Raw genomic sequence first — 72089 nt, 5'->3', positions numbered from 1 at the left:
TCACCAAAATATTCACCTTTTTTTTATCTATTGCATTAGCTAAAGCAATTTGATCTCAAAAACTCTGCAAACTATAGTTACTCTACTTTCTTGGTCACATTATCCAATACAATTATATAGATATTGTATCTTTGGCCACTTAGGATTACAGGTGAATGTTAGAAAAATATATGGATATCCAAAGCATCGGCAAATCGCCATTGCATCGTGATAATTCTGAACACGATATCGGGGACTACTAGTGTGAGATGAAGGGAGCAACGTAGATTTCCCTAGATGCTTTGCATTAACATCATCTTTTGAAATTGCATCCATCAACCCGCTGTACAAATCACTCCTCAATTTTTTTTGATTGTTTCTATTGCAACGAAATCTTTCCTCTTCAACAGCCATATATGAATCAACAATATATTGCTGCAATAATCTACCTAATCTCATTAGAGTATGCCCTTTATGTAATCTATACTGCAACCGAAATGCATAATATTCTCTCATGCTCAGCTTGTTTCTCTTTGAAGACTTTTTGTCAGGAGACTCTTTATGGTTAATGTCAATTCTGTATCCATCTTCTCCATATGGGAATAATATTGGATAACTTAATGACATAAAGCTTGGATGCAAGTCAGAAATTCTTTGAAGACCCTTTTTTGAATGATGAACAATGATATCTTTTCTAGTTTCTGAAATTCCAATATCACTAACAATTAAACTCGCAATTTCAGATGCAGTTGGCAAACTGTATCGTCTTCCCTCTTTTTCCCTATTCATTTTCAACTGCAAATGCATATTTCTAATATCATTCCAATGCATATGGTTCCTGACAGAATGAAAACTTTTAACCAATTCATTGTTCACATCAAACATCAATTACAATTCCTGCACTAATTCCCTGTCAACAGTATTATCGGCTGTATTATCTCGTATAGAATTTAATCTATGACTTGTTTCATACTCCGTGTCATAAATATAAAGCTGTGCAAACTGAGGTTTCCTTCCTTCAGGTGGAAGTAACGATCCTATTTAGTGGTAATTCTGTCTGCAATGTTTGAAAACATATGGACCACCCCCTTGGTTAATCTCATGTTCTACATGCCCTCCCATCAATGTGAATGAGAACAATGAATTGTATATCCTTATTTTGCTTCTAAAACTAATCCGCTTGTTACAACTGCCCACATCCAATAAACCTTGTAATGGTTCTGGCGATTCTTTCAATAACGGTAATTGAACTTTGCCATCCATACAACATAATGAAAACAAAGGGATGGCTGGCTCTTGGTTCTTAATAGTTCGCTCTTCGTATCACATGACTGATCCACAATGAATGCACTTGTAGGATGGTTCATCAAAGTTCCAGGACTCTTTTTCCAGTGTGCAAAGAAAAAACGTGATATTTTTAGAAAGTGATAAAGTTAATACTTAGATGTGTTATGTTAATTTGGGAACTCACAATGACTTTTTTTTTTTTTTTTCCAAATAACTTTAATATTTGAGTCAACATTTAAATATGTCTAACTAACAATATGACATTTATTACATCTTTTTGTTGAGTGAGATTTTGAACCTCTATTTGTCTCTAGTAAAGATTTCTTTTGTTTTTTCAATGTTTGACCTAGAAATGAAAATAATAAAAAAAGATCATCACAATATTCAACAACACTTGCAATGTTATAAATGGTTCGGCAAAGTTCCACACCTTTATTTTTACAATGTAATGAAATAAGATTATGTTTTTAAAATATAACAAACTGAATGTTTAAATGTGTGTTGTTAGATTCAAAACTCATGATTGTGCTGTTTTGCATTAGTAATTGGAATATTAGAATTGAGATCTGCACACAGAGAAGCACCTAAAAAACATAGATTTAGTAAACCAATTTAACTTATCATAATCTAAAAAACATAGGTAACCACTAATATGAAATTTTTTACCTCTCTTCCTTTTTAATTTAGACATCCTCTCCGTTCTATTTTCCTTGCGTATCTCATTTACATTTACAGAAGCATTTGAAGAACTTGTTGAACCTTTGATACACATTGTTTCTGTTTTTTAGATCTCTCATATGGATTTCAAAATAGTAATAATAGAATTAATACTATACCATGCAACAAATTATATAATAGAAAAGCTTACCCAAAAGGCAAAAACAGTAATTAAATATCTCATTTATATTTATATAAGTATTTAAAGAAATTATTATGACATTTGTCACCTCTTTCTGTTGAGCGAGATTTTGAACCTCTATTTGTCTCTGATAAAGATTTCTTTTCTTTTTTCAATGTTTGACCTGGGAATGAAAATAATATAAAAAGGTCATCACAATATTCAACAACAATTGCAATGTTAAAAATGGTTCGGCAAAGTTCCACACCTTTATTTTTACAATGTAATGAAATAACATTATGTTTTTAAAATATAACAAATTGAATGTTTGAATGTATGTTGTCAGATTCAAAACTCACGATTGTGCTGTTTTGCATTAGTAATTGGAATATTAGAATCGAGATCTGCACACAGAGAAGCACCTGAAAAACATAGATTTTGTCATCCAATTTAACTTATCATAATCTGAAAAACATAGGTAACCACTAATATGAAATTTTTTACCTCTCTTCCTTTTTAATTTAGACATCCTCTTCGTCTATTTTCCTTGTGTATCTCATTTACATTTACAGAAGCATTTGAAGAACTTGTTGAACCTTTCTCTGCGTTTGATACACATTGTTTTTGTTTTTTAGATCTCTCATATGGATTTCAAAATAATAATAATAGAATTAATACTATACCATGCAACAAACAATATAATAGAAAAGTTTACCCAAAAGGCAAAAACAGTAATTAAACATCTCATTTATATTTATAGAAGTATTTAAAGAAATTATTGGATCTTTCTTTGTCTTCGATACACATTGTTTTTACTTTTCAGATGTGTTACCTGGAATTCAAAATAACAATAATATGATTGAGACTATATTACACAACAAATTATATCATTAAAGAAAACATAAATTAATTTGCTCAACAATTATTTCATATCTATAAAAAAAGTATTGACAACCATGTAATATACAAAATAATTGTATGACTATACCAAAATAAATAAGCTAGTTATTTTTGTTTGGAAGTTTATTATGGATCATTTTGCTGTGAAATTCATACGTCAAAACACCAATTTATAGTTGATAAATAACTAAAATAACAAAGATATAAACTGAACTTGTTTACTCTCTAGATAATAATTATATGAAGTTCTAATAGTAAATACCTTTTTTTCTTTTTGGAGATTGACTTTCTGATTGGCTTTGGAAATTTAGGCATTTTTTTTGTTCCATATAAACATTCTCAATTCTCAATTCTCCTTGCATACTTTTGTTCTCAGATCAACGATATTTATTTTTCCAGAATCATATTCCAATTTATAGTTTTCAGTTGCTTGCAAATATAATTCTTGAATATATGACTGTATAGATGCTGCATCTTGATCTATAAGAACCATCTTACAATCTTGTACCTGACCAAAACAAAAAACATATTCTATTAATTGCATTCTTTTTTCTAGGTTTGTTGAGTCCAAATTATTATATTTGTATGCAAAAATTGATAACAAATGATTTACTACAGTTTTTTATGTAAATTTATGGATCAACAAATGTTTTATTAAAACTTTATAGCATAGAATATTATGGTTTTGCAACAAGATTTGAACTGAAATAGAGCTTCTGAAGTTACAGCCACACATTAAAAAATGGTTTGGCAACAAAGAGATTTCCAAACAAAGGAGACATTTATTATTATAACTATGAATAAATTGTTGGTTCAGCAATGGTCTACCAAAAGTATATCATGCATTTGTTGATTTGACAACTGAGAATAACTTTGACTCTGACATTATAACCAAAAAGATACTTGCATCTATTACAGTTATACTTATATTGTGGTATTCTAATTAACTCGTCACAATTCTACAGACCCATTATATATAAATAAATGGTTTATCAATTAAATTTTGATCTCATGAAAATCTTAATTGATTGCAATTCTAATGAAAAATTATGATGAACAAGGAAGTTTTCAATTTGTACTTTATATCTTTTCCAAGAATTTATACAATTATTTTCAAAAATTAAAATCGTCAAATTCACCTGTATTAAAAAACTTGAGTAATTTGAATTTGATATTACAATCAATATTCAATTTAACCATTGTACAAAAATAGTTCATAGAAAGAATATATTCATCACCTTTAATAGGAACTACACTATAACTACAAGGAGCAGTTGTTTCATCCAATTGTATATATCTACATTAACGAACAATAAAAAAAAGATGTAAGAGAAATACATTAGTAAGAAGCATACAAATATTATTATGCATAAATTATTTAAGAAACGAAAGTAGTATGATATAAAGAAAAAGAAAATCTAAACCTTAAAGTAGATCAAACGCACCATACATAAGATAACAACAGTCAAACGTTCAGATAAATCTCTCTCTCTCTCTCTATATATTTATATCTATTAATATAGTAATTATATAATATATAAATATATCATATAGATATATATATAAATGTTATTAATTTCAATAACCAGTCAAACACAATATTCTATAACATATACAATGCATGAGTCCGTTGAAATTCACATAATATTTATATATATATTTATAAATGCCATGCATTATAACTCACCATTTATTTATAGGATTAGATTCATCTCACTTGCAATTTATTAAGAGCAATACATTAATGAGCAAATTAAATTTTACAAAATAAATCATTAGGAAATTAATAGTTTGATATATTTTTATATCGTGAAATCTTTATATTTTTTTTAAACAATAATGAAACCATGAAGTTCATAATTAATTATAGTTGTTAAATTAGTAAATATTTTGTTTTTGTTTTAAATTACTACAATAAGTTTTTTATTAGGTGTAATTATATTCAGAGTTGGATATTTTCTGCTTGGTTAAAACGTTGCCGTTTAACATGTTTATCGTCCTTAAAAGCAAATTAGGGATTAAGGGCATTTTTTCCGTTGATTCTGTAATCACGGTTGCACTTCAAAAGCTTTCGTATGTATCAACAAACTTAATTACATTACTGACTAAATTTATTGTTTTTATTGACTCACATCATTGTTCAACTCTGTTTTTACTTACATTATCCAACAATTTGAGGGTAATTTTAGTTTTTCTTACTGGGTTTTATTTGCATCTCATTTTTCTGTCTGACAATGTCGCTTATAGAAATTCCTAGCACAATTACCTATGCTGATCTTTTGCAATTCTGAAAACATTACAATATCAGCGATGATTTCAATTTATTACCATGCAATGGTTTTAATTTTTTTGTAGATTCGCATCTCCCGCTTGGGTTTTTCACATTTTTTGAAAATTTTCTCCAGTGTGGTCTTGTTCCTCCTTTCTTTTCATTTGTCGAAGAAGTCATGATTCTTATAACGTTACACCCAATCAGCTCCATCCTAATGCCTAGAAAATATTTTTGGGTTTTGAAGCTCTATGTTTGATGCATGATGATCTACCCATGTTTTATATTTTTAACTACTCCTATGCATTGAAAAAGAGGCTGAATAGTCCATTCTATTTTATCGAGGGTAGAAAAGGTTGAGGATTGTTAATTGGATTATCAAATAAAGTGCGTGGATGGAATGATAGATATTTTCTGTTGGGTTACAAAAAAGGTTGGGGTAGATTACCCACAGAATGGACAAAAGCTAAAATACCCTACCACAATCTTGGTAAAATACATGTGAACGAATTTGGCATCCAGACATTGGAGAATTTTATTCACAATCAACAAACATTTGATGTTTTCGATATGTTGCAGAAATACTTGATTCTTCAATTCAAAAGAGGTATTGCAATTTTTTATATGATCAGTTTACATTTATTTATTAACTGTTTCTCATGTAGCTTTTTTTTCCCCTGGTTATAGTGGATATCAAAAAAGCTTCCCCAAATTCAACAGCTTCAATATCAACTTCAACGCTCAAATTGATAGGCCCTGTTTCTACGGCACCATCTACATTTGAAATTGAACATAAAGATGAAGATATAGAAGAGCTACCACTGATTAGGCGAAGTAAGCATAAAAAGGTGTGTGATGAGGAAGCTCAAGTTTCAATTCCTCCCAACAGTTTAAAGACAATGTCTAAAAAAGATCTTGAAGAACTTACATTAGAAGAGGTGAATTCTGTGATTTAAAATTGATGAATTTGGTTTACTTTTAGTTTATTAGCTTTTTTATATCATTGTTGTTGTCGTTGACATGTTTGTGGAAATTATGACATATTTGGAAATCAAGAGGCGATGGTTGGCCTTTGATAAAGTCATTGCAAATTTGAAAACAAACAAAAAAAAATTTGTTATTTGTAAGGCCAAAATCACAGAGGAAATAATGGATTTAGAGAAACAGATGGTAGAAACTGTGAATGAATCGGGGTTTCATAAGAAGAAATTATCAGTTATTGAATAATCATGTTCAAATGCAAAGTTAGAAAATGATGTTCTTGAAAGACAAGAGAAAGAATTGTTGGACTGCAATAGCAAATTGAAATCTACCCTTGTTGCAGTTGAAAAGGAAAGAGATGGAGCTTTTGATGTTGTCTCACGCATGTTCTTGAACACTCGAGAAGTCTGTTGTGATGCATTTAAGTTCAGATTTCCTGACGAAGATTTTAGTTTCTTAGAGATTTTGATTCTGGAAGACAGAGAGAGAGATCTGGTAAAAGATGATTGAAACACCGACGTTTGTGGTAACAACGGTAACTTAGTTCAGACTTTGAGGTTTCTTGTTACTTATGCTATGTTTGGAGAGAAGTGGAATTATGTATAATTATGTAGCCATGGATATTGAGTTTCTTGGTGTTGTTTGTGTCTGATTAGGACTTTCAAGAATATAAACAATTATAACTACAAGACGTTGAAAGATAATGTCGATATGTTGAAATTGATTCAATTGGAGCTAACGTTTTCGGATGAGAAATGAAATTTAACTAGTTGTGGTTTGCAAGTGATTTGGTGGAGTTGTTGCGCAAATGCGAGATTGACTTTAAGAAGAATAATGAGAAGGGTATTGATGTGAATCGAATTGGTGAGCTTTTGATGTCAACAGGGATTGTGTTGAACGATGGTGATGGTGTTCACTGGGTTACATTTTATAGTGGTTTATGTTTGTAGTTGTAAAAATATTCCCTGATATATTATTAATGAACTGTGTAGAGCTATTGTAATTGCTATACTTGGTTAATGACTGGTACACTCTTAAGAACGTTAATTTGGATTGTATTAGCAAATATTGAAATACTGGTATTACAATATTGCGAATCTATTGTTTAACCAATATAAAATAATTTCAAACAGTTAAAAAAAAAAAAAAAATTTATATGAGAACATAGATTTGTTTAATATATTTTAATATCAAAATATATGCATGCATTGCTTTATATATTTACCAAGGTTCAGCAAATTGTGTAGGTCCAAATTCTGTAGTCATCTGATCAGAACATTTCGATTTGAGATTGATCGAATACACCTGTGTCTTAACATCAGTAACAATAAGCTTAACATCATCCACGATTTCAAATAAAGCATCAATCATATCGTTGCATTTTTCTCTTGCACCATTTAGATTTTCTATGTTGCTATGAACATTGGGTAGTATCTATTTGAACTTCCTTTGTCTGACACCCATTGCCACACCAACAGGTTAAAAAAAAGAATGAATTTAAATAAATATTTAAAATGCTACAAAGACAAATTGCATTATAACTGCATATATATAAAAATAATAGGATAATATGAATTCCAAACAAATAAGTCAACAAATAACATAGAATTTATAATCTTTTTTGTTTAGTTTTATATTACACAAAATTTGTATTACCTTCTCTCTTGACGCCTTCCCATTCCAAGTCCCTCCTCATTTACAAAAAGCAAAGTATCCTTTTCCTTCAAATCCAAAACAATAGCGACTATAGAATTCATGACCTCGACCAGCAAATGCATGCCTTTTTGATTTTTGTTTTCGCAGTATTTATATCAGTAACATTGTGGTCGATGTCGCTCAAAATCCGTTTCAGGTCTCCTCTTTCTCCAACCATTATCGAACCAATTAAAGGTAAAAGAAATAAAGAGAGTATACAAAACGTATAAAAGTTATATGAAAAAAGTTGAGATTGATAGTTATATATACATACAGTTTTGAGAAGAGCTTAAATAAAAAGAGAAAACAAACATATGGAAAACAAACAAACATGTTCTATTAAATGAATGCAACGATTGAAGAATCCGAAAATATCAAAAACCAACTGAGGTGATATGCACTGACTTGAAACATTTCATTGATTTAATAAATAATTACATCTGGAAAACCAACAAAGAAATAGTAATAAATAAGTATAATGATAAAAAAAAAAATTGTTCGGATAGTTTCAAAAGAAACAATAATACATATTTAATTAAAGTCCATTGTTTCATACAGCAGTTACAGCTTGATATTAGCATAACAATTTGTTCAATAGACCAACGGTAAGAATGTTACAGTTCAATGAATGATATAATGTTTATAAACATTATCAAACTTAATTAATATGAAATGTATATTAAAGTAATTTGTTATTTTAATTTTGTTGATGGTTTTATATTAATCAAGTAAATAGTTTATTAAATTACTAATGACATTTTAGTTTTTCATTCCTTTTATGTTTCGCCGGTTGGCTTTTTGCAATATTTAACAATAATGTTGTTCGGGGTATTCCTAAAAAATTAAATATTATTTTATTAAAAAGTACACCTGCTATTTCAAAAACATCAGTCCAATCGGTTTTCTACAGTCAGTGGATTAATAGTCGTTTATGTTTCATTAATATATTCATTTATTTGGTGTTCCTTTATTTAACGCATTTTCTAGTTCTTTAAGTTGTGTTTATGCCCATTGTCTGTCCAACACATTGTCAGTGTAATCGTTTTGACTTTCTCTCATGTCGGTGATGATTTTCTTATGAAGAGTTTAAAGCTTTCGTGTCAATATCTTCTACATTGCCGATTCAGTTATTGTATATCTCATCCCTTTTTTCAATAATGTTCTATGTTTTTGGTACTAGTTTCATCTGTTTGTTTGTATAATCTATTGTTAAATTTGTTTAATGTTATAGTATACAGTAATATTTGGGGGGCATTCCTACGAATTGAAGTTATTTCTATGCAATTATAACACTTGTAAAAAAATTTGGATCAAGCATTATTAAAAATGAAAACCTAGGTTTACTGTTCATAAGAAATTAATACTTGAAGGGTCACAAAAAGGGAAGAAACAAAAAAAAATTTGTTACAACTACTTTTACAGAGAAATTTCTTGTTTTAGAATTTACATGTTTGAGATAACGATTTTTTTTTTTTTTTACCATTTGTTTTTCTTGTTAATATATTTCAGTTTCATATTTGATCTGCTTTGTTATGTGATCTTGGTAGAATCGAAAAGACGAATCAATCATCAAAGATGGTAGAATCACAAACTGAGAGGAAAGAAAATGTAAAGAATTTATCTCTGAAAACTAAACGAAAGAAAGTTGGTAGAGGTCCTGGGAGGCACTCTGCAAGACTCCAAGGAACAGTTGTGGATACTCACAATGACGATGTTTAGCGTGTGATAGAATTGGGGGTTTTCACTGGCAGCGACCAAGAAGTCGAACTGCAATCACCTTAGCAGATGAAACAGGCTGAACTGAGTAATACAATTGAAAATTTATAAGGAAAGGTTGACCATTTAATACATCTAATAAAAAATTAGCAAACCAGATATAAAGATTTGTACTTCGAATCCCAAAAGAAGGTATAGAGATTCTAGTAGAATATGATTCGCTTTTCTAGATGATTTCAAATGCTATATCTATTTAAGTACTGTTAATGATTTTAATGATTTTGTTTTCACTCAAATTCAGGTTGAAACCTTAACAGAAGAAAATCATCAGTTAGCTTTGAAGCTACAAAATGCATTTGGAAAACTTGAAGTAGTGTTGTATCACTTTTATAAACTCACAATATTTTTATAGCAAAATAATATGTCTTTCCACAAACTATATTTTATATATGAAATTGGTGAAATGAATTTGAACACTTGAGAAGATCAGAAAAATTGTGTTTATTTTGTTTGCTTGCAGACAAAGAAGTACATTGGATTATGTCTGGAATTGATGAAAAAATGGAAGAACACAGTCTTGCTAGCAAATTCAATAGAAGTTCAAGATATAGTCAATGTATCCTCTCAACCAACGCATGACCTTCAACCTCGTCGCAGGAGTAGACCCCCATCGAGCAACAGAAAGAATATCCGCAAATGAAGACCCAATTCGTTTATGTATTTAATCTATTCAATATGAAATGAATACTTATGAAAATTTCTATGTTGTTTCTTTTGGATTGCTTTTATAGTTTTTATGTGAACTTAAAAAACGTTTGGTTAGCTTTTTTACATGAATATTGCAATGTTATGTTGTTTCTTTTGGATCGCTTTTTATAGTTCTTTTCCTCTTTTGTGATGCCCCTAATATGTTTGTATAAAAATGGTCTAATTATATTTTCAGCATCATCCACTTGTACAATTAATACTATATTTGCAGACATGTTTTTGACATTCAATGTCAGTATTTCGTAGTGAATTGTGCATGGTATTTAATATTACCTAAATAATATTGTGATCAACTATTTAAACTTAAAATTTATACTGACTTTTCGTAATTTCTGTAACTTATAATAATTTTCAAGTTTGACATTGTCTACTGAAACTTTTCTCACAATATAGGATTCATATATTTCTTTAAAATCAGTAACCTCTAGTCTAGTTCTCAAAACAACCATTTGTTCACACAGTTTATTCAAAAACTTTGTTTGTTTAATAACTGAGAACATGATAATCCAATTAATTTCTGGATTACTATATCAAACAACATAAAAGTTATTTTGGCAATTCCGCCAAACATACTCACATCTACATTTTTTTTGTTATAACATTAATGAAAAATTTACTAAAATTAAATGGAGAATGGTCCTATTACCAGACCAACCACAAACATATGTTATATTTATTTTATTCATTTAAAACAGTAACAAAAAATTTAATAATTTGAAAACTATAATTGATTCAAAATTTCATAGTTTCATTTTTATTTTATTTTTTAAAATAAAGATTTTCAGATATAAAAGTATATCGAACTATTAATTTTGCGATAATTTATCTTAAAAAATTGTATTTCCTTAATAATGTATTACTATCAATAAACTATAATTCAAAAAAATCTGATCCCATAAATAAACAGACATAAAATCACATGAATTTGAGGGGACAACATACATTTAATTCTTTCACAGTAACATCTATGAAGTAATTCATTATCTATTTCGGCTCAAAATATCAAAACTAAACCATAACATTTTATAGTTATTGTAGTAAACAATATGTCGAATCTAGAATTATACTTGATTATTAATTACATTTTTTGCATTTCTTTTGTTGTTACACGTTATATAATTTGATCATATTTCATATTCCAACCATTCAACTTGATTATTCATAGACTCAAAGGTTCAATTTTGTTATTCCTGAGTTAAGGGTGCGATATATATATATATGTATTACACGAAATAGTTTGTTCACTGTTTTGTACTAATTGTGGTTTAATGTTATATTTATTTGTGTTGGCATCCATCAATCAAGATAAATCATTTTCACAAACAAAGTCCCAATTACATTATATACTTAATCTATCAAATGTGACATGATCACTTTATCAAGACCTCAACTTTTTTTTGGGATTGCTTTTGTAACCCCTACTGCTGCTTTTAAAATTCTCATCGTCACTTTCTTTCTGCTCATTTTCTCGTTTCCTCTCTTTCAATGTGTCTAACATGTTGTACAAGAATTGTCTATCCTGTTTTTTGTTAGGGAACGATCCAGTTATGCAGCAGAAAAACTAAACATTTACGACATGGATCGTTACTTTGAACCAAGATCTATGTACAAATTTACAGTTTATATATGTTAAATAAGAATCTGCAGATTTTAGTTTAGAGTTTAAGAAATCATACGCACGTTTGGAGGCTCCTCCAACTTGTCTCTGAGCGTATTTCGCTACCGACCCAAGTGTAGGATTGAACCGGTGTAGTCCATATGAAAATAACCTCAAGGAACTAAAGAGGGATTTGCAAGATCCTCTTTAGCCTTTAAGAACCAAGAAGAAAAATCAAAGTAATTTGATTCAAGCAAAAAATTGAAACTGGTGTGAGAGTGTTTAAGGGGCTAGAATTTTTCCTTTCAATGAAATGAATGAGAGATTTAATTTATTTCACAAAGTGTGCACTTATATAGTGCACACTATACCCTATTCCATCATGGAATGGGCTTGGGCTCCAACCCAAACACCCCTTGTATTTTGGAAAAAATGGTGTTTCTTTTTACGGAAACGGGATTTCTTGTTTTTATGGTAAGACTTTCGAAAAGGGGTATTGTCTGGGTGGAAAGTCTTGAGTTTGCGGAAATGTTTTTTCTTTTTTGTGGGGCAAGGAAGAGAACAATTCTTAGTAGGGCATTTGAAAACATCCCCTTTAAGATATTTTAATTTTAATTTATCATTATCTCAATTAAATTCAATTAATATATATTTACAATATATATATATTAACATTTAACAATAATGATAATTTATGTAAATATATGCGAACACATATTTAAACGTAATCTCACTTATTTAATTTTAATATCAAATTAAATAAAGGCTACGACCTTAGCAAATTTAATTGCACTGTGAAATTATCAAAATACCCTTTCGCCTAAAAAGACGAAAACACCCTTCTTCTAAATTGGTTCTTAAATTATCTTCTATGTGTGTGACCCGTAGGCTCCTTATCATACCGGTAGTATGTAGTATCGTGATTAACACCAATTAATCGTCTCACTTCACACAGACCAAGATTGACCCTTAGCAAGGCATCATGGCCACCCGATAGATTCGGATTCAGCGAAGCAGCTACCTGTCAATGATATAGTTACCGTACAATCCGATCCTTTCATCATCCATTATCTCGACGAGACCGAGGCATAGAAATAGTGTCAACCTTCAGTTACTCTCGATATTGTGTATTCAGTTACTGGACCAATGACCTGTATTATAAACTAGATAGAGCAACAACTTAATCACACTATGGCCACAGTTTTAGTGTCGTTGCCATTTATTGAATTGTGCTATGAGATACTTCTTCCGTACCCGGGAGTGATGAATCCTCTGTCGATCTACTATAGTCTTGATACACTCCTTAATGTAGCCAATCACCACCGTATTGACAGCTCTGAATAGAACTGCATTAGGCTAGTGTCAAACTACACCAATCGGTGCACAAGGCGCTCCGGTGATCTCAAGTCTAAGGATCAAATGCACCACCATTCGTTAGAGGATTTGTTCCATAGACACCGGGGTTACCATCCATATGGAATCCTCTGGTGGGTTAGTCCAGTGAACTTGCCTACAGCAAGCACCCATGTGTTGCACTAGGTTGTCACCAAACAACCTTGACAAGCGAGATCAGTCACCGCCTTTCGACAAGGTCGTTCAACACTATGATAGCCTTACCGTATTATTTGTGCCCTTACTTCAGAATAATACTGAGGCTACAGACGTTTCTNAAAAAGATGCAGAGGTACAGATGAGTTAATGGCGGGAAGGTGTTTAGGTTTGTTTGCAACAATTTCGGGTTTGCGGGAATATAGTATAATTTTGAAAAGATTACATAATACTTCATTAATCCTAATTAAGCACTAATTACCCTTAATCAATAATATAGTATTAATCCTAATTAAGCACTAATTACCCTTAATCAATAATATGGCTATTTAGTTAACACTTTAAAACTTGATAGCCTTTTAATTAAATGCAAACTTGAGATGTCCTTTGAGTAAACTGCCCCTTAAAATAGATGAAAGTGGCGTTTGTTGAGCTTATGAAAATTAGCTTATAAGTAACAAGTGATTTTAGGTTATCAGCATTTAAAATTTTAAGTAATTACATGTTTGGTTAAAGTACTTATAAGTGACTGATAAGTATTTAACGTGTTTGATAAAATATGACTTATAAGTATATTTTATTATAAAATGACTAAAAATGGTACAACATTAAACAAGAGTATACTATAGAATTTTACAATTAAATAAGGATAATACAGTAATATACTTGGTTAAAAAAAAAAAAAAAAAAGTTGGTCTTATAAGCTCAAAAAAGTTATAAACAAACATGTCAGCTTAATTTTGGAGCTTATAAGCTAGTTTGCTTAGACAAACAACCCCGAAGATAGAGTGAGAATTAATTGATGTTTGCTTATATTTATGTTGGTTTATATATGAATTAGACAAGGGGTGCGCGTTGGTATATTTATTTAATGTTTTTGAAATAGTTTGTAAACAAATAAATAATGATATATCTCATATGAGGAGATTTCGATTTCTTATTGCATTTGTCACAATATAAATAAGTATTAGTATCAAGAATTTTCTTCTTGCAATAGGTGCAAGAATTGTAACACCAACCATATATATCATCAACTTCGATTATCTTGGCCTTAGTTATATACTCCATCACCTATACAATTGTAATTTTTGTTCACAAACTATGTTATAATAATCAGTTTAACATTTCAATGAATACTGTATCTCATCAACATCATGCCACAAGAGATTGGTAACCTGTTTCAGTGATGTTCTATTCTTAAACATTTCCTTCTCAGTCGGAATTTGATTTAGAATCTTTTTCTGTAATTGAATTACTGGCAGAATTCTCATTCTGAAATAACAAATAGTAGATAAAATGTTAAATATGATTCTATCCGTGAAATTACTTTAAAAAATTGTTTGTCAAACACATACTCTTTCTGTAGAGAATGCACCTCGCCAATATCTAAATTTATATAAATTCTAGATGCTAAAGTTGTATTCAAATATAATCTTCCTGGATGGAAAAAAACATAAGTTAGTTATCAAAAATATATTAATTTCATATAATATATTTTTATTAACTTTGAAATCTTAAACATTCGTTGAAGTAACTATTATGACAATTGGGTTGGTACTTGTTGATTTCAAATCTTCGCCTATTTCTTCAGAAAATTTTCCCCATAACGTAATGTCAACTGCTTCTCTGAAATTAATATTAGTGTAAATTATTTAAAGTGGAAGAAGAATATAAAAATATTAACAAAAGAACTTACTCTACCATCTCTTTTTTTAGTCTTTATTGATTTGATCTCTTCAAAACTCAAATGATATCTACATATAATTTATCATATTTGATGTACAAAGATATTTCTCATGCATTTAAAGCACAAATGTTCAAATTAACTATACCTTGTATCATTTGTTCTATTCTAAAGATCATGAAGACCAGCAAATTCAAATTTATATCTTAGAATAACAATTCTCGGTTCTTTTATTTTTTGTACAATTGTGATCATGAGAAATTAATTGTATACGGTATATACCGTCAATGGGCCTGTAAGAGGGAGCAGCTGGTATGACTTTTATATGTCTGATCAAATATATTGACCCTTCATGAAACTGATTTTTAAACTTTACAATCCTATTCTTTGGTATCAAGGCATGAATAACTTGATTCTAAAAAACCAATGAAAATCATAAATTTAAACAAACTTGTATAAATCGGAAATAAAAGTCTTAACATTATTTTCAGACTATATTTTATACCTGTTGATCAATTAAAATCATGTCAAGGCTCATAAGTTCGTCACCCATTCTGAAATTCCTACATTCCCACAATCTAGATACTCTTACAGTGACTATCCAATCATCTCTTGATTCATCAATATCCTTAAAAAAATTATTAGACATTGTTATGACTTGCTTGCAAAAAGAAATTCATCCTTAATACAATTCAATAAAAGCAATAACGATTCCCAACGGAAATTTTACAACTAAAGCAAATGTTGGTGTATCACAATTATGAATAAATAAAATAATGTTTCAATTTTATAATCTAATTTATACTATAAATATTTCTTATCACAATTTAATAGTATGTGGAATTTTTTGTTCGATACTGAAATTTTAAACTCCAAGAAGAATTTAACACTTTACAATTGTTACTACAATATTGTTTGTCAATTTCTTTATTACAATTCTATAATATTATTATACGAAAATCAATAGCTTTTATAGACGAATTCATAAAGCAACATATACGGCATTACAACAGAAAGATAAAAACAATTGAAGGTATCACATTACCTGTAACAGGAACTATATCTCAACTATGCTAGCAAATTTTTTTTTTTTTTTGAGGGGGGGGGGGTGGGATCTAATCATATACTTTCAAGTACTTTTACTTATTTCTCTTAATCGTGTACGACAACTGTTGTGTCGTTTGCAACAACTACTAGCAAGTGTACTAGTCTCAAGTAATATAGTATAACAAAATACAGGTTATCGTACCCAAGGGATTGCGTAAACAAGTACTGAAATATTAATTAGTCTTAACTGTATCTAGATAATCAAAACTTAGAATGGGGATCTTTAAAACTAAAAATATTAAAATCTGGAATATTAGAAACGAATTGCAGTAAAACTAAAATTAAGAATTCAATGAGAGAAAACGGCTAAGACTTCAGGCTCATCTATAACTTCTCTGCACCCCTCAATTTACTATGGTCAATGAATTTATTTAATTAATGTGACAACGGGATTTCCTAGGTTAACCAATATTCTTTCTCAAGCAATATTAATTCTACTTCTATCTCACAACCTAGATATCTCTATATAGATTTAATGAAATAGACGAGCATTAAGCTTTATGAAATCCTCTAGCTTTCAGCACAAGTTAATCCTGCCTATGACTATTGCATGTATCAATTCATATATCTCTATATCCAATTAATCCATGGCCTATATTACTAGAGCACTCATGTGATATCTCCTCTCGGTCTCAATCACACAAAACAATTCTATCAGAAATTGATCAAGTTCCTAATAGCATTAAGCACATAATATAAACTCATCATTAGAAAAATAATTCACTGACCAAAGAGTAAAAGATTGATCACAGATCCATAAATAGACTAACCCTAGTCTTAGCCTGAGAAAATTAGTTCATAATAAAAGAAACAATAGTAGAATCCAAGAAATAAATCATATTGAAAAAGTAAAAACAAACTCTGTGATGAATTTTGTTCTTGATTCTCCTTTCTCTTTTGTTACCCAATAATCTCTCTCCAAGAATGGGTAAAATTTGGCCTCCCTAAGGAGTAATCTTAATCACCCTTAAATACCCAAAAGAGTCCTAAGTGAAAAAGGAAATAAAAACTAAAAAAAACCCTAAAAGTGTCCGACACGGCCTTGGCCATGTCCAAATGTACGTCACCACAGCCTAGGCCATGGTGTTTCCTGTCCTCTTATTTTATCTTCATTCCACCACCACGGAAAGGCCATGGCCTTCAAACTTGTCAGCCAATCTCAATTTCTTCAAGCTTTGAATTCCAATTTCATTCCAATGCTCCAATCTACTCAATTAACGCCTGAAAATTACAAAAAACTCGCCAAATCAATAGCTTACCATTCATATTTCAAACTTAACAAAAACTAACATCAAAACACAAAAAACAAATGAGAAATTAACTAGAAGGCTATAAAAACAAACCTAAAAACACTAAATTTATGCAACTTATCAGCAACATAAACAACCTAAAGAGACATTAAGCTACTTAATTTTTTATTAATATTATAGTTCGGCATCTTTAAAAAATTGTTTAACAAATTATATGGAATATGTTGCCTAACCATTGTCCATAATTATGATTGTTCAAAGTCTGCTACAGTTGATAACTTCACTATCAAACCATCAATTTGGCTATAGAATGGTAATAGAGCAAATACCAATTCACAATTTATCCATAAGGTATCATTGAGGTCTACAACCTTAACTACTATCGGATTATGCTACCCTATGACAACTTGCCGAACCATTATCAGGATATGATTAGTTGCATTTATAATTTGTTATAACTTTTCTAGGAACACTGCTAAACCATGAATTTGATCGGGATTTGGATACCTTAATACAATTCCATTTGTTCTTATATTGGTCACTCTCAGGTTATTTTTTATAGTCAAATGAAGTATTAGGCAGTGAGATTTAGAAATATTTCATTGGCACAAGTCCAAAAGAAAGGATAGTAAATATCTTGTTAAACTTGCAACTTAGAAAACATTATAAGGATGTCAAAATGGTTAGACCTTCGGGATGCGAATGTAATGCAAACATACTGACAAAAGAAGTAAAAAATCATCATCCATAATTGGGCGGCATGATTTGTTTGGCAATTTGTTTGTTATAATTCATTGGCATAAAATATCATGATCCAGGAAGCACACCTTTGATATATTGCCTAAGTATTAATAAATACGAAGATGATTGGGACAGATACAGTTGAATATTTTAAAATCACCATATATTGACTACAACCAACAAATCTTTACATCATCAAACGTCAAACCGCAAATGTTCACATAGCCAAAATCACTTGAACAATAGCAACTATCACAACCCAGCAACACCAAACCTGGAATAACCAAATCTTTGAATCACCATCACCATCATGCCGAGATACTAACCATGACACTCTTACAGCACGAATCGTTGACATCCACAATGACCAAACCAGATTCAATAACATTCCATTAATAAATAAAAAAATCGAAACTCAACTACTATCCGATTATGCTACCCTGTGACAACAATGCATCGAGCAGCACAATTCGATGATAGTTGAGGGCCGATCGTGTCACCCGAAAACATAGTTAGCAAAAACAATACACATATGAGCCTTGTTAACATAAAACAATCCATAAATGTTTCATTAGCTCAATCCCAAAACAAATACTTACATATCGCTTGGAACAAATAGATAGTATGGTCGAAAAAATATTGCTTAATCTTTAGACAAAATACAAACCATGAACGTTTAATGTTACTCAGCATCAACAATACAGGGAAAAACTAATTGCCCCTCATATGTACATACTGACAACAAATACTCACTATTCGGCCGAAACTGTAAGCTGAAAATAAAATCAACAAACATCAATGAACATATAATTCACACTGATCAATTGCAACCATAGACATACCGAATCAATGACCTTACCGAAGACTTAATAAACACAACTTGTTACGAAACACGATGATCATTGTACAAACACGTCAACTTTTTTCCCTGTAACCTAAAAACGAAATCAACAAAATCAACCAATTCACATTTTATGCCGACTGATCGGCAGAAGAGACGTACCGAATCAATGACTCTACCAAAAAAAAATAAACACAAATCCTCATTTCCTTGAAAACAAACATAACAAAATGTAATCGATCTTCATGTTAACATTGTTAAGAAAATTATCCATTCGTATGAAAACTGGTAGCTAAAAACGGAAACAAGAAAAGTTAATTAATCTTCATATTAAAATTATCAAAGAACACACTTACCGTTCGAAAGGACTAACACAATTAATCATTCAAATAAATTGACCGAACAAAAAAAATCATTCAATCAAACAATAACCTTTAAAATAGTTAGGAGATATACTTACAGTTTTGTATTAAAATAGTTAGAAGTTATATTTACAGTTAAGAAAAACAAATCAAAATAACAACTCATCTGACAGTGTCAATCAGACATCATGCCTTTATTCCATGTCTTTATTAATATGAAGGAATATATTTAATTTAAATTAAATAATTAAAACCCATATATTAAATATGGAAAATATATAAATATATATGGATTAAATAAATAGTAATATTTATTTAATTAGAATATGTATTTATATAAGAATTAAATAAATAGGGATATTTATTTAATTAGGATTCATATTTAAGGAGAATGTCTTTAAGAGATATTCTAATTTCTTTTATTAAGAATTGCAATCCAATCCAAATATGAATTAAAGGATTCAATCCTAATTGAATTCTTATGTGGGATTGCACTATATAAAGAGTCATTGGGTTTTGATTTGGTACAACTATTGAAGCACAATTTTAATAAGTTGATTTTGCAAAGTTAAGTGCAAAAATAACTCTCCCAAATAAACCCTAGCCGCCAACCCTAGAGAGAGAAATTATCTCTCTATTTTCGACACCTCTCTTAAGCACTTGGGTTTATTTAGCAATCAATCCAAGTGTGATCCCAACCCTACTTTCATGTGGATACCATCATGCTCAACTCTATTTTTGGTCGATAACAAAGTCGCAAAGACATCCAGTGAAGGAGCCGCCAACGAGAGGTAAAAATTAAACCTTGATGGTTTATTTATATGTAGGTCAGGAATATCGTATCGTGATCTTGGTTAAAGGGTAATGGCGTAGCAAGAAAAGTTTCTGTTATTTCGCACTTGCTACGACATTATTCCCTACACTCCAGTATAAAATGACATAACTCTATAAGGGTGTACTCTAAATACAATAAGGTTATAAATAATGTTTTGAAACCTGACCTATCCCTTGACCCAGTCAAGGGGCCAGTTCTCGGGTTGACTGGTTGGACCGGTCGATCAGATCAATGTGCAGCAAACACACATTTGATAAATTACATCAATCCCTATAAGTTTAAAATCTAACAAAAACACCCTTAAAAATTACATAGAAGTTCTTATATGATTGAAATCTAGCAAACACACCGTTGAAGCAGTGCAACTTCTATACCTTTTTTTTTCTCTTTCTCTTCGTCACTTTCTTCTTTCTTCTATCACTTCCCCTTCTCTCTTCTGTGACTTTCTTCTCTTTCTTCTTCATTCCTCTATTCTTCATCTTTGACTTCTTCACTTCATCCTCTTCTCTCTTTTCTCTTTCCCCTCCCCCTTACTTTACTTAACAGCCAAGAAGGCCATGGCTGCCGCAATCTAGCCAAACATGGTCCAAATCAGAGTTGGAGAATCCTTATAAATAAGATGAAGTCATTGATGCTCTCAAGTTGATGAAATCCTTGTAAATAAGATGGCTTAGAGCTGGAGAATCCTCGAATGCCAATAAGAAAAGACAAGAAAGATCAAATGGCATAGAATAAATCAAAAGGGCAGGGACAATCGACCAATAAGCATGGGATTGAGGGATTGATGCAGATCTATTCTATTCCTGCCCAGAAAAGGAGGCTAGAAAAGGTTAACTATGGTTATAGAATTCTAGTGTAGAGGAAAGACAGTTGAGGAAACATTTGGAACGCCGAAAAGTGCCCAGAAATGAGTTTTAGCGATTTAGGATTTGTGACCCGTTTTGTCACTAGGCCGATTGGACTGACGGTTTGCTACTATTATGTCGGTCCAATCGTGGGTTAATGTGGGTTAGCTGCTAAAAAAGATTTTCCAGTGTAACCAGCCCAACTAAGCCCCCAGTTCCTGGTTCGACAGATCGAACCGATCGGGTTTCAGAAGTTACAACAATATTTGAGACAAACAGAGGGATGTAAAAGGTGGTGAGACATTGAAAATAAAAGGCATAAATTGGACAACGAGAATGGGAGAATTATCTGTCTCAAATATGAATAGCAATTCCTTGCATATAGTGTAGAATATGAACGTTTTACAGCAATTAATCAGTTAAAAAAAGTAACAGTAACTGTTCAATATTAATTCCCTAAAATCAAAACTGATGGATTAATTATGATATTTGAATTTCTATAATCAGAAACTGATGTTACAATTGAATTCAATAATGAATTCAAGAACCAGGAACCGAAATTATACAATTTAATTCAAATAAATTCGGTAAATGAAAATTGAATTCAAATTAGAAAACTGAAAATGAAAAAAAAATTGACAAGAAGTGGCCAAGCCCACACCCATATACGAGGCCTAATTCCCTGCGAAATTACATAACAGAATTCAAACAAATTCGTTAATTGAAAAATTGAATTCAAATCAGAAAAGTGAAAATAAAAACAAAAAGAATAGTATTAACATTTTTATATTACTAGAAAAAAAAAATTTGATAGAGGGTGGGCCATTGTCCAAACTCCAAAGCACTTTTTGAACCCTCATCATACCTCAACAAATCAAATCTGCGTGGCCAACCAAAGAAAGTAATGAGTAAACCACCAAGCTAAACCCTCGGAGAGGCACGTTACTAGAAGCATACCACGCAATTCTATTGCAAAATAAAATAATATAATTAACATGAAATCTCTTACTCTTTTTCTGATTTTTCTCTAACCGGTTTCTTCATTAAAAATATAACTTAAATTTATAAAATTTGAAATTGAGAAACAATTAAAAACTTAAAATTTTATATTGATTATAATCTGATATATCCTATCAAGAAACTTTGTCCTCTATTAAATTATCTTTTAAGTTTAAAATATATACTAATTTTGTCATAGTATGATTTGAATAAACATTTATGATTTGAATAGTATAAACAATATTAGGGTTTATGAGAAAATAATAAGGTGTCAACTGTCGAAAGTATTTGTAAATTAGAAAATTAAAGTTAAATTTAATAATTTAATATAGGGATAAATTTGTTTTTATAAAATTTATTGAAAAGTGGAGTTTTTGCAGTCTCTTAGTTAGGTACTAATAGGTCCACATTTTCTTTTAATTTGTTTTGGGCTTTAGGCTTAAGCTAAAGTCTTTGTGGGTAATATTACGCTAACAAACTCTTCTCACTACTTTCTCTCACAAACGTGATGTGACAGCTTGTAATTGGTTATTCGTAATAGATCATGTCTGATCAATTGCAAACTGTAACGTCGCTTTTGTGAGAGAAAGTTAGTGAAAATAATTTGTCAACCTATCTTTATGGCTTCTATAACATTGGCATTGGGAAAGTTTTGTATATAATTTTGATGAGATCATAGTTGCAACACAAAAGGAAACCAAACTCTTTAGTTATTTCCAGAGACAACTTATTTTTTGTCCAAATTCTTATTTGTATTTTTATTTCAAAATATTTCAATTTCCATGATAATTAAGAAAAAAAATTGTTTTCATCATTCTCTTATACATTAGAAAATTAAACAATAGTTTAACTATTATTACTCCGTTTTAAAACTTTTTTTTTCCAATTTTACCCTAAAACAATTTATTTATATTTTAATTATTTTATAAGTTAATAATTGTTAAATTAATATCTTAATAATTAAAATAATATAAAAATGAAAATGATTGTTCTGCCCCTAGGGCTGTCAAACGAGTACGGCTCGACTCGTTTGAAGCTCGTTTATGACTTGGCTCGCAGTTAGCCGAGTCAACTCAGCTCGAGCTCACTATATAAAACAAGCCGAGTTCGAATATGGGGAGGCTCAGCTCAATAGGTTGGCGAGCTTGAGGTAGCTCGCATAAGTAGGGTTCCTTTTGTTGGTTTTATAAACTGTGGGGGACTGAATTAGTAACTTCAATTTTATAAATTTGTAAAAACAATATTTAACCCCCCGATGTAATTAGTTCTAAAACACGAAATTAAACCCCTAAATCAGATTTCCCAAATCAATAAATGTTATGCCTAGAAAAGTAGGGCTGAGGCGGAATCTTATCAGCATGGGCGGTCAAAGCTTAAGAAAGTTCTGCAACCGCTCAGATGTAGCCACGTCGCGTGATGACGTGAATGGCATGCTCCTACCAGTGTAGTGGATATACGCCAGGTTGGCAAATGGTTGGAAAAAGGTCCACGTGTCCAATCCCTACACAAGTCGAGGAAATCACTCGAGCAGGTGAGCAATGGGACGTAGAGAAGGATTTGCACGGCATCCACCCCACTCGCAGATTTAGTAATCATTACCTTGATTCATCCCACTATAAATAGAGGATTTCTCTCCCATTTGTGGGATTGACTAATTTCTCTCTCTCTCTCTCTCTCTCTCTCTCTCTCTCTCTCTCTCTCTCTCTCTTTCTCTCTCTCTCTCTCTTGTATTCTCTAAGCTGTAATTCAACTCACTGAACATAACTTGATTTTACTAATTAATACAATATCAGTGACGTAGGATTTGCCTTATGAGCATCCGAACCACTTTAAACATTGTTCTTCACCCTTTATTAAACTAAATACTTCCATAATCACGTGTGACTTCTGAGCCCGCTTAGCATTTCTCACGTGCAATTAGTTGGTGTCAAAATCAAACATCAATAATAAACACTAACCCTAAACCCTAAATCAACATTTAACCTCCCGATCTAATTAGCTCTTCTTGCTGTCAGAGACAATAGTTTGAATATTTGTGTCTCTTTAGTTTTCAATTTCAAGGGAGTTTCAAGACTAATGGTCGGCTAATGATGGCTGAATATTTGTGTACTAACTAATGGTCTTCTGGGGATTTTGCTCTTGTTCAGGGATTCTTGGTAACTCGGTTGGCTAATTGGAAGATATGGTTGGCTAGTGTGGTTTTTTCCCTTTCTTGTCTTTTTTCTGGCAGGTCGTGGGGTGGTTTGCTAGTGGTAACCTGTTTGTGGAACATTGGGCAGTTGGTTACTTGTTTTTGTTTTTTCTTTCGTGTAGCTATTTTGTTTTTGTTTGTTGGGTTGTGTTGTGGTTCTTTGTTCAAGCTCCAAATTGCATGTTAGTGACTAGGCAGAAGAGTTTGGGCACTAGCGTTGACCAAGCCTTGTGAGGCTCAAGCTCGAACTCGTTTATCAAGCTCGTGAGATGACTTGAACTCGAGCCACCCATAACAAGCTCAAGCTCAAACACCATTTCCTGGGCTCAACAGGCTTGAACTCGAACTGGAGGTCGATCTTGTAGTAATCTAGTAGAGCTCGATTAGCCGAATACTCGGCTCGACTCAATTACAGCCCTAGTTATTGGTGCCCCCTTCGCCACCTCCACTGTCACTAACCGTCGACCACTGCCGCCACTATCTTTGGCCATCCATTGCCACCATTGTTGTCAAAATTCTCATTGTAATCACACATACGTCATCACTGTCGACACGTGAATAACCACCATCCTACGATTTGTGGATCTATGCGGGTGTTGGCAATCAACAATCGCTAAAGACGCGTCATGCGCAGCGACCAAATTTATCGGCCATCGCTCATAATAGTTATTCGACGATTGTTAACTGTTGACACTCATCCAGAACCACAAATCGTCAGACGATGGTCCTTCACACGTTGGTAATGACAACAAAATCATGTCGAGAAAAGCATTGACCAATTTGAAATTTTTTTAATTTTTTATATAAAATATTGTTTTTATATTCATCAAATAAAATAAAATAAATATTTTTTTTCATTTATAATATTTCATGACATATTAGGTTATTTTGCCTAATCTATTTTTAAGGAATTTTATTGTCTAACAAAATACACGTATATAATAATTTAATATTACGGAATATTTTTGTCCAAAAATTAAAAAAAAAAAAATTATTCTATTCCATTACTATTCATCTTAAAAGTAAACAACTTAATCATATTTTATTCTTTGGTATATTCTCATTGCCATCCAACATCCCCATAGTCTTATTCTCATACATTCCACAAAGTAAAGGCCACTTAAGTTCAATCCATTGGAGCGTAAATTAAGTCATAAAAGTTCATGATCGAGCTTTGAAAACCCTGGACTGAATTAAATGGACTAGGGCTTGAAGCCTAGAATTTAATTAAATTAGAGTGGGCTTGGGCTTAAGCCCTTGAGTTCACGCTTTGGTCGGCTATTAAAGTAGTTAATTCCTTTTTAGCCCATATGGTTTCAGTTTGGTTTTTTGAGGACAATCGTTTCAAATTCTGCAAGTTTTGTCCTTATCATTTCAAATCCTAACATATTAGTCCTTTACCTAAATAAAAGGTTAATTGACTATTAAATTTATATTGAAATAAAAAAATACCTTCTTTTAAATTTATTAAACATTGATAAAGCATTTTTCAAAAAATTTGTAACAAAATTATATATATATTACACATTTGAAAATTAAAGTTATATAAATGTGATGAATTAGTAGTCTATAGTGTGTTTATTTAATTTGAATTTGTAGTGTGTAAAGTGTTTATTTAATTTAGTGTTGTTTGTATAAGTAATTTTTCAAAAAAGAAAATTCTAAAAGAGGCTTTTTTTTGTCATTTCATTATAAATTTAAGAATCAACAACTGTTGATTAAGTTAAAGGACTAAGACAATAATATTTTGAAACGAGGAGCAAAATTCTAAGGGTCCGCTTGTTTCATTCAAATACCACTATCCTATCTTATTTTCCTATTCAATCCTATCCAAATACACATTTGTTTTAATATTCTCAATTCTCTTCAAAATTTAATCATATTCTATTCAACTCAAAACATTAACAATTATCACTATCACCCTCCAACAACCACCGCCGTGGCCAACCATCGCCACTGCCACCACCATGGGAGCACCGTTGATCGAAAATCAATCACGCAGATTCACACACACAACAAAACTACTTCCACAATCAAAATCTAATCCAAAAAGCCATCAAAAACTCAAATATCTCAACCCCAAGTCTTCAAAATGGCAAAACCCTAAATGGCAAGGGGTGGCAACCAATGAGCAATTGGTATGAAGAGGAGAGGGGTTTTGGAGGTGGAAGGCTGGTGAGATGATTGGTGGTCGCGGGAGGGATTTCTGACGCCGGGAGTAATCAGAAAAGGGCAAAAATCGTCGTAGATCTGGCGTTGCAGATCTGGCCAGAAAATGCCAAATTGGCGCACTACTAGCTGGATCTAGCCGATTATGCGCCATTTTGGCAGATTTTGGCCACCTTCCAGCGATGGTGGCCAGCGACTAGCAATATGTGGGTGGGTGGGGATGTTTTTATCAATTTATAAACTTTTATTGTTGATGGTGTTTAGTTAAATTAACAAACCTAAGGGGTTAGAAATAATCTAAATATTTTCAGAAAATGCTATTCAGAAATGTACCAAAAACTTCTCAGAATCCTATCCTATTTTCCAAAAATTTTATTTACCAAAATTGCTATTCTAAAAAACTTATCAAATGAAGCCTTAATATTTGAAACTATTATCCTAAATGGTAGTCAACTAAAACCACATAGACTGAAAATGAATTAACTCCTATTTAAAGCATTATTACTCTCATAAGTGGCCTCTTTATATACTAAAATAAAGACCTTGCGTTTATTTCGTGGATTGTATGGGGATGGGTACACGTAGGGGTGACCATGAGTAAAGGGTAGAACCGAAACCGACAAGTACCCATCCACCAGTTCCAGTTTTGGAAAATTGGAACTAGGAATTCTCGGGTCCGGTTCCGATTCCTACAGTGCTGGAACTGGCAATCGAAAGCAGAACCGAGGTCCAGGTACTCGAGTAGAAAATGGGACTGGATTATAATTTTTGCAAACTATTGGGGGCGTATTTGTCCTTTTCTTAATATGAGGTAATTGAAATTAACCTAGGTTGTCAGAATTGGAACTAGAACCAGATAATTCTGGTTCCAGTTCCAAATCTTAGGAACCGGCCGGTTCTGGTTCTTTCAAAAAGTGAAAGGTACTCAGAACCAATCACCCCTAAGTACAGGCTCGAGGATGGGGTGAGAATAGGAATGTGTGAAAGGATAAAATATAATTCCATTGCTCCTGTTTGTTACACTCTTTTGAATCATTTTCCTATTATCCTATTTGGATTAAAAAAAACATAATATGTGTTTGTTTAATTATTGGGATTATTATTCTGAAAATTTATCCAAATCAAATAAGATTTTTTTTTTTTTCTGAAAATGGAAAGAAAAGGGGACTTGTTTTACATTATCCTATTCTATTCAACTCAAAACATTTTTCCAAATCTATTCAACCAAAAACAATTACCTTTCACTCATTCCTATCTGGAAATTAATCCACCCAAGACTATCACCGCTGCCGTCGGCCACCACTGACCACCATGGCTGGAACGATGCACCATTAACCGAATCTAGCCCTTGATGGCCAGATTTTGGCCAAATCCAACTGTTAACGGCCAAATTCTGGTCGTAAATCTGGCCGAAAACGGTCATAACGGTGCATGATTAGCCAGATCCAACTGATCATGCACTGTTTTGGCGACTTTCGCTTGACGGTGGTGGCTGATGGCCGACTGTCCTCTTGGGTGACTGGGGTGCTTTAGTTCGTTTTTGAACTTTTATTAAGGGGGTGTTAAACTAAATTAACAAATGTATGGTGTTAAAAAATAATCTAAATATTTTAAGAAAATGTTTTCAAAAAATGTATCAAATAACTATTCAGTATTTTATCCAATTCTGATATAATTTTAAAATATTATACTAAACACATATTCAAAATCCTATCGTATTCGATTTAATCCAACTCAACTCAAGTTAAATCACTTTTTTATGATAACATTTTTTAAATAATCTACCAAAGAGACCAGTGGCGGATCCAAATAATGACTTGTGGGAACTAGAGTCCCCACTCAACTTTTGAAAAAAAGTCCATATCTTATATTTATTTAAATTTTACACTTATAGAATTATGAGATTTTGGGAACAGCCCCCACGATTAGTTTGGATTTTATTTTTGTAAAACCCAATTTTTAATCCTAATATATATATTTCATATTTTTTGTGATTTTTATTTTTATGCAAGAGGATCTGATAGTTTTAAAAGTTTTATTAGGAGTGAAAATGAAAGGAATAAGAATTGTTGGGTTTGCATTTAACTGAGGGGAGAAATCTGGGCATTTTTACATCAAAAAGTAATATGATGAGGTCATGGTGAGAATAAGAGAATCTTGAGGTAATTTCATAATTCAAAGAAGTTGTTTTACATATAAATTGGATTGTTTGTCAAAAATGAAGAAAGAGAGAGAAAAATCCATAAAAAAGAAAGGAAGAAGAAGCAAAAGAAAAGGAAATGGGTTAGGTCAATTTTATCCATTTGATTTTTCTGCACTTAAGTTGATGGTACTTGAGAACCAGATTGAGATTTATATTATTGACATACGTTCTTGTGATAAATTTGCTGAGTTACAGGGAATTGGTGATTTGGTTAAGAATTTAGTTCAGTTTAAAAGAAATTTTGCATACGTTGGTGTATAAGCTTGTGAAAGTTGCATTGGTTATATCAGTTGCGACTGCGACTGTTGAAAGAGTTTTTTCTACAATGAGTCTTGTGAAAAATCGGTTATGCAATCGAATGGAAGATCAATGGATGAATGATTGCTTGGTCATCTATATTGAGCTTGGTCATCTATATTGAGAATGATGTATTTGATACAATTGACAATGAGATGATTATCTAACGTTTTCAGAATAAGAAAACTAGTCAAGGACAATTGTAGAAAAATTGTTCTATTTTTACAAAAATTATGTTTTTTTTAAGATATTTATTTGTATTTTATAACTTTTTATTGAAGCTCATTGTAATAGGAAAAAAAAAATGTAGTTAGATTGGTTTTAATTTTTTTTTTTTTTTTTTTTATATTTTGCCCCCATTAAGGGAAATTCCTAAATCCGCCACTGAAAGAGACCCAACTTGTAGCAATGAATAGTAATATCATGGAATGAAATTTATTTTGTTGAACAAAATTACCCTCAAAATTAAATAATTATATGTGAATATTTTAGCACAATATAAAATTATCATAGATTAATTAAACATAAATCAGTCCATAATTTAATATATTTCATAAAATATTTAAATTGGAATTAATTATTATAAATAAAATTGATATGAGATTTATCTTTTTATTTTTATTTTTTAAAATCTTTTCTTTTAATTTCGTAAGATGAAACTAACGAGCAAAATTCTTTATCCACCGTCCATACCATCACCAACTGTTGATGCTAAAAACGCGGGAACTCTCTAGAGAAACAAAAAGAAGAAGCGAACATAAAACCCTAATCAAATTCTGATTTCTTAACGCCATTCAAATTTCTCTTGAGAGTTGGGTCTTCACGCTTCTTCAAAGCCCAAGTTAACCTTTCATATTAAGCAATGGAAATTCCCAAACGCTGCGTCTTGTCATCCTCCCAGGAAGTCCTGTTACGCCACAGCCATTTCCTTGGAGACCCTGAAGCGGAAGTAGAGAAAAACGATTCGGAAGATTCAGGAGAAAGAGAAACTCCCAAGGAATGCACCGGTATCATGATGATGTCACCTCCAGAAAGTTCTGACGACAACGATCAGAATGGCAATAATTCCTCTCGCGATGACGATGTTTTTCAGACCCCGCCCGAAGGTTCACTCATGGCCAGCTCCGACGGTAATGGAAATGATCGGACGGATGTCGTTAAAGAAGACACTGCGCATGGTTGTACGGACGGCGAGAATGCGGTTAATTTAGGGGCGGATACGGATGTAGGGTTTTCAGAGGTAGAGTCGCAGAAATTCGAAGGTGTAAATGAGGTAATTCATTTTGAATCAAACAGCGTTAGTGCTTTGAAGAGAGAATCGGTTACTGATAATAAATGTTTAAGTGGGTCTCTGTTGAAAAAACCGAAACTTTTGGATGAAAATTTGGTTTCCGAATCACCTGTTCAATTTTTAGATTCTGAATTAGGGGAAAATAAAGAAAAGATAATGAAATCGCTTGAGAAATCGAATTCTAATAGAGCTAGTCCCTGCAGTTGTGGCTCTAAATCCCCTCAAACCCAAAGTAATCAAAGTAGTGAAGGAAGTTCTGTGAAAAGGAAGCTGCGCTTTACAACTGAGGTTTTGGAGTTAGAAACTGAAGTGATTGATAGGGATTTAAGGTTCAGGGAAGGTTTAGAAAATAATACAAGAAATGCTAAGGGAAATTCAAATATAGGTCGAAAGAACATGGACGATATTAACAAGTTTAGGTATGTTGGTCCAAGTACTTATAATTCATGTCAAACAGAGAGAAAAAATCAGGGGGTGCGAGCTCTGCCTGTTTCAGTATGTGGGCAGCCGGAAGAAAATGCTGGGAAGGAATCAGATTTGGGAAAGAATCGTGGGGAGATCACTCTTTTGGATGTGTTGAGGATGCTGGCAGCAAAATGTGATTATGATAGTAGTCTTGAGAATAGAAGTATCTTAGATGTTGCAAAGAGCCGTGGCATGACTTTCTCATAGATAGTTGTTAAAAAGGTGGCTTGTTCAGTAGAAGATTAAAAAGCAATTTATTCTGTGTTTACTGCACAGTTTATGTAGAAATGTTCATTGTAGGAAATGGTAAAAGGGAAGTAGTTCTGCAGTGGGGAAATTGGTTTTGGATGGACTTTTGCGCATTTGGGAAACTGAATTTAGGAAGCAAAAGAAATAGAGAAAGTTAGATACTTTGACTGTGAATTTGTTTTTGTAAATGCTGCAAGCTTTGATGGCTGGTGACGCCAAACAGATTGGAGAAGGATTTGGAACATTTTGTAACTTTTAAATTTGCACTTGGAGATACTTCTTGTGGTTTACTGATTTATGTTAATAGTTGTGTACTGGGATTTGGGAAGCTTCATATGACTTGTAAAGTTAGCAGTTTGGGGGCATGAAGACAAATATGTACAGGAATTTTTGGTCCAAAACTTGATATCTAACTACAGTTGTTTCTTATATGAACTCTCTGTATGTTTAATTTGGTTTCTTTAGAGCAGCAGTTGTTGGTTGGAGTTATTTGGTGTGTAAAGTGAAGCCTCAGAACTCGAGCTTCAATTGAAAAGGAATTTATACCAAAATTTGTCAAAGAAGAAACAGGTAAATGGTACTTACTTTTCTTATTCTTGCCCTTGAATCAAGAAAATTTATAGAATAATTATTTAAACGTCCATCAGATTCTAGGCAGTAGATGTTAAATTGTGATTGAGATAGGAATATATTATTGTTATGTTAAATGCAAGCGGAATGTCGCTTTTCCCAAGTCAAGATAAGTAGATAACAGCACCAAGTTGGCCCACTGAAATGGCATATACATTGCAGCAAAAAATGGACAATCTTGACTTCTAGAGTTTTCTTGTAGTTGAGCAGGTTTACATCTCAAATGTTGGTTATCAATACCAATCCTTTTCTTAATAAGTTCAAGAATTTTTGTTATAGCTTGTGCTTACGTACCCATGTTAAGTATTTCGAGTAATATCAACATTATTGAATGAATACAGAGGTCAACAATCTGCCCCAACTGGAAAATACAGGATCCAAAATACATTTGAGATCTAATATAAATATAGACGTGTATCAAATATTTCAACTATTTTGCAGAAATTCCATTGCTCCTTTACATTAATTTAACACTCTCTCAAAATCTGCTTAAACAAGGCCGCCAGGATGAAGTACTGACTGATTTGTATTAATGGACTCAATTTATTACCCTGTTAATATTCCATAATTGTTTGTCCTCAACGCATTTCTTGTAAGCCTTTATTGGCAGGAAGATTTAATGCATAAACAGCCTCTCTAAAGTCTATAAGTTTGTACGATTTAAACAGTGGTTCATTCCTCCATATTATTGGCAACTAGACCAATGTTTCCAATCAAATTTGGAATGATAGAAAAAGATTTTGATGCTCTGAAGCACCTTAGAAAGATAGCGAGAGTACTCATAAACTTGCATTAGGATTGCCTAGCATTTTCTTCAACTCACTACAAAGACAATTTAGAACTAACTGTGCATAAATTCTGGCAAAATGTCAACTCCATACGCATCCCAAAAAGCTATAATTTTTTCTTCACATGGAAAAAGTGTGCAAAAATATAGCAAGCAAACCAAAGGATTGTCGCAAAAGTTACTTTGCAAGTGAAAAAACTACATTTTGCATACATAATTCTGAAAATTACTACCTCTACTGCATTTTTGAGCTATATATTACAATCTGTTGTCAACCTATACAAAAAACCCACCCATTATCTCTGAGCATTCCATATTAAAAAAGGTCAAGGGGAAAATAGCGCAACCAGCAAACCTCAATTCACAGATGTTTTTGTATTTGGCATGCAAGTATGTGGATCCCAGTCACAGGATCTGGCTGAAGGAAGACCTATATAGCCCTGGCAATCAAGTAACCGTTTGGCAAGCCCTCTTACGGTCGGGCAGGATTTGGATAAACTGAGCTACTACTAGTACTAGCTTGGCCAAAACTTAAAGCTGGGTGAAGAAGCTCTGCCTGAGGGAATGAGCTGTTGGATGGCACGTCCACCAGCAGCAAATCCTGATCAGAACTTTCATCTACAAAATTGAGAGATTCCAGCATGAGGGAGCTACTGTCAGTGGGCAAGGCAAATAAGCTTCTTGGACTAAAGCAAGAGCCATCATTGTCTATGAGCTCCTTATTTTCATATGTTGCCTTCACAATCACCCTTTTCGGGCTCTTCATCATATTCTTTGCTTCTGAAAGTACAAAGACATTTTTAGAGAGCAATTCCAATGTCAATTATTACAATTGCTAGAGAACACAGCTGATATTCCATGTTATATGATGATTTTTTTATTCCATGTGAAGAAACTTTACTAGTTCATGGGAACTGGAAAATCAAGTTATTAACACTGATTTTTCAAAGTGAAAAAAACACCACAATTAACCACCCTTTGTGGCCTAATGGTGTGAAGGATGGATTGAAGAGTTAAAAGACCAATGGGTCTTGGGTTCAAGTTGTAGCAAGGGCATGGAGTGGCCACCAATTACCATACCAATAAAAAAAAAATAAATAAAAAACCACCACAATTTCAGGCGTTAAGAGAGAGAGATGAATCAAGTTTCTGATGTACTGTCTAATTTTTGGGTGAAAGATAGTCTCTGAGTCCCATCATCTGCTTGAAACTTTACCCCACAAATCAGTTTCCCAAAATATTGGTAGTGGTGATCATGAGCATCAGGACCTGACGGAGTATGTATGCACCTCTACAATTTCTATCCTGTAACTGACCTGTGTCAATACAGGATATATCCTGCTCCATAATGTACATATATGTTAAGCGATGAAATCCCATCAACAATGCTTGCCAAAAGATGATTGGAAAATGTCTTATAAACAGCAATAAGGATGCTTTTTCTATAGAAAACTCCGGCTGCTGAGATCAAACCCTATATTAGGGAAGGATTGACTTTAACCATGTTATCAATACTAGTACATTTATATTAGTTAGATACTTAAATCCCTTTAGCGTACAGGACCCTACGTATATAGTCTTCTTTGGTTTCCCTTTTTTATTGAAGAGCCTATGTTGTATCTTACAACTTTGGATTCTCTATCACTGTCCAATGCTTAGTAGAGTATATGCCCTGACATGAAGATAATTAATTAAGCTTTATTTCATTTGATTATTTCCGAAGTTAAGCTAACCTGGAAATTTCTGATTTTGGCTGTCACGTGATCTCTTGACATTTAATACATTATTCGATGCAATGGCATTTGGCCCCCTTGCAACAATGGACGCTCCAGCATTACTTTTACATTTCTGCAGCCAAAGAGTGTGCTAATAAGTGCCAAAACATTTGCCAATTCACTGGAGAAAAGGTATAAATTACGGTAAATATTTCAATGCGATAATAACTGAACATTAAGAACTCAATTCAAACCTTGAGTAAATTATAGCGCTCCACCCATTTGGATGTCGTCAAATGGGAAAGTGAAAGCCTTTTTAAAGTCTTGCAGTCTTCAGTTGATGTCCCTTGGAATGATAAATCAAAGACACCTTCTGCAAGCAGTTGCTGGAAGGAAGCTAAGTTCTCCTTGAATTGAAGGCTATCAAACATACTTCTGAGGCTGCAGATGCAATGATGAAGCAAATGCTATGTGTCAACCACCACTCACACAATCACAGAAGTACACAAATGTGCATATGTATAATATGGCCATCATTTGGATTTTATAACGTGACCTGATTTCAATTTAAAAAAAATCAGTAGCCATTCAATTGGGTATGGAATTAAATGGAATGGTTTCAATTTACCAAAAAGATCTTTAACTTTGTCCGTGTTAATGGGGAATTCCTCTGTGGCAACTGGCAATTCAGCAATTTCCAAACAACATCACATGTTTTTTATGTCCTCTTAAAATGCAATTTATCCATAGTTTCATGAGTATTAACAATTATAAAAAAATTATCTATGTTCATTGCTACACAAAAAATAGAGAAACAAATGAGACAAAGATATTAACCTATCCGGGAATTTAGCAGTGTCAAGCGGGGGTAGATACTTCAGTAGTTGCTGCTGCTCCTCATTTGTCAAGTGTCCCAAAAACACCTCAAAGTTGAGAATATCCTGTACCAAGCATGCATATTGATCATGATATGTCTCAACAATTTTAAGGAGAAAATTATATAAGCAAAATGACAAGAAATTCAAGACACAGACAAGAGAGTAGTTAGGGTAGACTCTTTGAGATCGCTTCAGAAGAAATAAAAAATGAATTTATAACTTGGAAAAGGTTTCCTTAGTTATCAATATTTCAACTGCTCACTGACGAATTGTACACAGCAAATATGGATTTTGCTTACAGTAAAAGAATTATATGCAACTGTGCTAAAAATAATAATAATAATCTCACCACCCTAGCAGCATATGCAATAACTCACGTTGTATTAAGAAACAATGACTTTAGGAAACCTTCAAATATGAAGGAAATCCGTTTCGAAACCAAATCAGTATAACAGTTATATATAACATTAAGTTTAGGAAAAAGAAAAAGGTTTCTGCACAACCACCAAAAATAGAACCACAGAATGGAACTTACATTTAAATCTATATCACATAGTGGTGAATTATGGTTTCCCAGGACTTGTAATTTTTCATGCAGAAATTTGTCCCTGCAATTCCACACAACAGAAAAGTTAACCAAGGTGAGATTCTCCTTCAGTTTCAGAGTAACAGTTTCCTGAAATGTCCTTACTATTCTAACTGCCATGCTATATGCAGCCCAAGTAATGAAGTAACTCCACCCTTTGAACTTACCATACGATTTGTAACTCACACTAACCTTCACATTCAGTGTTGGTGAATAGCTACAAAACTAAAACAGCCTTAAATACCTACTGTCAATGTTGAGACATACCACATAGTTCATATTTACAGTTATACTGCATTTAACTTCATTGATGCGGTGATAATTTTAAAAATAAAACAAAAATTGTGCCGATGATAGAGAAAAAAAAAAAAATTAAAGGTACCAGTGCTTGAACCCTTATACAGAACCATCAAAATGTCTTTGCAAATTATGAAACTATGAAAGAAACAGTTACCTCTTAAGTTGATCTTGTTGCATCCCTTGTCCAAAAGGGTTCTTAGCTTTGTCCATGCTACTACTTGAAAAGTTGTTGCCCATGTTATAATTATGTACGGGGAGGGTCAATGAACGTGAATAGGCCTCATTTGCTGAGTATTGTTTGTTTTCAACTGATAGCGAGCTAGCTTCAGATTCCTCATCTCGAGCAATTGAACTTGGATGTCGAATTAAAACGCTTCCATGTCCTATCTCAACAGAAACCATTGGTGTTTCACTCTCAAAAAGCAAATCCTCTTCTGAAGATCCAGAGAAGTATGAAGACTGTTGTTCATGTAAAATAGTATACAAATCTTTGGTAAGCTTCTCCACTGGAGATGGCTTCGGACGATTGACACAGGTCCTCTTTTTGGAAGGCACCAACGAGTCCCACACATTTGACTGGGCTGGACCTAAAAGGAAAAACAGTAGGAAGTTAGAGGTTGCATTACCAAGCACAGTAAGACTGAGATTATTGAGCTAATTCCATCATTGACTAGACACTCGTATACTCAATCAACCAACTTCCAGCAAAACAAAATTCTGGAATATCAAAGCCATTTCATATTAAATTCATAGCATATTATTTTATGGTGAAGCAAACTCAATAGTAATGGTTTCATCTCTTTTCTCTTTGTAAATTTTGACTGCATTAAGCAACTCTATAATCAGTTTGGTCCATATAAGTGTACAATACTTCTCACTTTCTTTGTTCAACAGGAGAAACGAAGATTCATTTTAGTGTCTGCCCAACCTGTCAAATCACTTGCATCTGCACTGCCAAATTGTACACAGCTCTCAGAATTAGATATTGCTGAGCCAGAACTGGATCTGTTACTTGTATCTTCTTCAACAACCTTTCGAAAACCTTGGTTGTAATCAGGGACAAACCCTCCAGCTGCCATATAATCATGACTTGACTTTCGTTTGAGAACTTTCACGTCTTTGTTCTTGTTTATAGATATACTCTTTACTCTGGCAACCCTGTGATCCTCATAATCATCAGATTCAGCCCGCGCATGAAGTGGGGTATAATTTGCAAGTGTCCCCTTTGTCCTCCACCGAGATCCACATGCATTGCACAGCACTGGCTTCTCGGGAGGCCCATTGCGCCAAAGAGGGGTGCCTATTGAAGAACTTGTAATCAGTAATTAATATACGTTTTGAAAGAAAAAAATGTATACATGGTCGTGATTAAAGATGTAATATAGTATAAAAAGATGAACTACTAATCACAGTAGCTTCATTGTCATTTTATATAATTGTCATATAACCACGAAAGCACCAACAGCTATTTTTGGTAATAAACATGAGCTGTCATTTATTAGTATGTCCAGAAGCAAATGAGCTATAAAAAAGAACATTATTTCACAATTGCCCAGCATTTTGATCAACCACATATGCAATACTGGCAGGCCTGGCTTGTTAAAAAATAATGCACAACTATTAAGAAATTCATAGCAAAAACAATGCCAGAGCAGCTTGTATTGCAGTGAAACACAGTGATGGATCCACTAAGCCATGGCTGCAGCACCTCAAACCAGAACTCACTCTATTGCAGTGCCCTAGTGCTTTTAAGCATCTTTATAACTCTAACCACTCCAGAATACTACAAAGCCATGGCTGCAGCACCTCAAACCAGAATTCACTCTATTGTGGTGCCCTAGTGCTTTTAAGTATCTTTATTACACTAACCACTCCAGAATACTACAACGAAGGATTAAGATTCCATTGAATTCAGAGTTGTTACAGGAGAAGGAAAAAGTAAGAAATTCTGTAATGGTAGAAATCTCATCACTTTCAGAAGGAGGCATACATGGTACAAATGGATTTGAAATGTTCCCCAGTATATTCTCGTTGTGAAAATTTGTTCAGGCTTGGAAAACCTTATATCTAACATGCAGAGGATTTCAATTACAGTTCATTTGGCTTCAAGATGCCAATACTCACCCCTTAGGTCCCAATAGAACAAAAGGATTTAGGTTTCAGTCCTATCAACATAAGCAAGCTAAGTTGTAATTATGAATTATTCAGAAGGATGATCACCGAAGGCCATTCACCGTGGCACAACAAATACAAATGGTATCATCAAAAAGTGAAGGCATTGACAATTAGGGTGAGTGATTGGTGTAATTCTCATGAAAATTCTAGTGTAATATACAATGAAAATAAATTCCTTCATCGATGCACCATTTGGTATTTTTCTTGAGAGATTTATTTCAACAAAACCATTTATGAGTGTTTAGCTCCCCAAAACCTATTCAGCATTTTTAACACCTTGCCACATTCCAACTCCTAAGATTAACAATGGGGCTGGCACAAAAATGATGACATTTACCAGTCATTGGATCAACTCTTTGCACCCCCACATAACTAATTTCACAATGTGATGAAAGAAGATTAAAAGATGTATAGCATCTTCATCAGCACTTGAATTCCCCACAAAAGAAGATTTAAGTATTCCGATGACTACTAACACATGGACAAAAAAGCTGCTCTGGAATGTCTTTAGAGGTTGAACTTACTGCAAACTAAAGAGATTGATCCCGTAGAGATTTAATATTACAACCTCAGCTCTTCCAACAAAAGCATAATATACCAAGTTTTGAAATCACTAAGTAAACTTAGTTGCACTGACAAACAGATAGTAATCACTTTTACATTTGCAAAATCTTCAGGAGACATCTCAATGATCATTTAATTATATAGAGCTTTACCCAGCAAAACAGTTTACTTTCAAAAGATAACAGAATGCAACTAGGAACAAAAGCATTATACTGATTAAACACAAGGAAAATAGTTTAAACTTTAAAACAAAAACAAGAGTAGTTTTATGAATGTAGTTTCCATAAGCCATTGGGAAAAAGCAGACTAACAAGGAGTGACAAATCAATTCAAGAACCAATTAGCAAGAACTTTTCAGCCATAACCTATTCTGGATTCACTTCACTTGCAAAGAATGTGAGGAACTATCTATTATTGACCTTATTGTAAGGCTCAAAGAATTTGAACCAGAGGTTAACAGAAAGTACATTTTTTTTTTTCTTATATTGAATCATTCAATCAGCATATGAAAACTTCAATTTGACTAGCCATTTGGGTTCCCAAACAACCATGAGAGCCATTTACCAATCTAATTTACAAGTAGTAATTGCTCAATTTGGTGGAAGATAGTCAATGAACAATGAAATCAAGAAAGTAAATTTAAGAAAAAGAATTGAATTCAATAAGAAATTGGACTTGAAATCAACAAATATGGTGAAGAGAAAAGAAGCCCCCTAGTTGTAAATCAATACACAAACCCATCATCACATATTCTTGATTTATAAATTATTTACATATAGTTCTTCTCTTCCATCATAAAATTATTAATCCAATAAACATATACATGATATTTATTAATCAATACAAAGCAAAATAAAAATTAAAGAACAAAAAAATATATATATTTGGAAATGATTAAAGGGGAAAAAAAATGGAGAACAAGAACTCACTTGTAACTCCACAGTGATAGCAAGGACCTTGCTTACCCATGTCTCTCTCTTAATTTTTATTTTTTTTTAAGTTAGAAGGAAAATAATTCAGATGAAATTTTACAAGAAAAAAAGAAGAGCAAAAATTTATTGACCGAGTTGAAACAAAAAAAAAAAAAAAAATAGTGAAAATAAAGCTTTAATTTATGTTTCCCAAAGCCTTAAAAGGCATATACAGCTGGGTACAAGAAGGCTATTTTTTTTGTTCTGAAACAAAGCCAGAAAGCAAGTTTGCTGAAGAAAGCAAAAGCCAAAGACCCAGAGAGTATTTTTCTGAGTTTAATGTGTTGGTAGTTATAATTTTCATATATAAGAAAAAGAAGAGAAATAAAAAGATAGAGATGGGTATTTCAGGTGAAAATCTGTACAATCTAATGGAAGAAGGAGAAGAAAAAGAGCATTGAAAGAGAATCTGATAAATATTGGTGAAGAAAGTGAATGTGAAAATGTGAGAGAGAGAAGAAGAAGAAGAAGAGTGCTTGTGTGTATTGTTAGTATATATGACCTTTTGTTGTTGTATTGTATCTCAAGTAAATGTTCATCTTTCTTTTTCTTTTTTTTTCTTTTATTGTTATGATGTTATTTTAAAGAAAGATTTAATTTCACTCCCTTCTTTTGTTTCCAAAATAAATATATAATATTTATGTGGAAAGATAAAAAGGTGAAAAAACCAAAGCCAGTTTGTTTGGCTTCTTTTATTTTTATTTTGAAATATTATTTTTATGTTGATAATTATATGGAATAATCCTAAAGTCACACATTCGAGTGGTCACAACTCTATGTGTCAGAATTTAATTGGATGAAACCTAAAAGTAATCAACTAGGGCCCCACTTTTGTTATTTAAATATAGATATAAGGACGATTAATGGGTCTGTCACTTAATGAAATTTGACTCACTGTGATTTTAAACATCAACCTTGTAAAAAAGCTAAAACATAAACGAAAGGGAAATTTAAAAAAATTTCCTTCTCCCTAATTTATAAATTATTTTATGAATAAGACTTAATTTAAAACTGGACAAAAAATACTATGCCCACCCCATGACACATAGTGGGTATCCCATGAATTTGACTCATTTTGGTGCCATGTGATTTTCCTTCTTTTTTATTTTTTTTATTTATTGGGTCACCTTACTTTCTGAATAATTTGGTCCACCCACAACTCTAAAATTGTCTCAGCCCTCTGATTGAAATTCAATTGATATCAATAAGATTTTGACCAACTCGACGGCATCCTTTGGGGTTCACCAAAGATTAGGTCAACACATAAAAAAGTCTTGCCTGGTAACATGACCTGACGAACCTCTACATAATTAAATACAATAAATTTCTACTATGCTTTTGTGTACATTACCAATCTTTTTCGTCATTAGATCACACATCCACGCCGTCCATTCAATCACAATTTTTCTAGATGTGACCAATCACAAAAATCTTATATTTAAATAATAAATAAAATAACCTAATTTTTGAGTTAATAATGGTTAAGATAAATTTTAGTTTTCAAATTAAGGGTAGAGATTGAATGAAAGGTGACACGTGGAAGGTAAGCACACCAAAGTTGAAGATGGTAATATTTAGTGAGTGGTATAATAAAAAGGGAAAGAGGGTGAGAGTCATTGGTGGGTCCCAAGCAGAACTCATAACTGCTGGTCCTGTTCGACCACTTCTCCACTTCTCCTCCTCTTTTATAAGCAAATTATATGCTATGTTTGTTCTCACTATAACAACCTTCATTTTAAATTGGGTAATACTATCTGTATAAACTTTTATACAAAATAAAGTTTATATAAACTGACATGACATATCACAAAGCATACCATATGATATTAAGATTCACATAACTTAATATCACATTAATATCACGTGACACTCACATGGTGTGCCACGTCAGTTTGTATAAACTCTTTTTGTATAAAGAGTTTGTACAAATAGTATTACCTTTTTAAGTTTATACTTTATACATACACAGACGTGTTCTCACCCAAGTTTAGCGAAATAGCAAGTTCTCACCCCTAATTTCATAAATTTTATATTATCACCCTTAAAGTAACATTATTAGCGTTTTTTAGGTTTTGACACAGATGTAGAAAGTGTTATTATCATATTGCCCTTTGATAAATAAATAAATTAATTACTTTTTACCCCCAAATTAGTAGAATTAGAAAAATAACTACTTTACTTTCAAATTTATTTCAATAACACCCTCTTAATCAACATTCACATCATCCCATCTCTAACCACCTAGCCACTGCCATCACCTAGTCACTCGCTCAAATCCGGCATTGTTGGCCTTCCCTGACCCAACCACCAGCTTCCCTAACCTTTATTGACCAAAATTCCCAAAGTTCCCAAACCTCTCCTCCAACCGTTCGCTAAAGGGTCTTTTAAAGGCTATTACACTAAAACTGATTATCATTGATGCCGAGCTAGAACAAGACCGATGACAGAAGAAGTTTGTGGGGGACATTTATGTGACTGGCGATGGCACTCCCTCGCCCGGCTCAAGTTTGCGTTCTTCCAGGTCTGCCTCACCTTTTAAACCTTTCATATTGGTGGTGTTATGCTTTGATGGCACGGATCCACGCAACTATTGGTTTAAAGCTGAGCAATTCTTTGATTACCATAATACCCCTACCCCCCCGGCCACTGCAAAGTTATGGATTCGTTGTTCTAAGCCAAATTTTGACGGCTAACAGCTACCAAAATCCAATCAAATACCACCATTCGAACCACTGACCTCCACTCTAATAACCCCTATAACCTTGATGCATGGTTACCCGTCAATCGTCGGTTGTGACTTGCCACCTACCGTCGCGATTGGTTTATTCTTTTTGCCGGTTTAGTTTCAATGATGATTTTTGAGAATGATTGGGTTTATTGACTGATTTTGTTTGTTTTCTAGGTTGTTTCACTTGCCAACGGCTACCATTTGCTTCTCCTTTGTCGGTGCATACCAAATGCTCGACATTTTGCCCCACTCAACTTAAAATTTTTATTTTCATTTTAGATTTAATGAGATTCAAATGACCACTTTAACTTTTGACTGTTATAATAAACAATTTTCTATTAATTTAAGGATAAGAATCTGAAATTCATAAAACCAGATGTGATAACTTGCCATTTCATGAAACAGGAACATGTCATTTACTCTTATTTTATATATAAAGTTACTTTAGAGAACTTATCTTAAGAGATTAAACATATTTGTAGATGTGGGTCCATCAACTATGATTTGGTAGAAATAACACGTGGACAGCTAAGATAGTAAGACACATGATTGGAAGCATGTGGTGAAACACAAGAAGTAATGTGTCTTAAACTTAAATTGAGTAAAAAAAAAAAAAAAAAACATGTGGTGAAACACAAGAAGTAATGTGTCTTAAACTTAAATTGAGTAAAAAAAAAAAAAAAAAAAAAAAGCCGTCTTAAAGAGGGCAGAAACACCTAATATGCGGCATAACCAATGAACATTTATTTATTTTATTAATTATTCATATCCCTAGACGTTGTCAATGTCCATTTTATCCCCAATCTGCAACTAATATATCACTAGCCAACTAAAAAAATATGTTAAATTCAGATAATCACCGTCTTAAACATGTGTCTATACAAATAAAGATAGGTTGATAAACACTTCTCATAAACTTTTCTCACTAATGTTGAGGTGTCAACTCGTAATTAGTTAGCTCGCATTTGATTAAGTGAGACCCATTGTTGGACAAACGAAACGTCGGAATCTATTACGAGCTGACTAATTACAAACTGACACATCACATTTGTGAGAAAAAATGAGTGAAAATGGCTTATGAATGTAATATTAGCCATGTTTATACATATTGCTTGAACAAATTTAATAAAAAGGGATAAAAGGGTAAATTAATGTTGACAAATCTTGGATAATACACCAAATCAGACACACTAGAGACGAGTTGGTGGGATCTCTCTAAAGTGATGTTTTCAGGGAAATTCAATTATAAATATATTTTTTAAACATTAATTTTATGAAATTTGACTTCAATCTTATGTTATACAAATGTCCATGTTAATTACCCACAATATTTTGGGTGAATTATAAGTGTAGAAATCAAGATTTATCTTGCTCGATTGAAGTATAAGATTATATGTTATCATTTTATTTTTATCAATGCAACATTTCACGTAATTATATATAAATCTTGAGATCATTGTTGTGACAATTGACGTATCAATATTACATTAATTATAGAAAACATAATATCATATCATATTACATCATAAAATTCTACAATTTATATCAACAACCAACCACAAGAGTTGAGATCTAACTTTATATACATAATATTAAAGTTAAACTAAATATTCTATTAATTTATTTCCTGAACCTATTCTATATTTGTAAAATAGTATTAAAAGAATATAGAAATATTTTTGAAAGGTTTTTTCATCAAATCTATACAAAATGGTATATAATTCAGATATGAATTAATTTTTGTTAATATAATTAGATTCTTTAATTAAAGGAGTGTCTTTAAAAGTAAATTTTAGGGAGAAACACATCCAAAGAAAGAGCCAGTAGGCAAGGACCATGTGGAAGGTTCTGATGAATGAAAAATAAAAGAAATTGGGCCCCTCTTCCACACCACTTTATTATCAAAACAAAAACTCCTATTTATTAATTAAATCCTCCAATTCAATTAAATCAAAACGCCAAATCATGGTTTAACTCTGATTAATTTTCTTTAAATATGTTGAGGTATCCCTATCATTGTGGGTGGAGAGGTTTATTATTTGTTATTTTTGATATATAAAACTTGTTTACTAATTTTTTATTTATATAAACAATTCTTAGTTTTAATATATATATATATATTTTTTTCAAATTTATAGAATAAAAAAACTTGATCATTACAATTTTTATTGGCTTTCAAAATAATTCGCATTTTAACCATATAAAATTGTTACCCATTTTTATTAGATTATGATATTTTTATAATAATATTATGAAAGTCATACAATTCTCGAGAAACGTTTATTTCCAAATATTATATTTATAAAAGCTATTACAATTTACATGAGAACAAGCAATATAGAGGATCTTTTCTACTCTTTTGATAATTATGTTTTAGTATAATATATTAAATAACTTCACACAGAGAAAGATTTAAGCCACCCCAAATTTTTGTTCTAATATTCAAGGTGTTAGGCTCCGTTTAGTTTATTATTTTAATTTTTTTATAATATTATTTTAGAAAAAATAAAATTAAGTTATCTTTAGGAGAAAGGTAATTATTAATGTTTTGAGAGTTGAATAAAATAAAATTGAATTTTGAGAATATCGAAATAAATACATTTTTAGGTTTTTAAAATAGAATAATAGAATATGATAGGGTAATAACAGTGAACCAAATGGACTTAGTTTTTTTATATACTAGAAAATCGTTAATCAAGTTTTAACTCTGAAACAACATTTTGAACGTAGAGATAAGAAGAGTGAATTACTTGTAGATGAATGAATTATATGTTCTACCATTACATGGGTTAACATAGGATAGAATTAGTTTGAATTTCAAGACCCAAATTTCAAATTAATCTACTTATTTAGCCCAATAATGAATATCTTACCTTGTTTTCAATATATATGGGTTATTTGAAATAGTAAATAATTGGTTCCATATAAAGAGTAAATTATTTTGGTTGCAAAAAGACAAGAAAGAAAACGTACTAATTTGGTCAGTCATGGGAATGGGAAGATGAGGAAATTTAATTAAAGTAGTAAGGCATTTGACAAAAGAATGGGTGTGATTAAGTCAATTAGGTATTGTGGGCTCTGAGCAGGATTTTCACTTGATGGGACCAAAGAGATAAGTTAGAATTGTTTCATTTTTCATTAATAAATCAAATCAACCAACTTTATCTACTAATTAGTCATGTTACATTTCCCATTTTGAAAAAATAAATAAAAAAAAGTACTTTTGGTAAGTAAAAGCACTTCTATATATCCTCAAATTTGCACCAAAACAAAGGGTCGGAAAGTCAGATTTTGCAAAGTGATTTTCATTATTCAAAATCTTATTCCTCCCATCCCAAGGAAACATATCTATATTTGACTTTATGAAAATTATCAACTCAACTATATACGTGGGGTGGGCCTATGTTAGCCCAATGGGTAACCGACCCAGGTCCATGTGGATCAAGAGTCTGAGTCCCCTATGAAAAGATGTCTTTCTTTTACTTTGTAGTGAAAGGTCAATTTTAATAATAGTAGTTGGAATTATTGAAATTAATTAAATATATATTATTTTTTTGTGTGTGAGATTTGAATATTTAGTGCTCATACCAAACTATACTATTAGGCATTAGCTCTTGTCAATTCTATAATAATGAGAGGTATTCTTGTGTAGGCAAAAAAGATCATAAAAGTAAAAGCCCACTCAATAGGTAGATCCCTTGAGCAAATATATAAGGGATACTTTCACATTTTTGTATAATCCAAGTGCCCTAACCTAATTTTAATTTTTTAATTTTTTTTTATAATATATGATATTGAAAAAAGATTAATATTATGGAGAGGTGAGATGGGAAGAAAAGGCATCCGTGAAAGAGATTTGGGTGGTTGTTGATTGATGGCGGGCAATTGTATTGTATATAGAGTCTCTTTCCATCTCCTTCATAACCTTATCCCACCTTCTAATCAAACCAATATATTAAGGATTCGTCACCTCCAACTTAAACTTATTAATTTAATGCATTTTTTGGATTATAATGGAGTAACACTATTCAACATAAAGTATGTAAAAGTGATTTGATGTTTGGCCGGTGGGAAAATACTTGCTACCTTTTGTTACTATCGGATATACCTATACCTATACCTATACTTTGTTTTTAGTTTTTATCATTTCGGAGTTATTTACAACTCATCCTACATTCAAGTATTTTGATTATTTTAAAAGATTTTAACTTGTTTAGTAAAAGGGTTTGTTTCATTTCCCCTTTTTGAGATTTAAAAACCCTCTTAAAAATATAAAACACCTTACAAAATTATCAAAAACTCTCTAGAAATCCGTAGAAAACGGAAAATGATTAGGTATAAAGGTTAGGGAAGATAGATTGATGAATGAAGTTGAAGTTTGTGGATTGGTCGGTTAGAAGATGGATTAAAAATGAGGTCATACATGTTATTGTCTTGTTGAATAACATGACCATTGAATGGTCCCTACCTTGGAAATTGATTTCACCATAATTTACACTGCACTACACATTACTAAATCTATGAACACGCTTTATTTTAAACTTCTTTTGACCATCAACCCACATTCATGAAAAAATAAAAGTACCTCCAAAACCCAACACAACAAATCTAATCAATCCTTTCTCCCACTGGGATTCACCAAGTTTCTCTGTATGCAGTCCATAAACTGACCCGATTTCAGACAGGCCGGGTTTGGATTAGGCTTCCAGGCCCCATTCATCTTGTCCCTGTTTTACCTTTGAATATCTGCTTTTCTTCACCACCAAGAGATGACTCAGAAAGCAACATTACTAAATTGACAAAGAAACTTTTCAAAAAGTATGGTTGCTGAAAGATACTTGCATCAAGGTATCAATTAGCTCAATTGATTCAACATCACCAAGAAAAGTCAAATTTGAAGGAAAAAGGTTCCTGCATCTATCCACTATAAGTATACATACTTAACAAATTTCCATCCTACCTTAAACATGCACACACTAACTTCAGTTTTTCAGAGCTTTACCTTTCTATACATGGATTAAAAAGACAGTTCACTCTTGAATGCAATACGATCACTTATGCAAACTAATGCTCGAGACTGCTCCGTTTTCATAACAAACAATTTTCAATCCCCATTAAAAAAATCACAAGTACAACAATATAAGCTCTCTGTTGCCTATTTGAGATTGTAATACAAAATCTGATAAAATGTGCCTTTTTCATTCAGATATTTTTGAAAGGCCTCAACTTTATGGACTATGAAGGACCATGGCCAGAAGGCATAAACAAACTGATCTCAGAAAGTATGCCAAAAAGAACAGCTTTTTGGAACATGCCCTGTTTCAAAATCAATTCTTTATTTCTACCACAAACCAACAACATTCATGGAATTATCTCATCTCAGAATGTTTTTCCGTGGTGGTGGATGCTTGTTCCTTGGTATGTTCCTTTTTGTTTGCAATTTTTTCTACTTCAGCTTTCTCAAGCAAAGCCTGTTTCTGCATAGCTGCCATCATCTCCCTCATCGTCTTCTCCTCTCCTTCGAGCTGTATTTTCATTATGTACTCAGCTTCCTTGTCAATTGGTTTGAAGTAGTCTTCAATGGCAGCCTCCTGCACAGGAAAACAGATCAGAAAAATCATAAAGCCTCCATACTAATTATAAGTGCCTTGAAATTAAATGAAAATAACTAACCTAGGAGAATTCCTTAAAAAATTGCAGAAAAGTATCTTAAATAACTAGCATAACCAACAGAATTTATGAGTCTTACTTAACATGTGGTCTTACTTTAAAACACGAGAAAAATTATACAAGTTCTTGAATCAACAAGGATTAGCATAGCAACACTGAATTAAAAGATAAACAGAAAGAAATTCATAGAATCAACAGCATTTGAAAATTCTGGTTTCAAAGGTCTAGCTTTTTTATCATTTGTCAATTATTTCAAGCCAAAGGGATGAAACTTACTGTTTCTTCTAACTTCTTATTTAAACTCTGCATCTCCTCAACCATACGACGAACCTCTCCTAATATGGCTTGCTCAGGGAGTTTTCTTAAGGCTGCCTTCCTTTCTTGTGCCTGTCCAGAGAGGAAGAGAGGGGTAAAGCTTATTAAGATGAGCATTTTAAGCCAAAATTTCCAGAAAACTTGTGGACCACATTATCATGTGTTTATGACAATGATAAAAGCTAAAAGCAAGAAACCAATAGAATGCAATGAGCAAAAAAAGTTCATAAAATATAATGGAAAGAGTGAAAATTAAGGTAAAATACAATTTGTGATTACAAATGACAGTATCCTTAGACATAATCCTTCATTTCATAGAAAAACATGATTATTGTGATATAATGTTGGATATCTTGATAAAAATGAGAGTTTGGATAAGAATAAATATGCCAACTTTTGGAAAGATTCATGTTGACTTCCTGAGTTAATAAAACAAGATGCCAAACGAGTCTTCACGGTTGGTTTCAAAGATGAATATGTTTTTATGTTATTTTGTTTATTAATTATAAGAAACTAGAAATGTATTAATATTGATTGAAAGAAGAAAATACAAATGTGGACAGCATCAGAGCAGACCACAATTAAGGCAAAAACCCTAAGGAGGGGCATCCATCTCCACCTTCACTTTATACAAAGACAGCCCAAAAGCACCAGTCTAAGATCCACAGTATATACTATCTCCTCCCTTATCAAAAAAAGAAAAAGAAGTTATATCTTGGATTCATAACTTTCTCCATAAAGAAGTTAATACATTTTCTGTTTCTTTTCTCCAAGGAAACATGGTCCCATAGCCCTCTGTTGTGTAATAATTCGCTTTTTCCTGTTCCGATATGAAAATTCACTAGTTCAGGCCCAGGTAAAACACCAGCCTACAAGATCATATAGTCCAGAGTAGAGGTGGCAAAATGGGCAGGCTATCTGTAACATGGTAAGACCAGCCTGTTTATTGTATTGGATCAGCTCGGTACGACATGATAAAGTTTTTACTGTGTTGGGGGCTGGGCTGGGATGATATTAAGCTGTGTCCAGCCAAGGGGATCAACTAGTGAGTTGACACAACATGGACTAGATGGGCACTTCTATTATTTTTTCCATTATCAATTTTCAACATAAATTTTCCAAGAAATATCCAACATGTTCTCAACCTCCAATCTGTTAATTTCCTCTCAACCAACACAGCCCAACAAGTGTAGGATTGTGCTGGGCCAACTAAAAATTTGTTGAGCCCTAACATGACACAACACGATAAATACTGAGACACGACATCTAACCCATTATGGGCGACCTCCAAATGGGCTGTGCAGACACGACACCGATCGTTTGCCATCTCCAGTCCAGATGCAACAAAATAATGAGAGCAATCACAAGGCTTTAATCAACATGTAAACAGATCTTAACCACAAGCACATTATATGTGAGCAAACACATCGATAGCATTTTGATAGAACTCAAACAGGAGTAAAACTACAAGAAGAAGAACTTGAGGCATATTAAGACATTAAATCACATAAATCAACGGAAGAATAGTGATGAAAAATTTATGTAATAGTAAGTAATACCTGTTGGAGACGCTTCTCAAGCTGCAACCTGTAAGATCGAATTCTTCGTTCTTCATATCCAGAAAGAACTCTCACATAAAACATGGCTCTTCTACCAAACTCTAATAGCTTATCCATTCTAACTATTCACCAACTCAACATGTATGTATTCCTACACAAACATATAAACATGATTCAACATAATAAGCATCACACTCTACGAGAATTAAAATGTCACTTTTAAGTGACAATACCTTAAATGGCAGAAATTTTTTAACCTTCCCCAAATGCTAAAGTTGGTTGCTAACAAAATTCTAGTTTTATGGCGATGCTACTTACGGGTGGTTTTATTTGATGACCTCATTATATTACAAATTAACAGACTAAACTCAAACCATGTGATGATAATTTAATTCCCTCTCTATTTTACATACTCATCATCCTCTTCTTCTTTTTCTTCTCCCCTACTAAACCAATTTGCCCATCTACCCGAAAATACGTTTGCACCATAATTCATCCCACGAAAGTAAAGCATATATCAATTGATCATTAAGTAAATCAAATTTAACCTCTGAGATTATTAAATGATTAAACATTCATCAATTAGAGAACAATCTTCAATAATTTGCTACCAAGGACTTAATTCTTATCTTAAAATAATATATTGGATTCGTTCCCCTTAATTTTCTTCTGTTTTCTCAGCTTCCAAACACTCAACAATGTCAAAATTAAAAAGTCCCAATTTCACAATTAACACAAGAGACAAGTTTCAACTGAAATTTCCAAATCTAACTAAAAACAATAATAATAAACGCAAATGATTTCATATGGCAAAAACAATAACCCTAAATATAAAAATTATCCAATCTAAACACCCCACCAACACCCCCCCCACCCAAAAAAGAAAAATAATAATTAAGGCTTGCACAAACAAACAGCACTCAAAGCTTACCAAAATTTGAGCAGAAATAGAAAGAAAGAAATACTTAGAACGCGTCCCCTCAGAGATTAGAATTTTAGGATTAAGACGACGGTGAATCTGCAGCCAGGAATTGGAGAAGCCTTCGATCGAGTAGAATTGGAGCTTCAAAAACCCCTCAGTCTACAGCTTAGCAGAGAAAATGGTATTGCTCCAAGCCCAACGGATCATGCCTCAGGCCCAACGGGTTATGCATATAACACTACCTAGGAAATAGCTTTTATCCCGCCCAGCGCGACCACCCGCCCCCCCCACCCCCCGCCCCCCGAGGTTTGTTTTCCTCCAGTCACCCCACAAGTTGGAAACAATCCCTAACTCCCTCTGATATCAAAATTTTTATCAGACCCCCCTCTTCACCGTTTGTTAACCGAATCATTAGGTTTTTTTGTATTTTCCCTAAGGTAAAAGTCTCTAAAAAACCCCTCAAGTATATAAGGTTATAGATTTTTTTTTATAAAAATTAAAAGTAAGTTGTATTTGTTATTTTTATTTTATTTTATTGGAATTAGGGGTAAAGGGTAAATGAGGCATTTAATTGTTTTTGGAGTTGAGAACAACTTGGTTTTATTGGCAGGGGGTTGAGAACAATTTCAGATTTTTAAGGGCCTTTGTAATAATAAAATACATAGGGGTTTAGGAATTTTTGAATAAGAAAAATATAATAAACCTAAATAATGCTACGAACACCGGGATTGTGCATTGAATTTTTACACGGAATTACGTGTCACCTGATTTAGACCAGCCACGTATCACATTAAAAAAAATTTTCCGAGTGAACGACCGTTCATCAACTATGGACGGCTGTGCACTATTATTGGACGACCGTTCATTTTAAATGGACTCCCGTGTATGTGAAATGAACGATGGACTTCTGTTCATATTATATGGATGGGAGTCCATTTACTATGGACAGGTGTCCACCTATAATGGATGCCCGTCCATAGTTTAAATTTAAAAAATTTAAAAACAAAAATCATGGACTCGTGTCCATATTCAATGGATGGGGGTCCATACTAAATGGACGAGCGTCCACCTAGAATGGATACCCGTCCATAGTTTAAATTAAAAACATATTTAAAACAAAAGTAATGGACGTCTGTCCATATATTATGGACAGGAGTCCATACTGAATGGACGGGCATCCACCTTTAATGGACACCCGTCCAAACTTTAAATTAAAAAAAATTATAAACAAAATTTATGGACGCCCGTTCATATGTTATGGATGGGCGTCCATTATCCATACTTTAAATTAAAAAAAAAATTATAAAACAAAATTTATGGACGCTTGTCCATATGATATAGACGGGCGTCCCTATTAGGAAAAAAAAGTATATCTTCTCTTCAAACTCTTCTTCCTCATCCAGTGTCCAACCAAGAAAGTCAGGGGAGAAAGATGAAGATGCACAAAAGCGAAAGGAAGAAGGCTGTTCAATTGAGTTTTCTGGTTCGTAAACATTTTGTAATATAATAATGGACGCCTGTCCATATAATATGGACGCCCGTCCATACGCAAATAAAATGTTTTTTTTTTTTAATTTACATATTTTTTTTTTTTTTGTATTTGTAAAAACCATTAGCTTGTCTAATACGCTTCTCCAAAATAAGTACCAAAGTTTTTATAAGAAATAAAAAAAAAATAAAAACTTCATTTTAAACCTATTACCTTTCGGTTCATCGTTCCCATCTTTTCTTTGCATCTGCGTTTTTCTCGTCTGCATGTTATATTTAATGTTGTACCGGTTTCTTCCTCAACAGCCATGACCAGTTTCTTCCTCAATAGCCAACAAACAGCTACCGTGACAAGAAAGAAAGCCACCAATTTTTCATGAAACAATTGTCTAGGGTGGAAAGGGAGTTAGGGAGATCAAAATTTTTTTAGATTAGAAAGATTTGTTGAGGTACTTGAAGAGTTTTTTATTTAATTTATGCATTTATTTAGTTTTGTATTATATTTTGGATTGAATATATGTTACAATAGAAAACAACTGATAGAGAATATTTGCTGGCGATTGTTGTGAATCAAATTTGTGAATGAGAATACTAGTATTGGTTTTGCATGAAATTACGGAATATGGAAAAGTCCAGTTTGCCTCATTTCAATGATGTTGAGGTAAATTGTGCTCGAAACCTTACTTTTTCGTTAACATGATTTTAAATTTGTTGTATCGTATTGTTTCTTATGATGTGTTGTATTAGTACATTCTAATTTTGTCCATTATAAAACTATTAAATGATCATGATAATGAATGTGATGAATTATAATATATTTGATGTGCTGAGGAAGAAGTGGAGCCTCATATTGGAATGGTGTTTGATTCAGTTGATAGTCTGGTGAAGTATTACAAACGATATGGTAACAAAATGGGTTTTGAAGCAATGATATGTACGTCAAAGAAAAGCGATGATGGGGAGATGAGATACGTGACAGTGACGTGTTCTTCTTCTATGAAGGAGAGATGTAAATCCAAAAATACCTTGAAAAAACAACCTGTTGCCAAAACAGATTATAAGAGTTGGATTAGTGTAGCTTTGAATGGTCAATGCAAATGGGAAATTAAATCAGTTGTACTTAAACATAACCATGATCTTATAAGTCTGACAAAAAGAAGATATTTCAAGACTAACCGAAAGATACAACCTTATGTGAAAAGGAGGCTTGAAGTTAATGATGTGGTTGGGATTAGACTGTGTAAAAATTTTCAGTCATGTTCAGTTAAGGCAAAAGGTGTAGAGAATTTGACGTTTCTACAAAAAGATTGTAGGAACTACATTGAAAAAGTGAGAAGGCTACGACTTGGAGTTGGAGATGCTTTGGTAGTACTCGGGTATTTTATGAAAATGCAAAAGGAGAATTCAAATTTCTGGTACATGATTGATGTAGATGAAGAGAGTCGATTACAGAATATGTTATGGGTTGATACTAGATGTAGGGCCGCATATAAAGAATTCGGTGATGTTGTGACCTTCGACACAACGTATCTGACGAACAAGTATGATATGCCATTTGTTACTTTTGTGGGGGTTGATCATCATGGACATTTGACATTGTTAGGTTGTGGGTTAATTTCCCATGAGAACACTGAGACATTTGTATGGCTATTTCGTTCTTGGTTTGAATGCATGGATGTTGCTCCTAATGGAATTATCACTGATCAAGATAAGGCCATGCAAAATGAAATCGAGATTGTTTTCCCTAGTACAAGATATAGGTGGTGTTTGTGGCATATAATGAAGAAACCGTTTGAAAAGTTAAGAGGGTATAAGGAATATGAAACTATGAAGTTTGAGTTACAAAATATTGTATATGATTCCTTTACGCGTGAAGAGTTCGAAGAACGGTGAAACCAATTTGTTGATGTGCACAACCTTCACGAGAATGAATGGTTATATGGATTGTACAAAGCAAGGGTATGGTAGGTGCTTGCATTTCTTAAAGATACTTTCTCGGCAGGTATGTCTACTACCCAACGTAGCGAAAGTATGCATGCATTTTTTGATGGATATGTAAATTCCAAAACTACTTTGAAACAATTTGTGGAACAATGTGATAATGCATTGGGAGATAAAGTAGAAAAAGAAAGGGAGGCTGATTTTAGATCTTTCAAATTTTGGATACCATGCATAACTAATTACCCTATTGAGAAACCATTTCAAAGTGCATGCACAACTGCAAAGTTTAAAGAGTTTCAAGAAAAGATTGAGGGGAAGATTTATTGTGAATTATCTTTTTTGAAAAAGTGTGATTCATACGAGGAGTATCAAGTTTTAGAAGATGTTTGGTTTGGAGATAGTAGTCGCCGTGTTCCCTATGCTGTATACTTTGAAGAAAGTTCATGTGATATTCGTTGTACTTGTCATTTGTTTGAGTTCAGGGGGATTTTATGCAGACGTGCCATTATTGTGTTGATTCATAAAAGGGTTTCACACGTTCTGAAAAAGTACATTTTACGACATTGGAGGAAAAATATAAACAGATGTCATACGAAAATTAAGGTGAGTTATAATAGGTGGAGCACCAATGTTGAAGAACAACGTTTTGATAAGTTGTCTAATATAATGCTGACAGTAGCCGATATGGCATCAAATAATGAGGAAGATTGTAATATGTTGATGGAATTTATGATTGACATGAGAAAAAAGTTGGAGCAAAAAGAAAGTGAGAGAGGGCTTGGTAAAAAAGTAAACATCTCTTCCACAACCGGTTTGAGTAGTAAAGATGGGGACAGTCCTCCAAAAGAGGGGAATAGTCTAATTATTAGTCCACAAGTAGTTCATAGCAAATGTCGTCCTCCATATAGAAGAAAGCAATCGAATGTTGAAGAAATTGTATGTAGGGTTAAAAATAAAAAATTACGAAAACAAAGAATTGGTGTGAGCTATACACCTATTCTTACATGATATTTGTTTTTGAAACATTATTTACTTATTTGAAGTTTATAATAATATCGACTTGATTATTAATGTGTTATGCTACTTTTTATGAAAATGATCATCAGTAGAGCGAGAAAAGGAACAGTTTCTTTCATCAACTTCCCTGGCCAATACCCTCCCATATGATTACATCAACATTGTTGAAAGTATACCGAAAAATCAAGTGTTGTCGAATGATGTTGTTGCTACCCAGCTATGTGTTATGTATGTTGTATAATTGTCATAGGCTTAAGTTTTCTATAATGTGTGCTAAATTGTGGTTGTTAAACATTGACAGTTGTCCACTGGTCCGGTTTAGAATCTTGTAGGAAAAAGTAATTTCTTTATTGGGTAGGAGTTTGTAAATGATGAACATGTTTCGTTGGGAGAGATTTGATGTTGTTGATAGGTTGAAGCATATAGAATTGTATTTGGTAGAAAATATTCACGCTTTGGTTAATTTTTGATGAATGCAGTTGAGTTGTATGCTGATTCAGTTGTTTTATTTTTAGTATTTTGGTTGTTGATTGTGTAAGAGTAGGCTATCTGCTGTAGGGTTGTGAATTCATGATAATGACTTTAATATAACTTATTATGAATGTTTTCAGTATATATTATCGTCGCATTGCAGACTGTTTTTTAACCGGTTGTAGATGAAATTTTGGATATGCATTTCATTTGAGATTTGAATTTTGATGTCTTTTGGTAAGTCTAGTATTACATATACATATGCATTCAAAAGAGTAGTTGAGATATGTATAAACAAAAGGCAAATATATTTATAAACAAAAGGCAATCTTTATCAAGAACATCCGCTGAAATCAATCTTTAACAATTAGCATATTTATAAACAAAAGGCAAATATAATCTTCGTACATTAAGCTTAGTATTTGAACCACACACAATGACAATTAACATTCATAGTGCGTTCCCCAAGGATGTTGAGAAGGAGGAGGTTGTTGATAAATTCTTCAGCATGGTTCAGGGGGTGGAGGTTGACTAGAGGAGGAAGAGGCTATTGAGAAGTTCTTCATCATGCTAAAAATTTATGTCATGCATTCCCCAAGGATGTCAACCATTTCTTCTATTCTTGATGCGAATGAGTTGAAATCACTTTGCAACTAATCTTGTTGTTCCTACATTTTCCTCTCAAAACGTGAAAAACATTCCTTTTGAAATTTTTCGATCCGCTCAAATCTGCTTAATATTTCGTCTAAAGTATGAGAAGACATATCTTGTACATTCTGAGATGATCTAGGTTCAATACTCATTCTTTTTCTTTTGGACACATAGACTTGTGTTAGTGTATGTCCTAGGAACCAATCGTGTCGTCGGTTCCAAGGCATTATGTTTTGTATATATATATGTTAATGTATATATTTTGTATATACATTTATCTTATCAATAGAAGAAAGTGTTCTTATTTCACATGTGGTTTGTTGCTTCATTTATATATATGTATTACATGTAAAATGTTCGGATGATACAAATCTTTAGAAGATCAAAATCATCAAAGTATTCCCTATATATGTATTATTAATTGGGCAATTATATTATATAGTAGGCATGCTGAATGCCTCCGTAGAATATCATGTGATGGTATTAGTGTGGGTGATTATAAAATTTATATCACTAGGGCATTAGCATGGATAAGCGGTTAGTGAACTGTTTATTGAATATGACCATTTATGATGAATCACATGGACATTTAAAATGTAGTCAATGATTTATCATAAGATCGTACTAGTGTATTATTAATCCTTAGACTTGAGATATCACTGTTGGATTCTGTATAAATGCATATGGTTCATATGGTGTATAAACATTAGTCTAATCATGTCATGTGTTAATAAGCCGATTTGGCCATGTGTTGTTCATGTGTGAGGACAAGTGATAGTCAAGATGGGATCCGTTGACTTGGTATAGATTGATATCAAGTTCCTAGAAAAATGTCAAGATACATTGGAAAAGGGAAATCTTCGGCCGGGGTACATAAAATGTTACTTGAAAGGTTGTTTCATGGCGACACGTTCCATATGTATTGATTGTTAATTTGATATAAAATTAAGATAACGATTTTGACATACCATGAATCCATTCTTAATTGGGATTAGACAATGGAAGGATTTGATTATACAACGCGTATGATTATAAAAGGATTTGTTGGAGTATATCTTCATTGTGACTTAGGGGTTATGAAGCATTGCTAGATGCCTACCATAATCAGTGGGAGTTTTGTTCATAAAGATTTATGACAAAACATATCGAAATAGACTATGATATTGGGCCCACGGCTAAGCCATAATGAACCTAAGAGGTCACACATAAAAACTAAGGAGAATGGAGAATGGAGAAATTTCCAAAGAGAGTTGATTATCCAAGGTTGGCTAGCACCTAACAAGGGTAATAAAGTTATTTATATTATTATCATTGAATTAGATTCAATGGAGGGTTATATTAGTTATTATGAATAATTTAAGAGTTAAATTACTAATTGGAATTAAATGGAATTCCAATTCATAATTAATCATTTTCTTTATATTAAATTGGATTTAATAATGTGTTGTAATTGTAAACATATGAACAATTTAAGGGTTAAATTGTTATGTAAACAATTTAAGAGTTAAATTGTTAATTGTGATTAAATGTTAATCCAATATTTTGTTCAATTTTTTATTTAAAGAAGTTTAACAACTTCATAATAATTATGGAATTATTTATAACTCTAAAACAATTATGGAATTGTTTAAGGAAATCCAAAACAATTATTGAATTGTTTACAAGGCTACATATATAAGAAATGATATATCATTTTAGGGTAGAGATCAAAATTTCTAAGAACCCTAATTCTTCTTTTACCTTAGTGTGTACTTTTTTTTAATTTCTTTTGAAATTAAAAGCTCCAAGGTTGCTAAGGACTTAAGGTAACAAGTTATACCTTACTTGTTTTCAATTTGATTGAATTTTTTTTTTTTTTTTTTTTTTTTTTTTTGCAAGTATGAATATACATGTTTAGTATCACATCATCTTCTCCATGTATCCCATCTTTCAACTTGTCCTTCATTTACCCCTTCTGGAGCACTGACATTTTCTTGAACCATTGCACTCTCTTTATTTCATCCCTAATCACAAACCTTCTCCTGCCAATTATTTTTAATCAAACCCATTTTAACAATGTCACATCCCCTAACAAATTATTTGCGGAAACTTAATCTTATTTGCTTCATCCTTAGGTTGATCTGAATACCCAACTTTCACATATTAACGTAACAAGCATCCCCCAATATATTTCTCATTTTTCTGCTTGAACCTCTCCCAACTTCTTAATCAATAATTTCGCTGAGTTTACTTGCCACCCTGCTATTGCTGCTTCCATGAACATTAAATCCTTAACTGTCACATTTCCATTTGTCTATTTCTTATCATTAAATATGTAAGTTAGATATCTGTGAAATACTCTCATAGTAGGATTCTTTAATTTTATAGATTTACACCTATGTGGATGGTAAATCCCTATCCCAGAAACATCCATCCAAGCTTGTTTGGAATCCCACATTCTAGATACGTTATCCAAACCTTCAAAATCAAATCCTATCCAGGTTGCTAAATCTTGTGGTCTCACTACAAAGTTCTGATTCTTTAATCTAAAAAACATTGTATACGCCAGAAACTCATCAGTATTTGTTTCCACAACTTCCAATCTACCAAAAAACTCATAGATCAAATGCTTATATCCATAATATCTAATACTCACCAATTGATCCCATTTCAATTTATGAATCCAACCATTCATTTCATCAAATAAACCCAAACTTGTTATAAGTCCTAAATCCAAACTTCTTCCAAGGCAAATATCTCTTTTCGACACCTCCTCATATTACTTTTTATGTCGCAAGTCTCAAAATTGGATTCTAGATGACGATGTGCCTTCATGAGGAGTGGTTATATTTTTTGCTCTTACCATTTTTGCTTTCTTCTAAAACCTGTATACATAAAAAATTCATCATCATAAAGTCATAATTAAAGAAGTTTGAAAGATGCAAAAGTGTCAATAAGAATGGTAGGTAAAGATTCCTTCATTTCTCATAGTATCTGAATATTACTTTTATGCATAGTTAAATATGCTTCTTTTGCTGCTCTTATTATTTTTTAAATGGTAGGTGTTGGCTGACATCTTTAGATGCAAGAGGACAATTCATGCATGCATATTTACTTACATTAATATGTATTTTGTTGCACATTTACATTTACAGTGAAAAAATGGGAAAAAAGTGAAACATTGCTCCACTCATAGGTTTTCTCTAGTTGGTGAATCATCACATGTACTACTCCTAAGCCACTTGATTACCAGGTTTTCCATCATCAAAGTTGGAAAAAATATTTTAATTCTCTCTGTTTTTTTTTTTTTTTTCCTACTCATGGTGTTAGGGTGTATCAATAGTTGGTATAGCAATGATCATTAATTATGAAAAATGACAAGTGATTATGTTAAATTCACTTCTAAAGTTAACCATCATGAACGCTTTGTAGAACTATTTAACTTAGCTTGAGTTACAGTAACAATAACTTTGGTTTATATCGTTTTAGGAATAGTTCAATCTCTATTCTCCTTATCAAACAAAGGGTTTCCTTTAATTCAACACCACTACTTTCTTTAAAGTTCCACAATTGATAACGCATCAATTCCTACCGCCCAAACCATATGTGGAACTTAAAGAACCAAACTAGAAAATTTATTGAGTGTAGACATGGGGTGGAGTTCAAATTTCTAGTATGTGGGCTTGAAGGGTTGCGGTCAATAGACTCATAGGTGTTTGTATTAAGGCCTAACTTTCTTAAGATTCAGGTTTATATTTAGGCCTGCCAATACAGAAACAGGTCAATTCTACCAAGCTAATACCATAAAATCCTTTAGAAAGTCTCGTCTACTTGACTCCAAATCTACAAAATGACGATTATCAAGTTGCTTCTAAAAGACAATCTCTATGTCATTTTTGACAAAAACAAAAATGATATGATTGAATTGACTTTCCTTAGTGATTAAATGGTATCTTTCCTCCTAAAAACTGGCTAATTTGGTTAATAAGATAAGCCATCATCATGTACATGTTGAACTGCATATGAAAAATTAAGCTTACCTATCAACCTAAATATTTCCTATTCTAATTCACTTCATGTACATTTTGGCGCGATGCATCATGGTAGCATGTTCACTTGTAATCACAGATGTGTTTGTGCTTATATGAGTAATATGATGCATCAGACAAAATTAGCACAAGGTAAAGAGAGGGAAAAGCCTTACGTAAAATAGGAAATAAACTGACCACAAGTTGTTAGTTCAACAAGGAGTTAAAGAGTTCTGGAAATAGAATCTCACATACAAAATATTTTTTTGAATCCAAAAACTTAATCAGAGAACACTTTGAAACAAAAAGTTTTGAGATAACAGATCATAAATCAAATCTTCGTACATAAATCTGCCAGAATTTACTACAAAGTTGAATCCTTTATAAGTAAATTGCATATACAACCGTGGATTGCATATATACTCGTAAAAGGCCATCATAAGTAATTCAAATGCCCTGGTTACCACTCATATGCTATGGAGTCATAGGAGTTTGGATAGCCTCTTAATCAAACATGTTAATCAACTCAAATCTCTAAATAACATTCATTAAATACATAAAAGAGTAGAAATTTTTACACCAAGACCTAATGCAAATCAATCAGACAACTTCCTCAACACAGATTCACTGGTGTAATTCTTTTCTAAAGTGAGATTCCTTCACACAGGTACTCCCAAAAGCATCAACAAAAAATAAGAAATTTCAACATTACTAAGAACGAGATGGAGGATTACTCATTCCGATTTTGCATTACTCTGTATGGGAAAACTTTATGTTCCTGGTAACAATAGGCTATTTAGATTTTACATGCTACCATGATGCATCGCGCCAAAACGACAGAGATTAGGCTTTAAGGGATATGTACACAAACAGAAATGTGCTACCCAAGTTTCAAGTAAGCAAGACTACATATCATCAGAAAAATTCAGGTTTCAATTATTTGTTAAGTGCAATTCATTCAAAATTTTGCATAAAAAAATACACACTCAAAAATGGCAGATGGCTTCGACGACAATATTAACACATTCATCAATTGCTTTCCATATTGAAACTGTCATAACCAATACTTCATACCTTAGCCACTCAAACTCAATCATCAATCAAACTCAATAAAACATGATGAACACAAACCAAATTAAGTGAAACACTTACTCGAAAAATGGTAGATGGCTTCGACGACTTAGAGTGGCATATGAGGAACCAAGACGAAGAAGTGAACACTGTAAAACAAGCTCAATCATCAATCAAAACCAATAAAACGTGATGAATAGAAACCAAATAAACTACAACATTTACAATAATAATGGTAGACGAGGAACTTAAAGAAGAATAGCGGCAAATGAGGAACTTTGACGAAGAAGAAGAGCGGCAGGTGAGGAACTTCGACGAAGAAGAAGAGCGGAGATGAGGAATGAAGACGAAGAAGAAGAGCAGCTTACTGTTTTTTAAAATTAAATTGGGACCCAAATTTGTTAGACCTAAATTTAATTTCAAAATACTTATTAAACAATGGATGGATGTCCATCTAATAAGGATGCCCGTCCATTAAGCAGGGACACTCGTCCATAAATTTTGTTTTATAATTTTTTTTTTTAATTTAAAGTATGGATGGGCATCCATTATTTAAGGATACCCATCCATAACATATGAACGGGCGTCCATAGATTTTGTTTATAATTTTTTTTTAATTTAAAGTTTGGACGGGTGTCCATTAAAGGTGGACGCCTGTCCATTCAGTATGGACTCCCGTCCATAATATATGGACATACGTCCATTACTTTTGTTTTAAATATGTTTTTAATTTAAACTATGGATGGGTGTTCACTCTAGGTGGACGCTTGTCCATTTAGTATGGACCCCCGTCCTTTGAATATGGACGGGAGTCCATGATTTTTGTTTTCAAATTTTTTAAATTTAAATTATGGACGGGCGTCCATTATAGGTGGACACCGGTTCATATAATATGGATGAGAGTCCATCGTTCATTTCGTATAGATGGGAGTCCATCGTTCATTTCACATGGACGGGAGTCCATTTGAAATGAACGGTCGTCCAATAATAGTGCATGATCGTCTATAGTTGATGTACGGCCGTTCACTCACAAAATATTTGTTAATGTGATACGTGGCTGGTTTGAGTCATGTGACACATAATTCGATGTAAAAATTCGGTGCATAGTCTCGGTGTCCGTAGTATTATTGGCAAACAGTGAAGATGGGAGGGTTTGAGAGAATTTTTGAAATCAGAGAGGAGGTTAGGGATATAATTTTAAACTTTTGGGGTGTTAAAAAATATGCAAACCTCTGGTGAGGGATAGTAACCCTAGGAAATGCTGTATTAATTAGCGAGTTAATTACATAAATACCCCTGAGGCTTACTTCTTTGATAGGCATATTATTAATATTAAAAAGATGATTAGAGCAACAGGAACCCCCAAATAGGTTAAAGTTAACATATGAAGGGTGGAGAGTTAATTTTCCAAGTTAAAAAAGAAAAGAAAAGAAAATGAACTACTACTATCTCACCTTTACCTTGGGTCATGAATTATATCAACCTAAGTTTAGTTGTTGATGGTGGTTGTGGTAAATTTTTTTAAAAAAAAAAAAAAAAAAAGACAGCATGAGCACGGTGGAGATGGATGATGGGACGCTTTCACCATCAAAACGTCCTGCAATTTAACATTATAATCTTTTTTTTTTTTTTTTTTTTTTTTTTCAATTTAGTTATTAATAAAACTTTTGTTCCGTTGCTTTGTCAAAAACTTTTGGTTCAAGTAAACCACTTGAAAATTTTTTATGGATTTCACAACTGCTTCTAAGCCACCAATTTATTTACTTTCCAAGAAGATTAAAAGCATGTAATGATTTATTTTTATGAAATCTCATTTGATGTTTCTCACCATAAGTTATAAAAGGAAAAATGGAATATAAAGTTATATTATTATTACAATAATTGTTGGAGTTTTACGTCTACAAACTTTTGTTTGCATATGAAATTCACAAGTAATAAATACTATTTAATATTAAAAAGATTTTATAATTTACAATATAAAATATCATTACTATTGTAGAAATATAATAATAGAATTTTAAGATTTTCATTTCTATTAATTTTTAAACGATTGATTTTATTTCTTTAAGCATATGCAACTACTCTTTTTATTTCATTTTATCTTATTTTAAATCCCATGTTTTTTGTGAAATCGAATAGAAAAATTATTATATTATGAGGAGATCCACATTTAAGTATTTCATTATAGCAAATCTGAAAATTTAACTATGTTCGTTAACATTAAAAGAGAAACCTTAAGTGTCCTCTTAATGAGATGCACGCAAGCTGGTTCGGACACTTTCGATGATTAAAAGGGAGAAAAAATACATTAACTGTCCTCAAAGCAAGCAATAAATCAATTAATAAATGAATGTGATGACATTTATAACAATCATAGTGTATTAATGATGACAACAAACATATAACATAGAATTAAAAAATTACAATTAAAAAGTAATCCAAGAAAAAAAAATAATGGAAAAATGAAAAAAGAGTCTATCGATTTAACCATTTTTACTCCAATTCATCTATATATCTACGTTTAAGCACTGTGCAATGCTTGCGGGATCAAGATGGAAAAGAAAAATAAATAAATCCCACCTGATACCACAAAAATTGCAAAGTGATTGAAACATAGAATTTTCAATCTTCACTAACTTTTGATATTTATATGTCTATGTCTAAGCATTGTGTAATGCTTGTGGGATCAAATAGGAAATTAAATCCCCACCTGAATCCCATAAGCATTACACAGTGATTGAAACATAGAATGAATTCTCAATCTAAAACATGTTATGGAGGGTCACTTGTGCACCTCATTTATACACAAAATTCTGTCATCTCCATTAATAAGGGTTGCCTTATATGCTTAAATTCCAAATTTGCAAAATTCAAGAACCAGATATGATACAATCCATTCCCATTAACTACCAAATATATCTTAATGAAATTCTTTATTGTTTTGCAACTACCAAGGCTTACCTTATATGCATACTTCCAATACGCATATATAATTCAAAAAATATTATATATATTTTTACACGTATGTCAAATTTATCTTTTTAAATTTATATTTTAGGACTCAAAAACCTTATATTTACTTGAGCTACCTTGCATTTCACTTATTAAGAAAAAAAAAAAAAAAAAAGCTACATTTATCTTTTTAATTTTTGCATCTTGACAATTCTTCGTTTAAAAAGGGTTGCTTTATATTCTGGTTTTACATAAAAAAGGTTAAATATTTTGATACAGTAAGTTTGATTGGATTTCAGAAGATGAATGTGTATGATCAATCAACAATGTTATATTTAACCCTACTTTATTATGTTTTTAGAACAAAAATGTAGTGAGTACGATTGGTCAAACATGCCAAATTTAACCCTACTTTATTATGTTTTAAAAGGGGAATGTAATAAGTATGATCGATCAAAACACGTCAAATTTAATCTTAATTTATTATGTTTTTAAAAGTTGAAGTATGAGTACGATCGATCAAACATGTTAAATTTAACTCTAATTTATATAGTTTAAAATGTGAATGTAATGAATACGATCCATCAAACATGTCAAATTAACTCCAATTTATTAAGTTTTTAATACTCGACACTTTCCTGTATATTAATAAGGCTTATCTTATATGCATGACTTCAAAATATCCAAAATTTAAGAATCTAAAATTGTGTGTAGTATAGAATCTAAAGGGTTATTTGTTTCGGAAATGTGACCCTAAACCCTATTTTTTACGAACTGTTTAAGTTTGTAAGGAAATTCGTTTTTACTGTTCACCAAATTCAATCAATCTAACATCCAAAATTTGTCAAAAATGTTGAGAAGTTAATATATATTTTTTAAAGGTCAAAATTGAAATACATATTGACATCACCTAGCATTGGGATTTAAAGTCTAGAGAATAAAACCCTCAAGGCAATGTCCTATGATGGACGAAACAAGGACGGGCATCTTTTTATCAAAATCAGACAGTCTAATTCAGACCCATCATCACCACCGTTCATTGATCACATCTGCCATGTGGGCCAAAATATCAAGCATGGTAAGCATACCTATGTAGTATTTTCGGATAGTCTAGTCTGCTGATCCGACTCTAAGATCATGGACCCACAACACTGATCCAGTGCCCTGACGGTGCAACCACCAGCACTGCCACAACCTTGTTGGCCACTAAAGTGTTCATGGTGTCAGCTAAGGATGCAGTGTATGCACACCTCCATTAGCGGCCTCTTGTCCGCCATTAAATCCTTCACTTTCTTGTCTCTCAGTCGTTGATTTTCCACCCATGATTGGGACGTTAAGGAATTGGTAATTTTTATTTGTTTTAGGGATTTAGAATTTCAGATTTGATTAAGTATGCCAATGAATATTGTGTTTTACTAATTTGACATTGTGGGTATTTGTCAATTTACAAATGTTTAGTTATAAAAATCTCATTTTAATCCCCCATAGTTTCTAAAAGCATCTAAAAGAACCCTATTTATGCGAATCAGCTGCTTGCTGTGAGCCTATCGAGCCAAGTCGAATATTGTCAAACTCAGCTCGATATTTCAATGAGTTGAGCCAGTTTTGACGAGCTTAATCAAGCCAGCCGACTGACAGCCCTAAAATGGAAGATGAAGAAGACAGAAAGGAAGATGAAAATATAAATGGAAGATTAAAGGTTTGGTTTGGTTTGGTGTTGGACCTGCGAAATTGATAAAGGAATGGAAGATGAAGAAGATAGAATGAGACAAAAGTGGAATTTTGGATGGAGGATTCTATTTAATAAATGTGCAACTAGAAACTGCAAGCTAGAAAATAATTGTGGGTTGTCTTTTCATAATTAATTAAATTACCCCCTAATAATTACAATACCCCTGTTGAGTCAAGCAGCCAAAGCTTGTGAGCTTAGCAAGCTAAGCTTTTGGTTGTTCGAACTCGGCTCGCCTTCTAAGCCAAGACGTTCAAGCTCGAGCCCGTTAGCTAACACCCTACTTCTAACCATAGAAAAGGTAAATAACCTTTAATGCCCTCATTTGCTATGCCGATCAACCCACCCCCTACTTTACTTCATATTTAGCGCCCCTGACACCCATGTTAGGTTTAAAAAATTATTAAATTATGTAAAATATCACAAATTTCAATAAGAAAATAGAAAGGAACTAAAAAAATAAAATAAAAAAGTCCAAAAAAGGGAAAAAAAAAAAAAAAAAAGAATAAGAAACAATAAGAAATATATGAAAAAGATTAAAAATAAAATGATCTAAGAATAAAAAGACTTACTTTGTAAAAATTCAAAAAATTAATCAAATAAAAAAATAAAAATTTTGAACTTGGCAAATATATATATTTAGATTTTAGCTTATTAATTTTAGGTTTTTGTAATTTTTAATAGTATTCTTAATTTTTCAAAATCTTTAAAAGTTTTTTTAATCTTTTTTTATTACTTATTTTACTTTCTTTATTTAAAAATGAGTTGATAATAAATTTTAGGTAAATTAGTCAGGTGCAAAATATAATTAGGGTATTTGTAATGTATTTGGTCAAATTCAATCAACTCCCACATTTGTTGGGGTTTATGCGGTAGTTTTGAGATTTTAGTTTTACATGTTTTAGGGGGTGTAAGGTATAAAACTTTTAGTAATAATAAAAAGTATTAATTTTACTCTTTACCATTGATTCCGTTAATACTTAGGATTAAAAAATGGATAAAATTAGGTACATTTTTACTTTCCAAGAAGATTAAAAGCATGATAATGATTTATTTTTATGAAATCTCATTTGATGTTTCTCACCATAAGTTATAAAAGGAAAAATGGAATATAAAGTTATATTATTATTACAATAATTGTTGGAGTTTTACGTCTACAAACTTTTGTTTGCATATTGAAATTCACAAGTAATAAATACTATTTTACTATTAAAAAGATTTTATAATTTACAATATAAAAATATCATTACTATTGTAGAAATATAATAATAGAATTTTAAGATTTTCATTTCTATTAATTTTTAAACGATTGATTTTATTTCTTTAAGCATATGCTTAACTACTCTTTTTATTTCATTTTATCTTATTTATAAATCCCATGTTTTTTGTGAAATCGAATAGAAAAATTATTATATTATGAGGAGATCCACATTTAAGTATTTCATTATAGCAAATCTGAAAATTTAACTATGTTCGTTAACATTAAAGAGAAAACCTTAAGTGTCCTCTTAATTGAGATGCACGCAAGCTGGTTCGGACACTTTCGATGATTAAAAGGGAGAAAAAATACATTAACTGTCCTCAAAGCAAGCAATAAATCAATTAATACATGAATGTGATGACATTTATAACAATCATAGTGTATTAATGATGACAACAAAACATATAACATAGAATTAAAACTTACAATTAAAAAGTAATCCAAGATAAAAAAAATAAATGGAAAAATGAAAAAGAGTCTATCGATTTAACAATTTTTACTCCAATTCATCTATATATCTACGTTTAAGCACTGTGCAATGCTTGCGGGATCAAGATGGAAAAGAAAAATAAATAAATCCCACCTGATACCCACAAAAATTGCAAAGTGATTGAAACATAGAATTTTCAATCTTCACTAACTTTTGATATTTATATGTCTATGTCTAAGCATTGTGTAATGCTTGTGGGATCAAATAGGAAATTAAATCCCCACCTGAATCCCATAAGCATTACACAGTGATTGAAACATAGAATGAATTCTCAATCTAAAACATGTTATGGAGGTTCACTTGTGCACCTCATTTTATACACAAAATTCTGTCATTCTCCATTAATAAGGGTTGCCTTATATGCTTTAACTTCCAAATTTGCAAAATTCAAGAACCAGATATGATACAATCCATTCCCATTCAACTTACCAAATATATCTTAATGAAATTCTTTATTGTTTTGCAACTACCAAGGCTTACCTTATATGCATAACTTCCAAATACGCATATATAATTCAAAAAATATTATATATATTTTTACACGTATGTCAAATTTATCTTTTTAAATTTTATATTTTAGGACTCAAAAACCTTATATTTACTTGAGCTTACCTTGCATTTCACTTATTAAGAAAAAAAAAAAAAAAAAAAGCTACATTTATCTTTTTAATTTTTTGCATCTTGACAATTCTTCGTTTAAAAAGGGTTGCTTTATATTCTGGTTTTCACATAAAAAAGGTTAAATATTTTGATACAGTAAGTTTGATTGGATATTCAAGAAGATGAATGTGTATGATCAATCAAACATGTTATATTTAACCCTACTTTATTATGTTTTTAGAACAAAAATGTAGTGAGTACGATTGGTCAAACATGCCAAATTTAACCCTACTTTATTATGTTTTTAAAAGGTGAATGTAATAAGTATGATCGATCAAACACGTCAAATTTAATCTTAATTTATTATGTTTTTAAAAGTTGAATGTAATGAGTACGATCGATCAAACATGTTAAATTTAACTCTAATTTATTATAGTTTTAAAATGTGAATGTAATGAATACGATCCATCAAACATGTCAAATTTAACTCCAATTTATTAAGTTTTTAATACTCGACATTTTCCTGTATAATTAATAAGGCTTATCTTATATGCATGACTTCAAAATATCCAAAATTTAAGAATCTAAAATTGTGTGTAGTATAGAATCTAAAGGGTTATTTGTTTCGGAAATGTGACCCTAAACCCTATTTTTTACGAACTGTTTAAGTTTGTAAGGAAATTCGTTTTTACTGTTCACCCAAATTCAATCAATCTAACATCCAAAATTTGTCAAAAATGTTGAGAAGTTATAATATAATTTTTTAAAGGTTAAATTGATGAAACTGTTAATAAATTTGAAGGTTAACATTTTTTAAACCAATAGGTGCTCACTACAAAAGATGTCAAATTAGACAAGAGTTAAGTTTGTATTTTTGAAAGTACTCATTACAAAAGGCCAAAGACACAAGGGCTTACTATAAGAAACCTCGAATTTAAATGGAAGGGTAAAAAATATGGGATAAGTACTTTAAACTCCCTAAGGTTTGGCCAAATTTATAGATCCCCTATGGTACTAGTAACTACTCTCAACCCCTTTCCGCTAGTGCCTATATATTACTTCTAACTAGAGGTATATACGAGTTGAGTTGAGCTGAACTTTGGGCTAATCGAACTTGGTCGGTTTCTACAGTGTTGAGCTCGAGCTTGAAAAATTGAGATCGAGCTCAAGCTTGACGCTGAAAAATGAGCTTGAGCTAGCTCGAGGTCAACCAAAGCTTGAGTAGATTGCCACAAACCTAGATCAAAAAACACAAAATCAACCAAATGGGTATAAAAAACAAAAATCAAAATTAAAGCGAAAAAAGGCATCTTTAGAGCAATAATACTATACTTACAAATAAACCTTACAAAGATTTGCATACAAAGTAAGGTGGCAAAAAATGAATGGAAGAGTGAAACAAAAAGTTTTTGTTTCACTCTTCCATTCATTTTTTGCCACATCACTTTGTATGGAGATCTTTGTAAGATTTCTTTCTAAGTGTAGTATTACTCTCTTTAGAGTGTCTTACTTTTGAATTTTCATCAGATTGCAACAAACTCAAATCAACCAAAGCTCGAGCAGATTGCAACAAACTTAGATCAAAAAACACAAATTCAACTAAATGGGTATCAAAAAAATAAAAAATTGAAGTAAAAAAAGCGAGCATTAGAGTGTTTTACTCTCACATTTTCATCAAATTGCAAAAACTCTGATCAACCAAAGCTTGAGCAGATTGCAATAAACCCATATCAAAAATCACAAAATCAACCAAATGGGTATCAAAAAATAAAAAATTGATGCGAAAAATGGACGCGTAATTGAGAAGTAGAAGAAGATGAGCACTAATGGTATTGGATCTGCGAAATTGATGAAGAAATGGAAGATGAAGAAGATAGAAGGGAGGATGAGAATATTAATGGAAGATTAAAGGTTTGGTTTTGTTTGGTGTTGGATCTGCGAAATTGATAAAGGAATGGAAGATGAAGAAGATAGAAAGGGACGAAAATGGAATTCTCGATGGTGGATTTTTATATTAAATAATTTTTTTTAATAAATATGCAACTAGGAAGTGCAAATGTTGAACTAGTCGTCAGAACCGCAAGATTAATCCTAATTACCATAGTTAATGATAAGCAAAGTCGAATTCACGAGCAGCAATTACTAACAACCTAGTGTATATTTGAGTAACGATAATGAAATTGGAAAATTGATTAATTAAACTAAGGAGACTAACTAATTGTAGGAAATCAAAATTACTAACTAAAACACTATATTAAAGGCGTTGCCCCTTCGAATTCGGTTCGACCCAAGACTAACATGTAATAACTGCTTCATACTAGGTTACTCATAGAAATACATAAAGTAAAATGCATTTATATTAGCAAAAGTAAATGGGCCCGAAATTTTCTTTTAATACATATAATCATTCTTTATACAAAGTAAGGTATCATTTGTAAAAGTTATCAAAAACAGTGGGACGTGTGCTATTGCTCCTCGCTTGCCAACGCCCATTCGACCGCGTTCTCACCTAGATCCTGCAAACACAAAGATAAACAACAGGGTGAGCACAAAATAATTCTCAGTAAGTAAATCCTCTACTCGTCTATCCCGTAACTCTCTCTAATTTTCTTACACTCTTTCCTCTCATTTATTTCTTTTTTGTTTCTCTGTCACATAGCTTCTCTTTCTATTAACTTTCTGTTGTACGTCACAGCCTCATCTTACCGGAGGCACGGCTGGTGGAGATCACAAAGCATTCACCCACTCTTTGTGACTTACTCATTCTGTTCCTCTCTTCTTTCTCACTTGAATGTCACGGCCTCATCTTACCGGAGGCACGACCGGGTGGAGTTCACAAAGCACCAACCCACTCTTCGTGACTTCCGGTGGAGTTCACAAGCACCAATCCATTCTTAGATTTTTCTCATTCTCTTTACTTTTAGAGTAGCTCATTCCAAAGTTCTCTACTCTTTCTCAAAATGCTTCTTAATGCACAATTAATTCATAAGGATGGTTCATGCTTAAAGTTTCTACTTAATGCACTATGAAATGTACAAATGCAATATTGCATTAAGATAGTCATTTATAGGTCACACTCAAGAAGACATAACTTGAGTTATACATATCGGATTGATACGGTTTTAGTCTCGTTTTAAAGCTTAGAGATAGGACTACAACTTTTATGTTTTGGTCTAAACCCAGTTCAATCCGTAAGATGCCCAAAAATCACTTAGAAAGTCACGGCTGTGACAGGGCAGTTTGGTAACATGTTTCACTTAGGCATTTCATCAAACATTAGTTGTGCACAAACAAACCCTAATTCAATTATCATTCATTTATTTCTCAAACCATCCAAAATGAGAGAAAAAATCTCTTGTAGCATCACATACCTACATGGCAAACACACTCCCAAAAAAATTCTCCAATTTCCAATTTCAACCCATCATCAAATCATCACAATATACTTCTCATATTCAAATATATCCAACAATAAGCATAATACATCATATATCTCACCTCAAT

At 32.2% G+C, this 72089-nt stretch overlaps 2 protein-coding genes across 3 annotated transcripts; both read right to left on the bottom strand.

The window, feature by feature from the left end:
* Positions 1 to 32692: 32692 nt before the first annotated feature.
* On the bottom strand, positions 32693 to 39787 carry LOC116106040 (GATA transcription factor 26). 2 transcript variants are annotated; one of them, XM_031392400.1, is made up of 8 exons: positions 39672 to 39787; positions 36932 to 37303; positions 36158 to 36590; positions 35653 to 35725; positions 35077 to 35180; positions 34494 to 34680; positions 34258 to 34372; positions 32693 to 33304 (listed from the first exon to the last, which is right to left on the bottom strand). In XM_031392400.1, the coding sequence occupies exons 1-8, from the start codon at positions 39709 to 39711 to the stop codon at positions 32997 to 32999; spliced, it is 1632 nt and encodes a 543-aa protein (XP_031248260.1). In that variant the 5' UTR covers positions 39712 to 39787; the 3' UTR covers positions 32693 to 32996. The 2 variants fall into 2 exon arrangements, with proteins under 2 accessions (XP_031248260.1, XP_031248261.1); XM_031392401.1 differs by lacking the exon at positions 32693 to 33304 and adding an exon at positions 33622 to 33862.
* A 7745-nt stretch (positions 39788 to 47532) lies between these two features.
* LOC116106016 lies at positions 47533 to 51141 on the bottom strand. Its single transcript, XM_031392377.1, has 4 exons — positions 50917 to 51141; positions 49986 to 50136; positions 48388 to 48498; positions 47533 to 48032 (listed from the first exon to the last, which is right to left on the bottom strand). The coding sequence occupies exons 2-4, from the start codon at positions 50100 to 50102 to the stop codon at positions 47811 to 47813; spliced, it is 450 nt and encodes a 149-aa protein (XP_031248237.1). The 5' UTR covers positions 50103 to 50136; positions 50917 to 51141; the 3' UTR covers positions 47533 to 47810.
* Positions 51142 to 72089: the final 20948 nt, after the last annotated feature.

Source organism: Pistacia vera, unplaced genomic scaffold (genome assembly GCF_008641045.1).
Source record: "Pistacia vera cultivar Batoury unplaced genomic scaffold, PisVer_v2 Contig508, whole genome shotgun sequence".
Taxonomy (NCBI): Eukaryota; Viridiplantae; Streptophyta; class Magnoliopsida; order Sapindales; family Anacardiaceae; genus Pistacia; species Pistacia vera.
This window is presented reverse-complemented; position numbering and strand designations above follow the sequence as displayed.

Excerpts from the sequence above, each read along its gene's own strand:
- LOC116106040 (XM_031392400.1), bottom strand. The coding sequence starts at position 39,711 with ATGGGTAAGCAAGGTCCTTGCTATCACTGTGGAGTTACAA. Across the intron at positions 36,591-36,931 it reads AGATGCAAGTGATTTGACAG|GTCCAGCCCAGTCAAATGTG; the intron begins GTTGGGCAGACA and ends TTTTCCTTTTAG. Across the intron at positions 34,373-34,493 it reads AGCGCTATAATTTACTCAAG|AAATGTAAAAGTAATGCTGG; the intron begins GTTTGAATTGAG and ends CTTTGGCTGCAG.
- LOC116106016 (XM_031392377.1), bottom strand. The coding sequence starts at position 50,102 with ATGGATAAGCTATTAGAGTTTGGTAGAAGAGCCATGTTTTATGTGAGA. Across the intron at positions 48,499-49,985 it reads TTGAGAAGCGTCTCCAACAG|GCACAAGAAAGGAAGGCAGC; the intron begins GTATTACTTACT and ends CTCTCTGGACAG. Across the intron at positions 48,033-48,387 it reads ATAAGAAGTTAGAAGAAACA|GAGGCTGCCATTGAAGACTA; the intron begins GTAAGTTTCATC and ends TTTCCTGTGCAG.